This window comes from Phascolarctos cinereus, unplaced genomic scaffold, assembly GCF_003287225.1.
Source record: "Phascolarctos cinereus isolate Bilbo 61053 unplaced genomic scaffold, phaCin_HiC Scaffold_2;HRSCAF=192, whole genome shotgun sequence".
Taxonomy (NCBI): domain Eukaryota; kingdom Metazoa; phylum Chordata; class Mammalia; order Diprotodontia; family Phascolarctidae; genus Phascolarctos; species Phascolarctos cinereus.
The window spans coordinates 38370332-38442420 of NW_027555625.1; the positions used below are offsets into that span (position 1 = coordinate 38370332).

Below are 72089 nucleotides of genomic sequence, written 5' to 3' on the forward strand. Positions count from 1 at the left end.
GGGCTGAAGCACTGTGGGAGGCCAGTCATAACTCTACAGACAGTAACCATCTCCAGCATCCTCAGGCTCCAGGCTGCTGATGGTGAGAGTGAAATCTGTCCCAGATCCACTGCCGCTGAACCAAGCAGGCACTCCAGATGCCAGCCTGTGAGCCCAGGAGATGAGGAGCCTGGAAGCATGGCCAGGCTTCTGCTGGCACCAGTATAAGAGGTCATTACCACACTATATGTGATCCTCTCACTGGCCTTGAAGCTGATGGTGACTCTCTCTCCTGGAGATCTAGACAAAGAGCCTAGAGACTGGATCAGCACAATGGCTCCTTGAGAATCTAGGAAAACAACAAAACGAGAGGAAGACAGAAATGGGTGAACTTCCAATTTAAAGAATATGAATGAGGCAATGTTTGTGGAGACCAAAGAAATCCCAAATCAGTGACACTCAATTGTTTTTGCTGTAAAAGTGAGACATTTTCCCCATAGATTTCACAGTGTTTGTGATCTGAGGCATGGCCATATATGTCAGTCCCTTGTCAGCCAGAACTGTCTCTAATCTTCCATACCTTCTGGATAGAGGGGTCATAGGGATTTTACCTTTCAAAATCTGTGCTCTTCTCAATGGTTCCAAGTTTTTGTTGTCTTAACCTGAGACCAGAAGACCAGCAGCCAGAGGAGTTGGGATAGGAAGATCATCTTGTCTCTTGAAGACCTTTAGAGAAAGCACTCTGAAACCCAGTAAGGTGTGGAAAAAGGGGGAAGATTTTATACCCTAAGCAGGGCCTATGAAAACTCCCTTGAGTCTCCATGTCACAGTTTGGGGTGGTGGGAATCCTGAAATGTTAGGATGTAAGGGTACATGGGGGTCTTCCTGGAAAGAATTCAACCACTCAAGCCTTCTTTTAATCAAAGTAGCAAGGTTTATTGTAACACCAGCATGGAAGGCAAGATTCTTAGGGAATCTGCAACTTAATGGGAATGAGATTGATACTTTTATACAAAAAAAAAGATTGTGAGAAGATTTGGATGCAATTAAGGAGTGGTAAATAGCTTGGGGCTGGGGGGGGAGGTACAGACAGTGAATGGACTTAAGTGATCTGGGCTGGGTGGGAGAGCCACAATAAAAGGCTATTAAAAGGAATGTTGAGTATCTAGGTAGTCTGGGATGGGCCAGATGCCTCAGGATTGGGTTGTGTGGGAAAATTCAGGGTCCAGGTCCCTTTACCCCATCATTCATATGGGAAAGAGAACCTGGACTCCTATGAGGGTCATTTTAAGGACAAAGAAATCAGATTAAATCACTCTGGCTAAAACAAGCTCTCGGGACTAAGTCTCCATGTTTTATGAATTCCAAGCTGGGACCTCAGAAACACAGAAAAGTTCATATTTTGTGACTGATAAAGGAATAGTTACATTTGGTGATAGATAACTCGGAGGGTCTTCTCTCTGTTTCCCACAACTAGATTCTCTGAAGAATGAGAAAGCTCCAAAGCCTAGGGAGGTGGCAGATATAGCAGGAACTCACAACTGGAAGGCTTTGGGGGTTCCTCACCTTCCTCTGCTCCTGTACCTGCCCCACTAGTCTATGGAGAAGGTGTGAATTCAAGCAGGCAATGAGAAGGGTCTGGTTGATATTGAACAGGTCTTGGAAAGGACCCATGGAGAAAGACCTAGGAAAATGTCATTCCAAGGTGAATGGGTCCTGTCATTCACTAGATGAAGTGACTGTGGTTGTCCTAAGCATTGAGGAGGCAAATATTATGTCCACCCTGATCTGCATTGCCCCATTCCAGACATACCTCCTGAGGAGGAAAATATAAGACTACAGGTATGAATGGGATGTTCCAGTGAAGACTTCTCAGTGTAATTAAGGTAATGAGTTCAGAAGGTAGTGTGAGAAATGAACTCTCAGAAGTAAAGGCTCCTCAAAGGGTCAAATAATTCTTGATTATTACTTTCAAAATCCTCCCCCACTCAGACCCTGTTTTTAAGCACTTAACAGAAAGAATAAGCCCTGCCCGCCCCCACCTGAGCCATTTGCCCTTGGCTTCCGGCCTCTTTCCTTGTCTTTGAATTTCAAGCCTGGAATGTAAGCCTCACCTCCCAGTTAAGAGGGTAGGAAGAAACTTTCAAGCTTAGAATGTAAGCCCATCCCCAGTTAAGGGGATAAGGGATAGTGGTGGGTGGAGGCTTGTTTGTGTGATGGGCAGAGATTTGTTTTCGTAAGGTGGCCCCTGTTAGTGGGTCTTTCCCTCTCTCTCTCTCTCTCTCTCTCTCTCTCTCTCTCTCTCTCTCTCTCTCTCTCTCTCTCTCTCTCTCTCTCTCTCTTTCTCTCTTTCTCTCTCTCTCTTTCTCTCTTTCTCTCTCCGCGTGTATCGAAGGAACAGACAGCCATCCCGTGAGATTGTAATAAAGGTAACCTTTGCTTTCCACCTTGAGAAGTCTCTGAGTTTAATTTGGGTTGGGGTGGCTGTCCCACACAGCTTTGTTCCATCCCATGCCTGTCTGTGCCTCTACTTAGAAGGTGGATATGGGTCAGTCTGTGTGCCCAAAGGGAGACGGTGGAGGTGAGAGTGACTGTCTTAGAGGCAGAGACTGAGAGATTGGAGGCTGAGTCTTTCACTTCTGCCTAATCATTCCTCTCCTGAAGGATGGTAGCAGTTCCATATTTGTTCTCACTGTCTCCAATCTCTCTTCAATAAATTAATCAAGATTGAATGAATGAATTATGAAGGGGACAGTGAATGACCAGATAGTGATATTGAAGTGACTAGACTATAAGAAGAGTCAGTGCCATTACACTGACTAGCTCTTGGCTAGAACCAAAGAATGGCAGGTCATTGAGGAAGGGTCTGATTCACCTTACATTTTAGCTATCACACAAGTAATAGGAAAAGCAACTCTAGAAGACAAGAGGTTTGTAGGTTGTGCCAGGACTTAATGAAAAGGGGAAAGGAACGAGAATAAGAATTTATATAGCACCTACTATGTGCCAGGCATGATGCTAAGTGCTTTATATTATCTTGTTAAATCTTTACAACCTGTGATGTAGGTTCCACTATTATGCCAATTTAAACAGAGGATGAGTGACATGTCCAGGGTTGCACAGAAGCACAGTAGGGCTCTGCAGCACAAACTTGAGCTCACAATAAGAGGAAGTCTCCTAATGTGACACAAAACATTTCAAATGAACTTGATTCATCAGCAAATCTCTCTTGTGGTGTTTCCCAGGGGGTTGTGCTATCTCCAACTTGCTTTGGTTACAAGACTGTGATTTGTTAATTTGATGCCTCTGGTAGGAGAATGAGGAACTGAGAGGCAGGGGAAGGAGAAACCCAGGGAGATGTGAGCCTGCCCAGAAAGCAGGGGCTGCTCTGCCCTGGGGACCAGAGAGGAAGCAGCTGCTGCTCTGAGCTGAATCCCCTGAACAGCCTGGAGAGGTTTTCGTTCATGGCTGAAGCACTGTGGGAAAGGGAGACTCTTAGACTGCTGACAGTAATAATCTCCAGCATCCTCAGGTTTCAGGCTGCTGATAGTGAGAGTGACATTTGCCCCAGACCCACTGCCACTGAACTGGGCAGGCACTCCAGATGCCAGACTGGTAGCCAGGTAGATGAGGAGCCTGGAGGCTTGACCAGGTTTCTGTGGAACCAGTTTAAGTGGTCAAATGTAAAAATTCCCCCATAGATAAGGCTCTCACTGGCTTTGCAGGTAATGGAAATTCCTTATCCTGGAGATCTGGACAAGGAGGCTGGAGACTGGGTCAGCACAATGGCTTAGTGGAATCTAGGAAGAACCAAGAATTAGATCAAGAAAGAAATATGTGAACAACTATATTAAATTGTAAGAACAAAACAATTTTGTGGAGAACAAAGAATTCCCAAATTTTTGACTATCAATTATATTTGTTATCAATGTTTGAGAGGAACCATGTTTTCCCACAGACCTTACAGCTGTTTTTTTTTCTTTTATATTGGATGGCCGTGTCATGCTTGCCAACCCACCTACCCTTCCTTCACTCAAACTGCCTCACCCACTGGATTGAGGGAATCATAATTTTTGTTGTGTTTCATTTTCCAGGGAAAAGCTATACTCTTGAAGTGTTTTCACTAATCTGCTCTCTATTACCCTGACCCCAGGGCACTAAGAGCCAGAGAAGCAGACAGGGGGAAATCATCCTGGCCATTGGAGATCTGTAGACAGAGCACCCTCAGCCCCAAGACAAGCAGGAAGAGGGGACTTTTATGTCTGGAGCAGAGACTCCCTTGAGTCTCCATATGAAAAAGAGCCCCAGGTCTGGTAAGAGACTCATCTCAGCCCCTGTCAGCCAGTCTAGGTCACACCACCTGAGATTGGTCCTGGGGACATGGCTTCTTCTTTTATGTCCCCAAATCAGAGACCTCAAGATCATAGAGAAGTCCATGCTTAGTATCTGACTCAGTAATGGTTGCAGCTGGTCATGGACAAATGAGGGAAGTTTTCTGTCTGTGCCCCAGGACTAGATCCCTATAAGAAGGAGAGAGCTCCAAGCCCTAGGGAGGTGGCAGAGATGGCAGGAGCTCAGGGTCCCTCACCTGACTCTACTCATGTACCTGCCCTACTACCTTCCCCTCCTGGAAAAGGTATGAAGTCAAGGAGGCAGTGAGGAGAGTCTAGACAAGACTGGACAGCCCTTTAGCTAGGGTCCCTGAGAAAAACCTGGAGGAATGGATCCAGGCAGTCCTTAGGTGATCAGTGGAGTTATCCTGGGCACTGGGGAGGCAAACATTGTGCCTGCTGTGGTCCACATATTCTCATTCCAGACATAAACAAAAAGTCAGAAGCTAAAGGCCTGTAGCTATTATCTCTACCAAGCCTGTCTACTGCTCAGAATATGGATCTGGGTCTATCTGTGTGCCCAATCAAAGGCTGTGAAGAGAAGAGTGACTGGCTAAGAGGCCAAGATAAGGAAGCTGGAGAATGAGTCATTCAGGTCTGGCCAATCACTTCTCTCTTAAGGGATGGCCATAGTCTTCTTATAGGAATCTCTGACTCTGGTCACTTCTCTCTCCAATCAATCAATAAGGAAGAAATAAATGACAAAGCAATCAGTGAGTTATGGGTAAAACAGAATAATTCTAAGTCCTGCAGATAGAAATGAAACAGTAGATCAGGGCCTGTTCTTAAGGTGTTAATATTTTTATGGTGCATACAATATAATAATAATAAGAGCTAGCATTTATTGAGTGCCTCATCTCATTTTTATCCTCATAATGGCACTAGGAGGTAGGTTCTATGAGCTATAGCACTGATGAGAGGTACTGTTCCCATTTTACAGATGAGGACACTGAGACAATTAACAGTTAAGTGATATATTCATAGTAGCACAGCTAGTAAATGAATGCAGGATCTGAACTGAGGACTTCCTGGCTCCAGGCCCAGAACTCTATCCTCTGTACTCCCTAGCTGTTAGGGTTCTATAGATAAAGAGATAGATCTGTCTATTTATCTACCCATCCATGTCGATCTGTCTCTATCTAGCTACCTATCTCACTCTCTTATGCAGACTGAGTTGGGTGTGAGAAGCTCCCCAAAATCTTCTCCCCAGTCAACTTGGCAACTTCTCTGCAAGATATACTTGTATGGAGGTGCCTCCATCCTTGAGAGGTTAGGAACTTTATTCAGTATCACATGGGCAGCATGAATCAACAACTGACCTCCATCCTGGGTTTCTTGACTACTGGGTCAATCAATAATCAATAAACATTGATTAAGTACCTACTATGTGTTATGCACTGTGCTAAGTGCTGAAGGTAGGAAAATATGCAAAATACAGTCCAGGCCCCCAAGAAGCTTACCATCTAAAGTGGAGACAGCATCCATACAAATCTACAAAATGCTAGACCTTTTCTATCTATTATTCCATGTTGCATCATCTAAGTCATGCATATTTATATCATTGATAATGATGTCTGTATCATCTCTCCGTATCATCTATATCATTGTAGGGTTTGTATTGGGAAAAAGCCAAAAAATATGGTAATAAGTGAAAAGCCATAAAAATTTCAACTGTGTGAAAGTTGGAAGCCCAGACACGGTAATCTGTTAGAAATCATAATTTAGATACTGAATTATATTTTAGACACTGTGTCATAACTTATGATACTATGAACTATGAAAGCCAAAGCAAGAATATTGTGATCTGTGTGCGACCAGGACATGATAGATACACAAACTTACGTTTGAGCATAATACTGGCTCAACTCCTAAGCTCATTTCTAAGCAGAAAACCAAAACTATCCACCAATCAGTAGTGATGCACTCTCTAGCTCCTCCTGCCTTTGTCTGTTTTCTATAATTACCATGGGGATTTTGGGGGTTCTTACCAGGATTCACTGATTGCTCTGGCAGCTGCCATAGACCAAGAATGATTGATATCTTGGCAGGGATCCATCATACTGCCCCAAATGTAAGTAACTCAAATTAATTAAACTACTACCTATAATCAATCTGGAGCTCTTTGGCCTCTTCCTTTGTTATAAAAAGAATATCCCATGGTTATGTGGGAGGTACAGGGTTCTCTAGGGGGAAACTCTGAACCTTACAGTTATCCAGGTCTATATCCATCTATACAGGGAGAAGAAATGAGTATAGAAAGAGAAGACAGAGGGCTGAGGATACCTTAGCCTGTTTTGGGAAAGACTAACCCAAGCCTGCCAAGGATATTTGCAGGGTGTGGCCTGGCTAAGTGTCAGTTCTACTACTTAGTACCTGTGTGACTTTGATCAGATGATTAAACATCTCTGAGTTGGCAAAATGATGAAAAAATCCACGTGGAATCAAGGAATCCTTGAGCTGGAAGGACTTGTTGAAAGTATCAGAAATAACCTTCTCCCTAAGGCATGAATGAATCCACAGGACTTTTGTGGATCAGAAAAACTAAAGCACAGAAAAGCATTATTATCCTAGCCATCATATCAACAGATACTATTGTAATCCCTTTTCCACATGGGTGCCAAATTGATATTCATTAAATCGAATCATGTCACTCTCTCAAAAATCTTTATCAGTTTCCTATTGACTCTAGGATAAAACAGAAAATCCTCACCCTGGCATGTAATGTTCTCCATAATATGGCTCCCTCCTACCTTCCCAGTCTTATGCCATAATAACCAGTTTTGTGTCCTCTCTGTTCTAGTAAGGCCAGCATGCCAGCTCTTCCTGCACACAACCTTCCATCATTCATTACCAGGCCTTTGCACAGGTGGCACCCTCAGATGGCCATGGAGGCTCTCATCACCTCTACCAGGCAGAATCCCCAGCTTCCTTTGAAATCCAGCTCAGCTTCCATCCTGTTGGGGAGGCTTCTGCTACTCCTCCAATATAAGTTTCCTTTCCCTGTTGAAATTACTCTGTAGATATGCCCAAAGGGCTATGAAAATGTGCATACCCTTTGACCCAGCAATAGCACTTCTAGGGCTATATCCCACAGAGATCATACAAATGGGAAAAGGACCCACATGTACAAAAATATTCATAGCAGCTCTTTCTGTGGTGGCAAAGAATTGGAAATTGAGAGAATGCCCATGAATTGGGGGATGGCTGAGCAAGTTGTGGTATGTGAATGTAATGGAATACTATTGTGCTATAAGAAATGATGAACAGGCTGACTTCAGAAAAACCTGGAAAGACTTGTATGGCCTGATGCTGAGTGAAGTGAGCAGAACCAAGAGAACATTGTATACAATAACAGCCACCTTGTGTGATGACTAATATTGATAAACTTAACACTTCCCAGCAATACAAGGATCTAAGACATCTCTAGAGGCCTCATGATGGAAAATACTATCCACATCCAAAGAAAGAACTATGGAAGTTGAATTGCTATTTTTTTTTATCTTCTGTTGAGTTTTGTTTCCTCTTTCTGATGGTTCCTCCTATTGGTTTTAATTTTTACTTATAACATCACTAATGTGAAAATACATTTAATATGAATGTAAATGTATAGCCTATATCAGATTGTGCACAGTCTTAGGGAGGGTGGTAGGGAGGAAGGGGGAGAAAAATTTTAAACTCAAAAGCAAATGGAAGTGATTATTGATAAATCAAAATAAACTAATAAAGTATAAAAAAAGAAAAAAAATTACCCTGTAGACACCGGTTGCTTTGTCCCCAAATGAATGTTAAATTCCACAAGGACAGGAACTATTAGGGAATGGTCTTTGAGTCCACTGCTTCTTGCACACAGTAGGTGCTTAGGTTTTTTTTTTCATTTAGTATGTTTGTTAACTTATGACTAAACCCCCTGATAGGATGGGGACCCTACCTCTTGGTGAATGGTAGACTGGGAGCCTGAGTACTGGAGGCCTGTGTCATGAGCTAAGAGCTGATGGGTGAGGGGAGACAGTTCTACTTGGGGAGGGTTAGGAGGACTGTGATCCAGGAAAGCCCAGGGTGCAAGAAGCTTCAAGGATATCACGTGACCAGAAACAGACCAGATCTTGCCTCCAAGTCCTCCCATGGGGGAGGATTGAGCAAGGCCAGCAGATTTGGGACCCTGGAGTCTGGGAATGAATGGTTTTTCAAGTCAGCCTTCTCTGAAGCTGGTGTTAACCTGAAAGTTTGGTTAAAGAAGGCAAACAAGTTAGGTGATACACGATTATATAGTTTATTCTCTTTCAGCTAGCGAATCATGTTAACATGGAAGCCAGAATGCGATTCTGACTCGAGATTAAGCAAAATGAGAGAGGTTTTATACAGTTTAGAGTGATCAGACTCAGGATGTCTGTGTTACAAAAAAAAGGTATGGCCTCCATATGTTTCTTAACATACAGCATTAAAAAAAAGGAAGTTACTTAATTGCATAGATTGTAAATACAATAGAAGAATGTCAAAGTATCAATCAAAATTATAGATCCAGGATACATGTTTCCTCTACATAACATATGTCTACAGGATACAAAAGAAGAAAAAGTCTCATTAATCAAGGTCCCAGACATCCTGGGCTCAGTGATGATGAACAGAAAGAATGTTGGTGAGCTCCATCTGGTCCTGAAATTTGCTGACACAGGAAGGGGTGTTTTTAGTTCACTCAGAGAGAAAAAGATTAATTCAGGTTTTTGGCCCTTATTGGGGCTCAATTGATCTAAAATGATTATCACTGGTTCTGTTCTCCCCTGCTCTGGCCACATTCTTAGTCTGAAAATTTTGTCCACAGTTTCTCAAGCTATATTATCCCTCCTTCAACATATTTGAAATACAATTCAAGTTGTCTTTAGCAGTTAGAACTAGAGCTAGTTGTCAGACAATTAGTGTCCTCTGACCAGAGGTAAAAGTGATTGGAATTCAGAAGGGACTTGGAGGGCCTCCCATCAGGGATCTGTGCCCAGCAGTGCTTGTGATACTTTGGAGGCTCTTTAAGGGTGTATACCTGGAGTCTGACGCCATTCCTAGGTACAGTGTTCCCCAGAGCCTGCCCACACCATTGCCAAGCAATGATTGAATTCCTCAAGTTTAGTCTACTTTGGTTGATCTGATAAAATGGAATCTCAGGACATCTAGCCTGCTGCCTACTATACATAAGGTGCTCAATAAATGCTTTTGAGTTGAATTGAACTGATTTGAATCTTGCAGCAATTATGTCCCTTACAACAGATTTCCTTGTCAAACAAAACAGTGTCCAACTTCTATTCATTGCCTCCCTTACTCCAAATGTTGCTGAGTGCACCAAAGCTCCATTGCAACTAAAGGCTGTAAACTGTCCCTGGAAATTTGGCTTGTAAGACTCAGCTTGAGGTCGTGCAGCACAAGGAGGCTCTCTGGCTGTGGGCTCAGGAATTCTATCTGTCCACCAAGGGCTGCAGAGAATCCATCTATGGGACCAGTGAGCTGACTAGTGTGTGACCAGGAGAAGAGCAATGATGCCCACTCCTGGTCTGAGGGTGGAGTCATAGGAGGCATTCTTCATTTCCCTCATCCTTTTTCCAAGTTCCAACAACAGGGAGGGTTAGAGCTAGAATAGAGAACTGAGAAATCACCTAGGAGTGAATTAAGGTAGAGGCATTCATTATTACGGTGGACATGAGCTAACCAGGTAGGGTGAGCAAAGTAATAGAGCAAGAGCTTACATACATACAGAAATGTATCATTTTCAAGCCACTCTACATTAGGTCTTTTTACCCTCACAACAACACTGAGAAGGTGGGAGTTCCTATTAGCCCTACTTGAAGGTGGAGGAAATGGAGGCTCAGAAAGCTTATATGATTGTTAACATTCAGAGGAGAGGAGGATTCAAACACAATACTTCAGGAATCTAAGCATATTATTCTTAATTAAGTGCCTTAGCTGATAAATATGAGAACTGATTCTGGAAAGGAGCATCCCTCTCCTACACAGACTCTCCAGATCTGGGCATATAATTTGGCTTATAATCATAGGAGTAAAGTCTGCTGAGACAGCTACATCATTACTCTTCCTGATGCTTGCCTGGGTGTGAAGGGGCAACATTCTAGGGAAACACACACACAAGGCTTTACCTTCCCTCTCTGCGCCTGGGCATGGGCTATCCCCCAGCCCTTGTAATGTTCCACTTCCTAACACCCACATGTCAGGATCCCAGACTTTCTTTAATGCTGACCAGGGCTTCAGCGGGATCCTTTACTCGGTCTCCCACAGCTGTAAAATCCTTCATCCTGAGAGAAGGAGGGATCATTTGGACTTCAAGAGCTATGTGCTGCTAATCAAATTCCATTAATTGGCCATCCAAGGATATCCTTGAGAGAAGAGAGCAGGGATGCAGAGGGACCATACTAACAATGCGGTTGAATAGGTGATCATCAGCCATCTCTGAATTAACTATGGAATGTCTACATGGTCTTAAGTGCCCTTATCAAACAATGACTCCTGCTACCAGGACCAAGAAGCCTGGTGGCTTTTTGTGCTCCCTGAAATGAGAGGCCACTCTCAGCTCTGGCCACAGGTTCAGTCTCATGGCCCCTCAATAAAAGAATTAGGCTCTTTCTTCAATCTCTGGCTCTTCACACCCACCTTGAGTCCCAGGGAAATCCACTTAAAACTTCTATTTCATTCACTTCTTGGGGCTTCCCAATAGAGAATGTGTAAAGCTACTCAAGGTACCATGTAAATCAGTTCTAAGACAACAATTGGATTCCTTTACCTAAAAGATGTGTTCAACACAAGATTCCTAAGTGTCCATTGACAAGAGTTGAACAGGGAATATAGTAATGCATCTAATCTTACACTCTCCAAATAAGAGGGAATTAAACATCAGAATGTGATGCAATTTGCAGGAAGAGGAATTGGACATTTCATTTCAACTTTTCACTGTGCAAACAATTCTTTTGAGGTCTATATTTTTAGGCAAGCCTGACCAGGAGTTGGGATGGCCCTCCCAGTTACTGGTTATGTTCTCCAAGTGCAGACTTACAGAATTCTCCTGCTACCAGTCAACACTGTCTCAGGGACGCAGTCCCTGGAGCCACACTGTGTGATGACTAATATTGATAGACTTAACCCTTCTCAGCAATACAAGGATCTAAGACATTTTCAAAGGGCTCATGATGGAAATGCTACCCACAAAAAAGAAAGAACTATGGAGTTTGAATGCAGATCAAAGCATATTATTTGCCATATTTTTTTCTTCTGTTGTGTTTTGTTTCCTCTTTCTGGTGGTTTCTTCTATTAGTTCTAATTCTTACTTACAACATCACTAATGTGAAAATATGTTTAATAGGAATGTATATGTATAGCCTACATCATATTGTGTGCCACCTTGGGGAGAGAGGTGGGGAGGATGAATTTCTGTGAAGAATCACATACAGGTACAGAGAATGCAAGAAAGGATTTTTTTCCCCCTAGTATAGCTGTTGTGGCTGTGTCTGAGATGACAGTCCCAGAGGATATATGGGACATTCGTACACACACAACCTCTCTCAGACATATTTCTAGGCAAGGAAGCTTCTTGGTTCTCTAAAGCAGTATCAGCCCTGGGGGAATCCAGATCTAGATGTTGGGGTGGCGGGACCAGGGTGTGGATGGTCAAAGGATGAAAAACTCTTTGGCTGCTAGAGCCTCAGCCCTCTACCCCCATGTCAGCCTCTTGCTGGGATGGTACTGTTGGAGTGAAGATGCCTGCTTCCTAATTCTTTCTTCTTCCTTCATTCTTCATTCATTCCTCCTTATTAGGTAATTTAGAGAAGATCTTCATTTTACTGGACCAATAGATAACAGGGCAGTCCCACCCCCTACATCCTGCCTCAGAAAGTATCTATATTTCAAATGGTATGTAGGGTCAAGCCTATATAGGATCAAGACCAAGGTCTCTGGTTCTTTAACTGGAGAAGAGATCTGACCATTGAACTCCCCTACACAGTGCCAGCACATGGAAGGTGTTTAATAACTGTTTACTGACAGACTGACTGAATAAACTCCAATGGTTTCTTTTTGTCTTTAGGATAAAATACAAACCACTTTGTCATTTAAAGCCTTCACCATCTAGCTCAGCATCCCTTTCCAGATGAATTACACAACACACTCCTTTATTTCTTCTACAATCCAAACCAAAGAGCTGTGTTGCTTTCCATCCCAAATGATATTTCATCTCCTATCTCCAGGCCTTTGCCCAGGCTGTGCCTCCCTCCTGAAATGCACTCTACACATGTCTGACCCTGACAATCCTTAGCGCTCTTCAAAGCTGAGCTCAAGCAACTCCTCTTAGAGGACATTGTATTTCCTGGGCCACCATGTCTCACTTTCCATATCAACTGAAAGTACCTGTGCACAGACTTTACTCTGTCTACTCTAGGACTTCATTTTATCTATGAAAATTCTTTCCCATGAGAAATTCATGTAATAGAATTCAATGTAAACAACTGGTTATACTTCATACAAACCCACTCCTAGGACTGGGTGCATGAGAATGAAGGAAGAGTCTGGGAACATTGTGAGGCTGGGACCAAGACCCCATTGAATTGAATTAAGGAGCTGAGCCAATCCCTCTTCTTTTCAGTGACAAAGGCTGGCCAGAAAGCCCTGGAGTATTAGTGAAAACATTCAGTGTTCTTGGTCCTAAAGGCAATGGAGAGGCCTGGGGCCTTTATCCCACCAACAGATCCCTTGGGGCAGGGAATAGAGGCAGAGACACCTAGCAGAGATGGCCAGTGAATGGGTGTGACTCTGCCACCTACCCTCCTGGGAACTTCCTCTATGGCTGCTGGGAGGTACACTCCAACCCACCCAGGTGCACACATTAGCCTGAGTCAGCCAGGAAGGCCACTGTACTACACATACAGGAAATGATGAATTTGTAACTGTGGGGTGGCTGAATGAATCAGGGCATTCGTTTTGTCTCTTGACCAGGCCCAGGTCATAAGGAACCCAGCCCTGTAGGACCAGTATGGCTAGGGCTGGAGAAAAAGGAAATTAGTCCATCTCATGGCAGCCAGGTAGCCCAGTAGATAGAGTGCTGGGCCTGGAATCCCAAAGACTCATGTTCTTAAGTTCAAATCTTACTAGCTATGTGACCCTGGGCAAATCACATAACCCTATTTGCCTCAATTTCCTCATCTGTGAAATGATCTGGAGATGGAAATGGCAAACCACTCCAGGACCTTTGCCAAGAAAACTCCAAGTGGGGTCACAAAGAGTCAGACACAACTGAACAACAGAGACCGACAGGTCTTTATCCTTTATCCTTTATCTTCAACATGCACTTGGGCTCCCCCAAGAGAAACACTTTCATGGAGGTAAAGATATGGAGTGGACTTGAAGTGTCAGCATTTCTCCTGTTTGGATTTTCCCCTTTGTGTTCCAGGAGGCTGCACTGTGCCTTGGTTGTGCAGACAGGGTTTGCGATTGATAAGGCTTTGTCAGAAAGGAGGAGACCTGTGGGACCAGAAAGAGAAAGCCCTGGGAGATGTGAGCCTGCCCAGAAAGCAGGGGCTGCTCTGCCCTGGGGACCAGAGAGGAGGCAGCTGCTGCTCTGAGCTGAATCCCCTGAACAGCCCGGGGAGGTTTTTGTTCAGGGCTGAAGCACTGTGGGAAAGGGGAGCTTATCGACTGCTGACAGTAATAATCTCCAGCATCCTCAGGCTCCAGGCTGCTGATGGTGAGAGTGAAATCTGTCCCAGACCCACTGCCACTGAACCGGGCAGGCACTCCAGATGCCAGGCTGGTAGCCAGGTAGATGAGGAGCCTGGGGGCTTGGCCAGGTTTCTGCTGATACCAATGTAAGAGGTAATCAACACTATAATCATCATCACCACCACTTACTACATTCTCACTGGCCTTGCAGCTGATGGTGACTCTCTCTCCTGGAGATTTGGACAAGGAGGCTGGAGACTGAGTCAGCACAATGGCTCCCTGGGAATCTAGGAAAACAACAAAAGTATAAGGAAAAAGAAATGTGTGAATGTGTAATTTAAAGGATATGAAAAAAATGAGACAATTTTGTGGAGGCCAATGAAATCTCAAATAACCGACAAATAGTTGTTTTTGCTGTCAATGTGAGACAAAAACCATCTTTCCCTCATACCTCACAATGTTTGTAATCTGGGCCTTGGTCATGTTTGTCAGCCACCATCTGCCTATATTATGCCTAAATTTGCTCACCCCCTGGATATAAGGGTCATCAGGATTTTAATCCCTGAAAACCTGCAGTCTTCTAAACCTTCACTGCTCTGCTCTGTCTTACCCTGAGCCCAGAGCACCAGTAGCCAAAGGAGTTGCCATGGCGAGATCATCCTGACCTTTAGAGACCTGCAGAGAGAACACTCAGAGCTCTGAGAGGGCAGGAAGGAGGGAAGAAGCTTTTATATCCTGAGCAGGAATCATTACAGGTCCCTTGGATCTCCATATGCAAAAAATCCCCAGTTCTGGTATGAGTCTTACTCCAGGGACCCTGTAAGCCGTACCAAATCACACTAGTGAGACTGGCTCTGGGGGAGGAGTCTCACTCTTTTCTGTCCTCAAGTGTGTGACCTGAAGGGCAAAGGCAAGATCATGGTTAGTGACTGATGTAGGAATGATTGCAGCTGGTGGTGGATAAATGGAGGGAGCCTTCTCTTTGTGCCCCAGGACTAGATTCTCCATAACTATAATCTCCAGGCCCTGGGGAGGTGGCAGAGTTGGCAGGAGCTCACAGCTTGTAGGATTTCTAGGAGCCTCACCTGGCTCTGTTCATGGACCTGCCCCACTACCTCCATCTCCTGGAGAAGGTGTGAATTCTCAGAGGCAGTAAGGACAGTCTGGCTCAAACTGGACAGATCCTAGCCTGGATGCCAGGGAAAAGCCTACTAGAGCCTTATTGCTTGGTAAGTGGGTTTTTTCAGTCCCTAGATGAGGTTACAGTAGGAATAAATGGTTATATCTGCCCTTGTCCCCATTTTCCCATTTCAGACATTCACTAAAGATGAGGACCCATACTATGGTCCATCCCATATCCTGGCTGTGACTGTGTGGAAATGTGGATCTGGGTACATCTGTGCTCAGTGTGAGATGATGAAGGTGAGAGTGACAAGCTCAGAAACAGAGACAAAGAGACTAGAGAGAGTCATTCACTTCTGGCTAATCACTTCTCTCTTGGGGGGGAGTATAAGAGCCCCCTTTTTGGTGCAGCTGCCTCCAGTGTCTCCTTTCCCCAGTCAATCAACCATCAATGAATACATGAAAAAATACTTATGTTTTACCCACTTTAAAAAAAATTAAAATTAAAATTAAATTAAATTAAAATTAAAATTACTAAAAAAAAATTATATCATTTTTAAAAAATTTTAAGTTTCAAATTCTCTCCCTGTCTCTTCTCCCCCTGCACTGAAAAAAGGCAACCAATTTGATGTAGGTTACATGTGTGCAGTAAGGCAAAACATATATCCTGGTTTTTAATGTTGTAAAAGAAAACGTAAAGCAAAAAGAAAAATAAAGTAAAACACAATGCTTTGATATGCATTCAGACACTATCAACTGAAAAATAACTTATTAAACTATGTACAAAACAAAATGCTAAGTGCTAGGGATACAAATAGAGAAACAGAAACAGTCCATGCTCCAAAGGTACTCATAATCTAATGGAAGATGCAATATAATAATCACCATTATTATAATAATTATACAATTATTATTATATAACTAGCATTTTTGCCTTAAAGTTTTCAAAGTACATTAAAATTTTATCTCATTTTTCCTTATAATTGCACTAGGAGATAGTTGCTATTAGCTAATAGCAATGATATGGGGTATTATACCCATTTCACAGAGGAGGAAACTAAGACAGTCAAAGTTGGAGTGATACGGTCAGAGTTTCACAGTCAGTAAACATCTTCCTGAATCCAGGTCTAGTCTCCATTTATTGCACCACCTAGTAAACACCACTATAGGTGTTAACATATATATTGATTTCTCTACATACGATTTTGTAAGATAAACTCCCAATGGCAAATATCCACCTTGCATCTTGGCATCTTCTCTACACCTTACATTACTAGGGAGTTGTCTTTAGCACTCAAAGGTTAAGTAGTTGTTCAGGAACACAGCCCGCATGAGTCAGAATCAGGACTTCATCCTGCGTTTCTTGATTCTCAGGTCACCTCTTGGTCCACTATTCCATGTTGCCTCATCTAATCACATATACTTCCATTATTGTTAACTGTATCTGTATCACTACCTATACCACTTTATCATCTATATCATCTGTGTCCCCATCTACCTGTACTGGGAGACGAAATGGGTACAGAGAAAGATGGAAAGTTATGTTGACTCAGAGGCCCATTGTCTCCTGCCCTACTTATCCATCAGTGTTGGGGGAGGCTCTGTTGAGGAAGGAGATACCAAATTGGCATATTTTTGTATTACCTGCTTTTTGTCAAGTACCTCTACCTAAAAATTAACCACCTTGGGGAGGAAATGGATTGTAAGGGCTCAACCTGTCCTGGTGGTTTGGATCTATCTGAATTGTCTTAAAATTGTCTATAAAAGCTGGCCCCTCCTTGAAGCCATTGCTAATCTTCAGTGGCCAGGCCATCAACATGTTGCTTTTTTGAAAACCCTAAAATAACTCCTTTTAATTCTCTTTGTCCTAGGTTTTGCCTCATTAATCAAGATGAAAGTCCAAATGAAGAATTTTTCCTTTCAACAGAGAAAGAGAGAAGGCCAACAATCCCTTAGGTTATTATTGGAAAGATAGGCTTAATCCCACCAAGGATATTTGGGGAAAGACTGTCAGCCATGGAGTTTGGCCTGGCTAAGTGTCCATTCTACTAACTAGTTAGCCTTATGACTTTGAGCAGACCATTAAACCTCTGTGAGTCGGCAAAATGATGAAGAAAAAGGAATCTCTGAGTTGGAAGGACTTGTTGAAAGTTTACAAACTAACCTTCTCCCTAATGCATGAATGAACCAACAGGACTTATGTGTGAATCAGAATAACAGAAGTACAGAAAAAGCTCTATTATCTGAGGGCACCAAATCAACAGAAACTATTGTAATTTTCCCTCTTCCACACAGGTGCCAAATTGATATTCATTAAATCTGATCATGTCACCCTCTTTCTCAAAAATTTTTATCAGCTTCCTGTTGACTCTAGGATAAAACAGAAAATCCTCTTCCTGGCATTTAACTTTCTCCACAATATGTCTCCTTCCACCTTCCCAGACTTATGCCATATTAATAGCTTTGTGTCCTCTTTGTTCTAGTAAAGGCAGCATGCCAGGTCTTCTTGCATACAGCCTTCCATCATTCATTGTCAGGCCTTTGCACAGTGGCCCCTTCAGACAGCCATGCAGACCATGCCAACCTCTGCCAGGCAGAATCTCCAGCTTCCTTTGAAGCCCAGCTCAGCTTCCATCCCCCTGGGGAGGTCTCTGCTACCCCTCCCATATGTGTCTTCTTTCCCTCTTGAAATTACTCTGTAGACACCAGTTGCCATCTCCCCAAGTGAATGTTAAATTCCCAAAGGGCAGGAACTATTGGAGAATGGTTTTTGAGTCCATGGCTTCTGGCACACAATAGGTGCTTAGTTTTTTTTTCATCTAATATGTTTATTAACTTATGACCAAACCCCCTGATAGGATGAGGACCCTACCTTTGGTGTCTGATAGACTAGAAGCCAGAGTGCTGGAGGCCTGGGTCATGAGCTAAAAGCTAATGGGTCAGGAAAGACAGCTCTGCCTGAGGAGTGTTAGGAGGACTGTGACTCAGGAAAGCCCAGGGTTCAAGGATCTTCAGTGATATATGCGACCCGAGGAAGACCGAAGCCAACCTCCAAGTCCTCCAGTGGAGGATGATTGAGTATGGCCACCAGATTCAGGAAACTAGAGTGTGAATCTGAATTTTTTTTGTTTGTTTTTAATCTGCTTTCTCTGAAGCTGATTCTATTTTCTCTCACTCTGGCTGGGTACTTGGATTGAAGGTTTTTTCCATAGATTCTCAAACTAAATTTACCCTCTTTCCATATATTTGAAACATAACTCTAAAAGAAAGAAAAAATATCTAAAGTTTGCTTTAGGGGAAGTCTTCCAAACCATCTAGAACTAGAGATAGTTATCAGGAAATTGGGGGTACATGACCAGAGGTAAAAGTAATTGGAATTTAGAAGGGGCTGTGAGGCTCCACCAACATGTATCTGTGTTCAACATTGATTGTTTGTTTGTTTTTGTTTTTATTTAGGCCATTCACTCATTCCACAGTGCTCTGCCAAACTCCCAAGTTGGAAATCTCATGGGAGTCAATGATCGTCATTCTTAGTTGTAATAGTCCTGTTGCTCTGAAGGGTTAAAATGAAGTTTCCTAAAGAATGGCAGAGCCAGGAATGCAATCTTTATTGTGAGCCTATAGTCAACTCTCCAGATAGAGGAACTTGCTGGATGAACACTAAGAATAAACTGTCCTTCGACATCTAGGCAATGGTCCCCTCTTGAGCATATGGCTGGGAGAGGAGGTTGTGAGCCAATGTCCATATTAAATGGACATTAAATTAATGGGGTGCAGCATCCAGAGGTGTCAGCACTGCCTCTTTCCCTAAAATCCTTAAAATCCTTACTCTTAACCCACTCCTTGAGGTTCTATCATTTGCGTCAACCCCACAGTAAGAGGATGGAGATGGGGAAATATGTCAATCCAACCAGGTTTACTGATTAGCATGCCTGGCAGCAGTTTGAATGTTGAGGTTGAATCTAAGGCTCAAAAGGTTCTCACGTTTTAGTTTACAAAGTCAGTGAAATGAATTTCCATGAAGAATCACATACAGGTACAGAGAATGCAAAAAAAGGATTTCCTTTCACCTGACTATGGATCTGTGGCTGTGTCTGAGATGTTAGTCCCAGTGGACTTAGGAGACACTGATACACACACAACCTCTCTCAAACACATTTCTAGGTAAGGAAGCTTCTTTGTTCTGTAAATGAGTATCAGTCTTTGGGGTTTCTAGATCTAGATGATGGGGTACTGGACCAGGTAGTCATCAACTGATGAAAAACAGTTTGGCTGCTACAGCCTCAGCCCTCTACCCCCATTTCAGCCTCTGGCTGGGATGGTACCATTTGAGTGAAGATTCCTACTTCCCAATTCTTCCTTTGTCCTTCACTCTTCCTTGCTCCTTCCTCCTTACCAGGTAATTTAGAAAAGACCTTCATTTTACTGGACCAATAGATAACAGGGCAGTTCATCCCCCTAGGCATCTGAAAGTATCTATATAACAAATGAAGTACAGGGTCTAGCCCTGAGGGTCTCTGGTCCTTTAACTGGAGCAGAGATCTGACCATAAAAATCCCCTACACAATGCCCTGCATGTGGGATGTGTTTAATAAAGATTTTCTGACAGACTGACTGAATAAACTCAAATGTTTTTAGGAGAAAATATGAACCACTTTGTCATTTAAAGCCTTCACCATCTAGCTAAACATCCCTATCCAGTCTAATTGTATCTAATTGAAATGTCATTTGTGATATTTCACCTCCTGTCTCCAGGCCTTTGCCCAGGCTGTGCCCTATTCCTGAAATGAACGGTACACACCACTGACTCTGAGAATCCCTCCTATTCAAGCCCTTCCTCTTGGAGGTAATCTGATTTCCCTGGTTGTCCATATCTCACTTTGTGTATCAACTGAAATTACCTTTCTGTAGGCTTTACTGTGCCTTGCCAGGATCTTCATTTCATATAAGAAAATTCTTTCACATAAGAAAATTCATGTAAAGAAATTCAATGTAAGCAAATGTTTGTACTTTATGCCTGCCCACTTCTGGGACTGATGCATGAGGGTGAAGGAATTAGTCTGGGAACATAGTGATGATAAGGACCCTAGACCCCACTGAGATGAATCTTGGAGCTGAGCCGATCTCTCTTCTTTTCAGCGACAAAGGCTGATGAGAGTGCTCTTTAGCAGAGAAAACATTTGTGTGCTCTTGGTCCTAAAGGGAACAGACAGGGCCTTGGGCCTTCATGCTACCAAGAGATCTCTTGGAGCAGAAAATAGTGACATCTTGCAAAAATGGTCAGTGACTGGGTCTGATCCTGCCACCTACTCTCCTAGAACTCCAACTATGCCTTCAAGGAGATACACACCAACCCACCCAGGTGTACACATTAGCCTGAGTCAACCAATAAGTCAATTATTGTCCTCCAGATGCAGGAAATAATGAGTCTCTAACTGAGTGGTGGTTGGGTGAGTCAGGGCATTCACCTTGGTGCTTGGCCAGGCCCAGGTCATAAGGAACCCAGCCTTATGAGACCAGTAGGGCCAGGGCTGGTGAAAAAGGAATCTAGTCTATATCAGGGTAGCCAGGTGGCACAGTGGATGAAGTACTGGGCCTGGAATCCGAAAAACTCATGTGCCTGAGTTCAAATCTGACCTCAGATACTCACTAACTAGCTGACTGTTGTCAGGTGGCTTTTATTATTCTTTTTTAGATAATAGTTCCCAAGATCATAGATACTAGTTCCCAGGACCCATGGCCACAAACAGTCTACTCATTCCCAGGATTCCACATTGTAAACAAGTTCTACTGTAACTGGGGAGTGGGATATAATGATGAGATAATATGAACTTGTGAGGCTATTGCTGCCAAATTGCCTTCTTTATGTGCTCCTCTATAAATCAAGTGAGCACTGGTCGGTAAATGGGAAATGTGCCAGCTGAAAGTTGCATATGCCTTGACCTGCCCCCATCAGGGTTTGGAGGGAATGTGACAATGTAATGCTGTGCTTGCCTCAAACGGCCCCCATTGAGGTTTGGGGGCTTATTGTAGGACATGGAGCTCCTACTTTGTATATTCTCTCCCACCCCTCTGAGAAAAGTAATTAGAGGAAGCTATAAGAGTTAGTGCTCCCATTATCAGCAACATACTTGACAAGAATAAATTATTTAACTCCTCATTATGTCTTAGTTCCTGTGCTTCTGGCTGCCCACATTAAGAGTGAACCTGCTAGAAGCTGGAGCCCAAAAGCTCCAGTGCCTCTTGCCTTACAATGACCCTGGGCTAATCACTTAACCCTATTTGCCATAGTTTCCTCATCTATGAAATGGGGTCAAGAAGGAAATGGCAAACCATTCCAGGACCTTTGCCAAGAAAATCCCAAGTAAGGTCATAAAGAGTCAGGCACAACTGAATAAAACCAAACAACAAGTCTCCATTGTTTGCTAAAGAGAACTAGAGGAAAGCCTTCTCAACAGGAACTTGGGTTCGCACAAGAGAAACTTTTGAGGCAGAGATACTGAGAGGACTTGAAATGTGACCATCTCCCCTGTTTGGATTTTCCTTTTTGTTTCCCAGGAGGCTGCACTACCTGCACTCTGTTTTGGCTATGCAGACAGGGTTTGTGATTGACAAGACTTTGTTACAGGCGCACATCTGTGGGACCAGAAAGGGGAAGCCCTGGGAGATGTGAGCCTGCCCAGAGAGCAGGGGGGCTGCTCTGCCCTGGGGACCAGAGAGGAGGCAGCTGCTGCTCTGAGCTGAATCCCCTGAACAGCCCGGGAAGGTTTTTGTTCAGGGCTGAAGTACTGTGGGAAAGGGGAGCTCAGAGACTGCTGACAGTAATAATCTCCAGCATCCTCAGGCTCCAGGCTGCTGATGGTGAGAGTGAAATCTGTCCCAGACCCACTGCCACTGAACCTGGCAGGCACTCCAGGTGCCAGGCTGGTAGCATAGTAAATGAGGAGCCTGGGGGCTTGGCCAGGTTTCTGCTGGTACCAATGTAAGCTGTTATCACCATCACTATCTGTTAGACTCTCACTGGCTTTGCAGCTGATGGTGACTCTCTCCTGGAGATTTGGACAAGGAGACTGGAGACTGAGTCAGCACAATGGCTCCTTGGGATTCTAGAAAACAAATTTAGAGGAAGACAGAAATGGGTGAATGTCTAATTTAAATACTACGAATGAAACAATTTTGTGGAGACCACAGAAATTTTAAATGACTGACAAGTAGTTGCATTTGCTGTCAACATGAGACAGAAATCATCTTTTTCTCAGACCTTACAATGTCTGTAATCTGGGGCCTGGTCACATTAGTCAACCCATTCCTTCATTGGTTGTTACTAAGCTTACTCTCTTACTGGATCTAGGGGTCATAATTCCTGAAAACCTGTGATGCTGTAAACCCCTTCACTGCTTTGCTGTGTCTTACCCTGAGCCCAGAGCACCAATAGCCAGAGGAGCTGCCATGGGGAGACCATCCTGGCCTTTAGATTCCTGTAGAGAAAGCACTCAGAGCCCTGAGAGGGCAGGCAGGAAGAAAGAAGCTTTTATATCCTGAGCAGGACTTACTACAGGTCCCTTGGGTCTCCACATGCAAAAGAGCCCCAAGTCTGGTATGAGGCTCACCTCAGGGACCCTGTAAGCCACACTGAGTCACACTGGCTGAGGCTGGCTCTGGGGGAGGAGTCTCATTCTTCTCTGTCCTCAAATGTGTGACCTCAAGAGCAAAGGCAAGATCTCCCACAGGGCTGTCCTACCTCCACTGATGTAGGAACAGATGTAACTGGTGGTGGATAAATGAGGGGAGGCTTCTCTCTGTGCCCCAGGGCTAGATTCTCCATAACCACAAGAGAGCTCCAAGCCCTGAAGGGGTGGCAGAGAATGTAAGAGCTCACAACTTGTAGGAGTTGGAGGTGCCTCACCTGGCTCTGCTCATGTTCCTGCCCCACTATCTCCTTCTGTTGTAGAAGGTGTGAATTCAAGAAGGCAGTGAGCAAAGTGTGGTTCAGACTGGACAGATCCTAGTCTGGGCCCCTGTGGAAAGCCTACCACAATTTCATTCCTAGGTAAATGGGTTGGTCAGTCACTAGATGAGATTGCTATACCTTTTCTGAGCATTGTGAAAGAAAAGGTTATGTCTGTCCTTGTCTTCATTTTCTATTCCAGTCATGCCATTAAGGTGAGGACCTATATTATGATCCATCCTGTACCCTACCTCTGATTTTTTCCTAGAAGTGTGGATCTGGGGTAAGTGTGTGTGCCAAATATGAGGCTATGAAGGTGAGGATGACTGGCTAAGAGACACAGAGACAGAGAGATTCATTCACTTCTGGGTAATCACTTCCCTCCTGGAGGATTGTAAGAGCCCCTGTTGGGTCCACCTGCCTCCAGTCTCTCCTCTCTCCAATCAATCAAAAGTGAATAAATAGGTGTGAAAAAATGCTTATTGAGCTAGGTACAAAGCAGAATGCTAAGTCCTGGTGATACAAATGAAAAAGCAGAAAAAACCTATCCTCCTTAGCTGTTCTTATTCTATTGGAGGTTGCAATCAAATAATAAAAATGGTGATGATAATGACGTAGCTATCACTTACTGAGTGCCTTCAAGTTTGCAAAGTACATTAAATGTTATCTCATTTTATGATAATAATGTCAGTCTGGGTAGGTGCTATCAGATAATAGCACTGAGAGGGGGTACTATACCCATTTTACAGATGAGGACACTGAGACAGTCTGAAGTAGAGTGATATGGTCAGGGTTTCACAGCTAGTAAAGTTCTGAAGTAGAATTTGAAATCAGATCTTCCTGAATCCCAAATCCAGGCCTTTATCCACTGTAGGACCTGGGCATATATTGATAAAGGTATTAATATTGATATCAATTTATCCAGTGTGATTTGGTGTGATAAGAGCCCAGTGGGAAAAAAATGTCTCCCCATGCACCTTGGCATCTTCTTTAGAACACAGAGTCTTTGGAAGTTGCCTATATCATTAAGCAGTTAAGTACTTTATTCAGTATCACGCAGCCAGTAGGGTCAGAAACAGCACTGATTCTGGGTTTCTTGACTCTCTGGTCACCTCTCCATCCATCATTCCATGTTGCCTCATCTTTTCCACATACATTTATAGCACTGATGGCTATATCATCTGTCTAAATCATGTTTATCATCTGTATCATCTGTCTCTCTCTCTCTCTCTCTGACTATGCTGGGACAGGAAATGGATGCTGAGCAAAAAGAGGGGAGGCTTTGAATCACTTACCCTATTTTTGGAAAGAATGTTTGGGGAAAGACTGTCAGCCTTAGAGTTTGTCCTGTCTTCATGTCAGTTCAACTACTCAGCAGCTGTGTGACTTTGATCAGATTTCTAAACCTCTCTGAGTTGGCAAAATGATGGAAAAACCCCATGTAGAGTCAAAGAATTTCTGAATTGGAAGGACTGGTTGAAAGGATCTAATCTAACTCTTTTGTCTCCCACAGAGCTGTCCTACATCCACTCTGCCTTAGGAACAGGGTTTGGGATTGACAAGGCTTAGTTAAAAAGGAGATCTGTGGAACAAGAAAAAGGAAGACTTGGAAGATGTGAGATTGAGCAGACAGCAGGGGCTACTCTGTCCTGGGGCCTCTGGTGGAAGCAGATACCCCCATGAGCTGAAACAGCCAAATAGCCTAGGGAGGTTTTTGATCAGTGCTGGAACACTGTGGAGGCGAATTATAATCATGCAGACAGTAATAACCTCCAGCATCCTCAGGCAGCATGCTGCTGGTGGTGAGAGTGAAAGCTGTCCTAAACCCACTGACTTTGAAACAGGCAGGCACTCCAGGTGCTGATTGGAAAGACAAATAGACAAGGAGCCTGGGACCTTGACCAGGTTTCTGCTGGTACCAACAAAACAAGGTAGTACCATGACTATCTGTTAGATTCTGGACTGCAGACTGATGGTGATGCTCTCTCCTGGAGATCTAAATAAGGAGGATGAGAACTGGGTCAGCACAATGACTCCTTACGAACCTAGGAAATCAACCAAATTAGAGAGACAGAAACCTGAAAACATCCATGTTAACTTGTATGAACAAAACAATTTTGTGGAGACCACTGAAATTCTAAATGACTGACAGTTGGTTATATTTGCTCTCTACATTAGACAGAAAAAATATTTTCCATAGACCTCATACTCTGTAATCCAGGGCCTGATCATGCCTGTCAGCCCTTGTCAGCCTATGTTTTGCCTAAGCTTGTTCACCCACCAGATAGAGTCATCAGGTTTTTAATCCTTGAAAACTTCTGATCTTCTAAACCCTTTCACTGCCCTGTTATATCTTTCCCTGAGCCCAGAGAAACAATAGCCCCAAGGAGCTGGCAGGGACAGATCATCCTTGCCTTTAGAGACCTGTAGAAGAACACCCTGGGTCCTAGATTTTCATATCTGGAACAGAGCCTGTAAAAGGTTCCTTGGGTCTCCATTTGTGAAAGAGCTCCAGGTCTTGTTTGAGCCTCATCTCAGGGACCCTGTAAGCCAGACTAGATCACACTGGCTGAGACTGACTTGAGGGGCTTTCATCTTGCTTTTTTATATCCTCAAAAGTGTGGCCTCAAGAGCATAGAGAAATTCATAATCAGTGTCTGATATAAGAACATCAGCTTATTGGGGATAAAGGAAGAGGCTTCTCTGTCTTCTCCAGGACTAGATACTCTGTCTCCATGAGAGAGCTTTAAGCCCTGGGAAAGGAAAAGAGTTAGAGGGCAGAAGCTCACACCTTGTAGACCTTGAAGGGGTCTCATCTGACTCTGCTCATGCACTTGTCCTACTACCTCCCCCTACTGGAGAAGATGTGAATTCAAGGAGGCAGGGAAGAGGATCTAGCTGAGGCTGGACAGCTCCTAATTGAGGTCACTGAGAAAAACAGGTGAATGGATCCAGTCAGTCACTAGAAAAGCACTGAGCACTGAGCACTGAGGAGGTAAATTTTACACCTATTCAAACACCCTTTATGGAACATTTTTTTTAAAATAGTGAATACTGAGAATCTAACTGATTTCTGAGTGAATTTTTTCTGCCATGGTCTGATCACTCTGGAGAGTGGGAGATAACAAGATTTCTGGAGACTTCCATGTCCAAACAGAATAGCAGCACTCAGGTGTGGTCTATCAGTGGTGTTTAGGTATCAACATTATTTTAATTGGGTGAAGTAGTGAGAGAACAGCACAAGAGGCAATTTACCGGACAAGGAGAATTAACTTTGAGTAGGCTGGTAACTGAAGCCTCAGAACCTAGTGCCAACAAGGAAACATTGTGGCCACTACCTGACAATCGTGTGTGCTTCTTTTTCTGCATGTTTGTTTTGTCCTTCTGTGTCTTGTGTCTGTGATTTTGTACCTCATAGATCTCGTGACTGTGTCAACAAATCTCTCCGTCTATCTTCTGAACTATACTTTTTAGTTGTCCAAGTTCTCAGAATGAGTCTCCCTTTCTCTTTACATTCCCAAGCTCTGGCCAAGTATGAGAGAGCAGAGGGAAAGGTAGATAAGAAGAAAGGGAACCTTTTCTCTCAGATCATATCATTTTAGGACATCATAAACTAATTAGAGACTGAGTTCGTGATTACAACATAACATCTCTACTGTGACTCTAAATTGTAGTTTGAGAGGTTTTATAAATGCTGAAATAATCTAGTGAATTTTAGTTTAATTTGGGAATTCGTTTTAAGGAAATTATGAACATAACTTAGTATTATAAGCAGACTGAATGTCTTAGAGTTAAGAGAGGAACGTCATTTCAATGATTAGAAAGAAGCTAATTTGAAAGTGGTATCAGTGAAGTTTCAAAGTGAAGAAAAAATTGGTTGGGCTAAATTTTAAAATAGCTTTGGAATTTAGGATTTTCAACTCTTTCCTGATCCCCCCCCCAAAGATAAGAGTTTATGTCAATCATAGAAAAACCAAAAAGTCAATAATTTTTATTAGAACATCTAATTAGATACTTAAGAATTTTACAAGTTCATGTTAATACTAATCAATTTGGAGAGAAATGTTCTAATTGGTGTGATTTGCCATTAGAAATTTTGCTGTAAATTATATTAGAAGCCCAATTTTGGTACGGATATTAATTTGAGAAGATTCTGAACAGCTTGTCCAGAACGAAATAAGGCTCCTACCCATTTTATTGTATTTCATATAGAAATGCTAGGCAGGATTTGGGGCTAGGTCCACTCAAACCACATTATGCAGAAATTATTAACTCTGCTTTTGTTAATCCCTGCAGGGAATTAATATGTCAGTGTGTATGTATATGTATACGTGTATCTATATATACACAGATATATATACACACATATGTGTATGTATATTTATGTGTGTGTATATATACATGTATATACCTATAGATATTTATAAATATATGTATAAATGTGTATATGTGTTTTCTGACCTAGATGGCACAAGAATGGTATAGATGAACTTAGGTGCATCACTGGTAGGTGGGTGAAAGCATTCATCTTGTCTCTCGGCCTGGCCAATGTGGCCAGGGCTGGAGAAAAATGAATCCACTCTACATCATTGCTAAACAGAACTAGTGCAAAGCCTTCTCTACAGAGACTTGGGCTCCCAACAAGAGAAACACTTTCTGTCAAGGCAAAGATTTCAAGTGGACTTCAAATGTCAGCATGTCTCCTGTTTGGATTTTTCCCTGCTCATTTTCCCAGAGGGCTGTGCTAACTCCATTCTACCTTGGCTGTTAAGACATGGTTTGTTGTTGACAAGGCTTTTTGTTTTTGATTTATTTTATTTTTAATTCGTGGAATAAAAAAAAATACCAAAACATAGTATAAGAAAAAAGATAATTTCACATAAAACTGTAAATCTATTATATATAACTTGCTATTCCTTTAAATATACGAGTTATCCTGTAATTTTTTTCTTTTTTCTTTCCTCCTCCAAACTTACCCTAGATATGGCCACCATTAGACACAAATAGTCATATATATGTAAAATTATTCTTTACACACTTCTATTTATCAGTTCTTTTTCCACATACAGATAGCATCTTTCTTTATAAGTTCTTCATGGTTAATTGGGTATTCATAATAGTCAAAATAACATATTCAGTCAAGTCGTTAGAAAAAAGTGGACCTTTGGAACAAGAAAGAGGAAATCCTGGGAGATGTGAGCCTGCGCAGAGAGCAAGGGCTGCTCTGCCCTGGGGGCCAGAGAGGAGGCAGCTGCTGCTCTGAGCTGAATCCCCTGAACAGCCTGGGCAGGTTTTTGTTCAGGGCTGAAGCACTGTGGGAAAGGAGAGCTCATAGACTGCTGACAGTCATAATCTCCAGCATCCTTGGGCTCCAGGCTGCTGATGGAGCTGGACAGGGGAGCAGGTTTGGCAGGTTATTTGATCCTGCAGGCAGGAAGCACTTCCTTACCCTCACCAAGATACTGCCAGTGTTGGGCAAACCCTCTTGGTCATGGCGCCATCTTGTGCTTTGATAGCTTCTCTCCTCTAAGCCACCTCAAGACTATTGTGCTAAATTTTGAGTGCCATTTTTCCTAAAAGGTAGTGATGAGCTTCAAAGCATCTAGGAAAGCTACCAGTATGAGAAAGAGCCTTGGGGCGTGTCATATGGATATTACTTGCAGGAAAATGAGGTGTCATCCTAGAAATGAGAACACTTAGAGCAGGAGTGGAGGGTGGTGGCGGGACATGATAACTGTCTTCAAATTTTTTAAAAAGACTGAATATTTTAAAATTTGTGTGAAAGAGGGATTTGTTTTGTTCTGCTTGGACTTGGAGTGCAAAGTGCTTTGAGTACTTGAAGTCACAACTTGGTGGTACAGTGGATACTTTATACTCAAAGTCACTTACATGCTCTATGACCCTGGGAAAGTTACTTAACATCCCTCAGCCTCAGCTCACCCATCAACAAAACAAGGTTAGCACCTACCTGGAAGAGTTGCTGTGAGGATCAAATAACACAACAGATTTTTTAATTAAAAAAGGCCTTTGCAAGCTTTAAAGCTCTATGTAAATGCTGTCTGGGACCACAAAATGGCTCCGTGAGTAGAGCACTGGACCAGAGTCAGGAAGATCTCAGTTGAACTCAGGACTCAGACACTTACTTGCTGTGTGACCAAGGGGAAGATACTCATCTGCTCTTTGCTTAATCTACTGGAGAAACCACTCCAGTATCTTTACCAAGAAAACCCCATGAACAGCATAGTCCAAGAGGTCATGAAGAGCCAGACATGATTGAACAACTTAACAACAAAATCCTAATTATTATGATGAGAAAAAGTACAGATGGACTCTTCAAAAGGAGAATATTTCAAAAATTAGGACTATCACAAAATTGAATCTATCAATTTTACTCAAGGAAGGCATCCCATTTTGAATCAAAGCTGGAGTCTGTTGAGTCTAAATTGGTTCAAAGCTGTAACTGCCATACATATTACCCAAGGTGGAATTTCATCATTTCAATAATCAGTGGCCAGTCAAATTCTCATAAAACTTGGATGTTATAAACATGTTTGAAAGCTGCCCCTCCCAAAACCCTGCTTTGGCTGTTAGAGGTCTTAATTACTCAGAAAAGCACTCCATTACTTTTGAATTGGACAACCTCTTCTTTAAGCAACTTCTTTCCCGAGGCTGGTAAGATTTTCTGACCTTGCCCAAAGAGAAGGTCCCAAAGCATTTGGTTAGTCCCCAAAGAACTACCCAGATAAGGAGAATTTATGTCTTTTCTACTTTTCCTAAAATGTAAGTTATTATTTTTATTCTTTTTAAAGTCAAATATATCCAATGATATACTTAGCAGTTTTTCATCATTGTAACCACAGTCTCCCACATTCTCTAACAGTTTAGTTCATCATTTCACAGCATCCAGATCAAAAGAGTTGATTCCCTAAGAATACAATTGCATCACCCTTTATGTTTCATTTTTAAAATTAACATTTCTTATCAAACAATTTCCCCAAATCACAGTAAAATTTAAGCATAACAAAAGCAATATTACAGATTTCAAACAAATCTTTTGACAAGAGACTTAAAACAAAATCTTGTTGCCAATCAAATGAATCAGTTCAGTTGAATATATTTTCCAAATTGTCTTACATAGAAAATCACTTTGTACAGTTATGATTTTAATACTCTAGACTGATTGCAGTCAGTTATCAAAATATTTATACCAGAACTTTTTGTGCCAGCAAAGAACAAGAAACAAAGTGAGTATCCATCAATTGCTGAATAGCTAAAGGAAATACAGGATAGGAATTCAAAGGAATATTATTAAAGAGTAATGAGAAATATCAAGATTTCAGGGTGTAAAGCCATGCCATTTATAGGAGTTTAATCACAGTAAGTAATTTTGGATGTTTAATGAGATTGCTTATACTGGGAAATCTAATGAGGTCTTGAGCAAGAGGCCTAACTTTGTTAATTAGATCCACAAGTTTTATCTCAAGCAAGATTTTTCCTATGTATAGTCAAGTACTGTTCAACTCCAAGGAAAATCATTCAACATCACAGTAACAAGTCTATCTTCCAGCTACTGATTCCGAAGAGCCCAAAGTTGCTCAGTTCTATGAAAATCTAAAACATTTCCTAGGGAAAAAAGGCAGAAGTGTCGAAAGTTCTGTACAATCATTCAAAGCATGATCTGGAGCTGACTGAGGCTCAGATCATGAGGTTCTTACTGCAAAATTTAGACTGAAATTGAAGAACATGGGAGAAACCCACCAGACCCTACAGATATGACCTAAATAACATTGCTTATGAATAGGAAGTAGAAGTGATATATAGATTTAGGGGAGAAAATCTGGTAGATAAGAGTGCCTGAAGAACTATGAACAGAGGTTCTTAATATTATTCAGGGGGAAGCAACTAAATGTATTCCGAAGAAAAAGAAGGGCAAGAAAACAAAATGGCTGTCTGATGACGCCTTACAAATAGCTATGGAAAGAATGAAAGGGAAAAAGAAAAGAGAAAGGGAGAAGATATATCTAAATTAATTCAGAATTCCAGAGAATAGCAAGGAGATAAAGTTTTCTTAAATGAGCAATGCAAAGAAATAGAAGAAAACAATTGAATAGGAAGGAGAAGAGATCTTTTCAAGAAAATCTAAACCATCAAGGGAATATTTCCTGCAACAATTGGCATGAGGATTTCAGGAGCCAAGATGGTTAGGTGAGGCAGTAACTTGCCTGGGCTCTTCCAACTTCCCTTCCAAACAACCTTGCAATGATGCCTGAAAGACAATTTTGATGCAGTGAAACAGATAACTAACATAGGACAGCTTGAGGGGTGAGCTGGAGAGGTCTGTTTCACTGTAGAGGCATGCAACTGCAGTGCTGTTAAGTGAGCGAGCTAGAGGCAGGCTTCACCCTAGGGCACCATGGAATATTTTGAGAGTTAGGAGAAACCTTGGGATTTCAGAATAAAATTCAATCCATTCTCATAGTTTTATGCACAGTATGAGATTCATGATGTCTTCTGAGGCTGTGCTGCAGGGAGATGGCTGCCTTCATTACTTAGATCCATAAGACATCTACATATTTTGTTTATGTACACACATATATGGCCTCCAGGTGAAGGCCTTCCCACAATTACTGCTTTTATAAGGCTTCCTTCCAGTGTGAATATTGTGGTGTCTAGTGACCTGCCTCTTCCAAGAAAAGGTAGGTCCTCATTGAGTACATTCATGTCTTCTCTCCATGAAGAATCCTTGATACAAAGGAAGAGATGATCTCTGGCTGCAGACCTTCACAAATGAGGATAGATAGGGGTTGTTCAGAAAGTGAAATTTCTGATGTCTAACAAACTCTATAGTCCATCTGAATGTCTTTCCACACTCATTATGGGAATATGGTTTCTATCTCATGTGAATTCTGATGGGAAATAAGGGATGACTTTAACCTGAACACCTTTCATATTGATTATACTAATGAGATATGTCCTCTAGAATGAATTCTCTGATGTGAGAGAAATGATAATTTCTCTCGTATTAATAACCAATTATTGAATTAGGACTAAGCTTTTCCCTTTTCTATTTCCTCATTCAGAAATCAGCCTCTGTGGGTGATTTAGCCAGCCTTTGAAGGGCAGGGCTGATGATGAGATGAAATCTTGGGCAAGACTTAGCCAGCTAAGATTTGACCAGAAGGTAAAGAGATTTTAGTCTACGTGAATCCTGGCCCAATCTGCTTTAGTCAGACAGATCTGAGGGGAAGTGGATTCCCCTTTTTGTCTAGATTGCCCTAGGCAAGAGTGGCATGGATAGAGCTAAGTGTTTGTCCAACATTGAGTGATGAGTAACGTCCCTCAGCCCCTCATTGAAATTAGTCCACTCCTCATGATAATATTCATTCTCATTAATTTTTAACCAATCAGAGTTAATTTATGCCAGTTGGTAATACCTACTTATCTAGGGGCATACAAATGTTGAGATGCCTCCATGATTCATTTTTAGTTTACAGGAGAACGGTCATTGAGCTAATAATTCACTAGCCATAATTAATGAAATAATGACTCAGAAATTATGTCTTGACCTTTTCTTTCATCAGATATGTATAGTAAAATGAGAGTGTACATAAAAAGTTTTATCAATAGATTTCTCTCCAGTATGAATTCTCTGATGTGCAGCAAATTGAGAGTTTAGTCTGAAAGCCTTTCCACATTGATTATTTTCATAAGGTTTCTCTGCAGTGTGGATTCAATGACATACAGAAGATCAGAGTTACTTCTAAAAACCTTTGCACACTGATTACATTCATAAAGCCTTTACATATTGATTACATTCATAGTGTTTCTCTCAAGTGTGGATTTTCTGATGTCGAGCAAGTTTGGAGTTCTCTCTGAAAGCCTTTCCACATAGACTACACTCATAGGGTTTCTCTCCAGTGTGGATTCTCTGATGCACAGCAAGTTGGGAGTTTAGTCTAAAAGTCTTTCCACATTGATTACATTCATAGGGTTTGTCTCCAGTGTGGATTCTCTGATGTGCAGCAAAAGTGGAGCTCTGCATGAAAGCCTTTCCACATTGATCACATTCATAAAGTTTCTCTCCAGTGTGGATTCTCTCATGTGCAGAAAGTAGGGAGTTTAGTCTGAAAGTCTTTCCACATCTATTACATTTATATGGTTTCTCTCCAGTGTGGATACTTTGATGAGCAGCAAGAGTGGACCTGTGTGTGAAAGCCTTTCTACATTGATTACATTCATAAGGTTTCTCTCCAGTGTGGATTCTGTGGTGTGCAGCAAGTTTGGAGTTCTCTCTGAAAGCCTTTCCACATTGATTACATTCATAGGGTTTCTCTCCAGTGTGGATTTTCTGATGTCGAGCAAGTTTGGAGTTCAGTCTGAAAGTCTTTCCACATTGATTACATTCATATGGTTTCTCTCCGGTGTGAATTCTCTGATGTGCAGCAAGGTTGGAGCTCTGGGTGAAAGCCTTTCCACATTGATTACATCCATAAGGTTTCTCTCCAGTGTGAATTCTCTGATGCACAGCAAGAGTGGAGCTCTGTGTGAAAGCCTTTCCACATTGATTACATTTATAAAGTTTCTCTCCAGTGTGGATTCTCTGATGTGCAACAAGTTTGGAGTTCTCTCTGAAAGCTTTTCCACACTGATTACATTCATAAGGTTTCCCTCTAGTGTGGATTCTCTGATGCAAAACAAGTTTGGAATTCTCTCTGAAAGCTTTTCCACATTGATTACATTCATAAGGCTTCTCTCCTGTGTGGATTCTCTGATGTGCAGCAAGTTTGGAGTTCTCTCTGAAAGCCTTTCCACATTGATTACATCCATAAGGTTTCTCTCCAGTGTGAATTCTCTGATGTGCAGCAAGGGTGGAGCTCTGTGTGAAAGCCTTCCCACATTGATTACATTCATAAAGTTTCTCTCCAGTGTGGATTCTCTGATGTGCAGCAAGTTTGGAGGTCTCTCTGAAAGCTTTTCCACATTGATTACATTCATAAGGTTTCTCTCCAGTGTGGATTCTCTGATGTACAACAAGACTGTACTTGGAACTGAAAGCCTTTCCACATTGATTACATTCATAAGGTTTCTCTTCTGTGTGGATACTCTGATGTACAGCAAGTGTGGAGGTCTCTCTGAAAGCCTTTCCACACTGATTACATTCATAGGGTTTCTCTCCAGTGTGGATTCTCTGATGTTTGGTAAGTTTGCAGTTCAATCTGAAAGCCTTTCCACATTGATTACATTCATACGGTTTCTCTCCCGTGTGGATTCTCTGATGTGCAGCAAGAGTGAAATTCTGCGTGAAAATCTTTCCACATTGATTGCATTCATACAGTTTCTCTGCAGTGTGGACTTTCTGATGTCGAGCAAGTTCGGAGTTCAGTCTGAAAGCCTTTCCACATTGATTACATTCATATGGTTTCTTTCCAGTGTGGATTCTCTGATGTTTAGTAAGTTTGCAGTTCAATCTGAAAGCCTTTCCACATTGATTACATTCATATGGTTTCTCTCCTGTATGGATACTCTGATGTGCAGCAAGAGTGGAGTTCTGTGTGAAAACCTTTCCACATTGATTACATTCATATGGTTTCTCTCCAGTGTGAATTCTCTGATGTCGAGCAAGTTTGGAGTTCAGTCTGAAAGCCTTTCCACATTGATTACATTCATAGGGTTTTTCTCCAGTGTGGATTCTCTGATGTGCAGCAAGACTGGAGCTCTGTGTGAAAGCCCTTCCACATTGATTACATTCATAAGGTTTTTCTCCAGTGTGAATTCTCTGATGTGCTGTAAGGGTGGAGCTCTGTGTGAAAGCTTTCCCACATTGATTACATTCATAAAGTTTCTCTCCAGTGTGGATTCTCTGATGTATAGCAAGAGTGTACCTGGAACTGAAAGCCTTTCCACATTGATTACATTCATAAGGTTTGTTTCCAATGTGGATTTTCTGATGTTGAGTTAAGTTGGAGCTCTGTATGAAGGCCTTTCTGTATTTACCAGATTCATAAGGTTTCTCTCCAGCATGTATGCTCTGATGTACAGCAAGACTGGAGCAGCAACTCCAAGCCTTCCCATACTCATTACAGTCATGAGATTTCCTCTCATTGTGAATACTGTGATGAATAATGAAGGTTGAGTGTTCACTAAAAGTTTCACCATATTCATGACACTCAAGTGATTTCTCTCCAGTATGAATTTTTTGATGGTAAGTAAGGAATGACTGTTGACTCAACTCTTTCCCACGAAGATGACAATCATAAGGTTGCTCTCCTGCATGGAATCTGAGAAATACAGCATACATTTGTCTCCCAGTGAAGTCACAAGGTCCATTACTCATGAAGCTTTCCTGGTGAGTCTCTTTCACAGAAATGCTTAGCTTTTCAGTAGTCTCTTTCATTTCAGATCTAATCTCTCCTTCTGCAAGAAACAAACAATAAAACACATATACAGAGACACATGTACACCCATATATAATCATAATCCCTTCCCTCCATTGGGATTATGATCTATATCCTACTTCCCCAGGATAAGAGAAAAGTCTTCAAAGTTAAATGGACAGAATCAGTCATTTTAAAATGCCATTAGTTCACATCAGAAGGACAATTTGACTTAGAAAGAGCTTCACACACAATCACATTAGATCCTGAAACACCTGCAACACTGGCAGACCCAGGGCTTTCTTCTTATATTTTCAAGTCAGTCCATGAGCTGAGAATGGCTGAGTGACCTGACCAACATCTCTGCAGCTGAGACTAGAACTCCAATCCTGCAAGTGGCCAACCTTTGGCCACTTGTGGTCAAAGGCTATCCTTTTACATCTCCCTAATTGGCTCCCTTGGGGTAGCTAGGTGGTGCAGTAGATAGAGTACTAGTTAGAAAGACTCAAGTTCAAATCCTGCCTCAGATACCTACTAGCTGTGTGACCCTGGGCAAGTCATTTAGGCCTGTTGGCCCCAGGTTCCTCATCTATAAAATGGGTCTGAAAAAGGAAATGGCAGGGGAAAAAAAGAAGAAGAAGAACAGGGCTGCACAACCTGCAGCCTGTGGGCTGCATGCAGCACAGCAAAGGATTACAGGCAGCCCTGGAAAAATGTACAGAAATATCCTATACATTTTTCACCAGTTGTCCAAAATCCTTTGGCATGCCTGCAGCCTGCAGGTTGTGCAGGCCTGCTTTAGAAGGAAATTTAGATAGAATGTTAAAAAAAAAAGGAAATGGCAAACTACTCCAGTTTCTTTGCCAAGAACACCCCAAATTGGATCATGAACATTCAGAAATAACTGAAAACCACATAAGTGACTCCCTGTATCATTCACCACAGCAGCTTTTCCCATTCTTTTCATTCTTTCCTAACTGTCCTTTATTGATCACTCCTACTGTCCACCCCCCCTTACCTTCTCAGCAGAGAAATTTACCTTCTATTTTTTTCACTGAAAAAATTGATTACTTATCAAGTGCTACCTTATCCTCCTCATCTCCCATAAATCCAGTGCCTTTTCCTTTATGATATCACAAGCAGATGAAACTGTCCTCTTTCTGCTAGCTAAAGTAAACTCCTTTCCATGTGTAAATCATCCCATTCCAGGACAACATCTTCCTTAGCATGCAGTCTCTTCAGCATCCCCCCCCCCTTTTTTTTTATTACTTTCCAGTCTTTCCCACACTAATGACTCCTTCCCTACCTCCTCAAAACATAGTCACTTGACCTATTCAAACAAAGAGATATTTTCCAATCTCTTTCTTCCATATCTTGGCTAAACAACTGGAGATGACCACTTACAACTGATGTCTCCAACTCCTTTCCTCTGCTTTCTCTGAAATTCTCTGCAGTCTACCTCCCAATTTCATTATTCAACTGAAATTCTTCTCTCTAAAATTACCAAAAGTCTCAAAGTTGCTAAATCCACTGGCCATATCTTCATCCTCATCTTTCTTGCCTCCTCTGCAGCCTTTGACAGTAAATCACCTCTCTCTCTCTCTCTGTCTGTCTCACACACACACACACACACACACACACACACACACACACTTTCAGTGACACTCCTCTCATTGTTCATGAAACCAAACTCATTCTATTTCCCCCAACCCTCCCATCTTCCTATTTTCCTAATGCTCTCCAAGGCATCCTCCCAATAGTGTAGGCTTACAAATGAGGTTTCATACACTCATTGACTCACACACCCTCCTGACCCCCATATTTAATCTGCTGCAAAGTCCTGTGATTCCACCTTAGTAACATCTCTCCCATACACTCCTTCTCTCCCAACACTGCCACTGTCTTGGTCCAAGCCCCAAACACTTCACACCTGAGTTTCCAAGAACCTGTTCCTTGCTCCAGCTGCCTCCAGTCTCTCCCCAGTGCAGTCATTCCTCCACCCACTGATCAAAGTTCATCTTCCTAAAGTTCTTCACTGACCATGTCCTCGTGTACTCAACAACCTCCTGTTGCTCCCTGGGAAAAGATCAAATTTATTCCGCTTCTGGAAGCCAAGATGGCAGAGTGAAAAAGTAGTCTCTCTCACTCTCCCCTATCTATCTCTGAAACCCAGAAAATATCACCCAGAAAAAAAGGAACAGCTAGAAGCAGCCCAGCAAACAGGTCTCCCAGTGCCTCAGCAAAAATAAGGAGGCAGAACTACAAGGGGCCCCAGGCAGATAAGTACCCTGCAGCATTCATCTGAAAGGAGGTGAAGAAAACAACCTAAACACTTCCTACAGCCCCGGCCTTGCTAATTCCAACCCAACACCAGGTGAGCTGTAGGAGCCCTGAAGCCTCCAATTGTGAAGAAATCCTGAAGCCCAGGTGGTAGAGCAGGCAAACACCAACACCTGGACCTCCGAGTGCCTCAGGGAGAGTGGGGGGAACCAGTGGAAACCAGCTCAGAAAACCATCAGGAGCCTCGGCACTCCACTGCAAAGGAATCTCCCAGTGCATTACAGGGAGACAACACTGCAGGGGCCCCAGGCAGATAAACACCCTGCAGCACCCATCTAAAAGGAGCTGAAGAAAGCTAAAGGAAAGGAAAAGCAGGCAACCTAGAATTGCCTGAAAGTTCCAGCCTTGCTGATTCCAGCCCAACAAGGTAAGCTGCCAGAAACCTACAGCCTCCAATTCCAGCATAAGAGGCCCCAGCACAAAGCCAGTGACCAAGACCTAGGCTCCCAACACAAGAAGCTTGGGTCAGTACCCTCTGTTCCCCAGCAGGAGAGCTCAATCTCTTTAAAGGCCAGGGAATAAAGAAACACCATGAGTAAAAAGAAACGTACCATAGATTCATATTATGAGAAGAGTGAAGATCAAGACAGAAATTCTGAAGAGGACAACATTGGCAACAAACCTACATCTGCAACAACAAAAGGGAATATGAACTGGTCTGAAGCCCAAAAAGCCTTCTTAGAAGAGCTCAAGAAGGATTTTAATAGTCAAATGAGAGAGGTAAAAGAGTCCTTCAAAAATACAATTGGCCAATTGGAAAAAAAATACACTGAAGAAAACAAGTCCCTAAAAAACACAATTGGCCAATTGAAGAAGGAAGGACAAAAACTAACAGAAGATACACTGAAGAAACAAGTCCCTAAAAAACACAATTGGCCAGTTGAAGAAGGAAGTACAAAAACTAACAGAAGAAAACAATCTGTTAAAAACTGGAATTGGACAAATGAAAACTAATGTCTCTATGAGAGAGCAAGAATCAGTCAAACAGAAAAAACAAAAAAATGAAAAAATAGATGAAAATGTAAAATACCTCATCAGTAAAACAACCGACCTGGAAAATCGACTCAGGAGAGACAATTTAAAAATTATTGGACTACCTGAAAATCATGATGAAAAAAAGAGCCTGGACAGTATCTTTCAGGAAATCATAAAGGAAAACTGCCCAGAAGTCCTAGAACCAGAAGGGAAAATAACCATAGAAAGAATCCACCGATCACCACCTGAAAGAGATCCCAAATTGACAACCAAGAATATAATAGCAAAATTCCAAAATTACCAGATGAAAGAGAAGGTGCTGCAAGCAGCCAGAAAGAAACAATTTAAATATCATGGAACCACAGTCAGGATTACACAGGACCTTGCAGCTTCTACATTAAAAGACCACAGGGCATGGAACATGATATTCCATAAGGCAAAGGAGCTTGGAATGCAGCCAAGGATCAATTACCCAGCAAAAATGAGCATCATTTTTCAAGGGAGGAGGTGGATATTCAACGAAATAGGAGACTTCCAAACTTTCCTGATAAAAAGACCAGAGCTCAACAAAAAATTTGATCTTCAAGTACAGGACTCAAGAAGGACTTAAAAAGGTAAATGGGACAGAAGGATACAATATGTTGTTAATAAGGGGGGGGCTGTTTAAACCCCTACAAGGGAATATGAGACTTGCAACCCTTGAGAACTGTATTGTTATTACACCTTGTTAAAGGAGTATACATAAAGAGGGTGGATATTAGTTGACTTTGATGTAATGATAAAAAAAATCTAATCAAGTGGGTTAAATGGATCCAAATAAGTGGATCAATCTGATCTTAGAAAATGTACTGAGAAAGGAGGAGGCAGACAAGGGTAAATTACATTACAGGAAAAGACACAAAATCCTATTACAGCAGAGGGAAAGAAGGAGGGGGGAGCATTGTTTGAACCTTACTCTCATCAGATTTGGCTCAAGAAGGGCATAATATAATCAGTTAGGTATAGAAATCTAACTTGCCCTATAGGAGGGAGGGAAAAGGGGAAAGAAAAGGGAGGGGGAGAAGAAGGGAGGGAAGAAGCAGTAAGACTAAAGGGGAAGAAAAGGGAAAGGGATAATAAAAGGGGGAAGGGACTGAAGGAGGCGTGGTCAAAAGCAAAACACTAGTGAAGGGGAGAAAGGAAAAAGGAGAAAGAAAAGCATAAATAGGGGGAAAAGGATGGAGAAAAAGACACAGATAGTAATCATAACTGTGAATGTGAATGGGATGAACTCTCCCATAAAACAGAAATGGATTGCAGAATGGATTAAAAACCATAATCCTACAATATGTTGTTTACAGGAAACACATTTGAAAAAGAGTGACACATACAGGGTAAAGGTAAAAGGCTGGAGCAGAATATATTATGCGTCAGCTGAAGTAAAAAAAGCAGGGGTAGCAATCCTGATCTCAGACAAAGCAAAAGCAAAAATAGATCTAATCAAAAGAGATAAGGAAGGAAACTACATCCTGCTAAAAGGCACCATAGACAATGAAGTAATATCATTACTAAACATATATGCACCAAATGGTATAGCATCCAAATTCTTACAGGAGAAGTTCAGGGAGTTACAGGAAGAAATAGACAGCAAAACTATACTAGTGGGGGACCTGAACCTCCCCCTCTCGGCACTAGATAAGTCTAACCACAAAATAAACAAGAAAGAAGTTAAGGAGGTGAATAGAACATTAGAAAAGTTAGGTATGATAGACCTCTGGAGAAAACTGAATGGGGATAGAAAGGAATATACTTTTTTCTCGCAGTACATGGCACATACACAAAAATTGACCATGTACTAGGGCATAAAAACCTCACAATCCAATGCAGAAAGGCAGAAATATTAAATGCATCCTTTTCAGATCATGATGCAATAAAAATTATATGTAATAAAGGGCCATGGAAAGATAGACTAAAAAATAATTGGAAACTAAATAATCTAATCCTAAAAAATGATTGGGTCAAACAACAAATCATAGAAAAAATCAATAATTTCATTCAAGAGAATGACAATAATGAGACAACATACCAAAACCTATGGGATGCAAAAGCAGTTCTTAGGGGAAGTTTTATATCTCTAAATGCTTACATAAATAAAAGAGGAGATTAATGAATTGGGCATACAACTAAAAAAACTAGAAAAAGAACAAATTAAAAATCCTCAACTAAACACCAAATTAGAAATGTTGAAAACCAAAGGAAAAATTAATAAAATTGAAATTAAGAAAACTATTGAACTAATAAATAAAACTAAGAGCTGGTTTTATGAAAAAACCAATAAAATAGATAAACCTTTGGTTAATTTAATTAAAAAAAGAAAGAAGAAAACCAAATTACTAGTATCAAGAATGAAAAGGGGAAGCTACCACCAAGGAAGAGGAAATTAAAACAATAATTAGGAATTATTTTGCCCAACTATATGCCAACAAATTTGACAATCTTAGTGAAATGGATACATATTTACAAAAATATAAATTGCCCAGATTAACGAAGAGGAAGTAAAATACTTAAATAACCCCATCTCAGAAAAAGAAATTGAACAAGCCATTGATGAACTCCCTAGGAAAAAATCTCCAGGGCCAGATGGATTTACATGAATTCTATCAAACATTTAAAGAACAATTAATTCCAATACTATATAGACTATTTGGGAAAATAGGTGAAGAAGGAGTCTTACCAAATTCTTTTTATGATACAAATATGGTGTTGATACCTAAACCAGGAAGAGTCAAAATAGAGAAAGAAAATTATAGACCAATTTCTCTAATGAATATAGATGCAAAAATTTTAAACAAAATACTAGCAAATAGACTGCAGCAACTTATCACAAGAATAATACACTATGACCAGGTAGGATTTATACCAGGAATGCAAGGTTGGTTCAATATTAGGAAAACTATCAGCATCATTGAGCATATCAACACCAAAATCAACAGAAAGCACATGATCATCTCAATAGATGCAGAAAAAGCTTTTGATAAAATACAACACCCATTCCTATTAAAAACACTAGAAAGCATAGGTATAAATGGAGTCTTAAAATAATAAATAGCATTATCTAAAACCTTCAGCAAGCATTATATGTAATGGGGACAGGCTAGAAGCATTTCCAATAAGATCGGGGTGAAACAAGGATGTCCATTATCACCACTGTTATTCAATATTGTACTGGAAACCTTAGCTTTAGCAATAAGAGAAGAAAAAGAAATTGAAGGCATTAGAATAGGCAAAGAAGAAACAAAGCTATCACTCTTTGCAGATGACATGATGATATACTTAGAGAATCCTAGAGAATCAAGTAAAAAACTACTTGAAATAATAAACAACTTTAGCAAAGTTGCAGGCTATAAAATAAACCCACATAAATCATCAGCATATATATTACCAACAAAGCCCAACAGCAAGAGATAGAAAGAGAAATCCCATTTAAACTTACTGTAGACACTATAAAATATTTAGGAGTCTACCTCCCAAAACAAACCCAGGAACTCTATGAACACAATTACAAAACACTTTTCACACAAATAAAATCAGATCTAAATAATTGGAAAAACATCAGTTGCTCATGGGTAGGCCAAGCTAATATAATAAAAATGACAATCCTACCTAAGCTAATTTACTTATTCAGTGCCATACCAATCAAACTACCAAAAAATTATTTTATAGAGTTAGAAAAAATAATAACAAGATTCATTTGGAAAAACAAAAGGTCCAGAATATCAAAGGAACTAATGAAAAGAAATGCAGGGGAAGGTGGCCTAGCAATTCCAGATCTTAAATTGTATTATAAAGCAGCAATCATCAAAACTGCTTGGTACTGGCTAAGAAATAGGGAGGTGGATCAGTGGAATAGGTTAAATATGCAAGACACAGTAGTCAATGACTATAGTAATCTATTATTTGATAAACCCAAAGACCCCAGCTTCTGGGATAAGAACCCACTCTTTGAAAAAAACTGCTGGGAAAACTGGAAAAGAGTATGGCAGAAACTAGGCATAGACCCAAATCTCACACCATATACCAAAATAAAGTCAAAATGGGTTCATGACTTAGATATAAAGGCTGATACCATAAGTAAACTGGGAGAACAAGGAATAGTTTACCTATCAGATCTATGGAGAACAGAAGAATTCATGACCAAACAGGAGATAGAGAACATTATGAAAAGCAAAATGGATAATTTTGATTACATTAAATTGAAAAGTTTTTGCACAAACAAAGCCAATGCAACTAAGATTAGAAGGAAGGTAGAAAATTGGGAAAGAATTTTTACAACCAGTCTCTCTGAAAAGGCCTCATTTCTAAAATATATAGAGAATTAAGACAAATTTATAAGAACACAAGCCATTCCCCAATTGATAAATGGTCAAAGGATATGAACAGACAGTTCTCAGATGAAGAAATTAAAGCCATCTATAGTCATATGAAAAAATGCTCTAAATATTATTGATTAGAGAAATGCAAATCAAAACAACTCTGAGGTACCACATCACACCTATCAGATTGGCCAACATGACAAAACAGGAAAATGATAAATGTTGGAGAAGATGTGGGAAAATTGGAACACTAATACATTGTTGGTGGAGTTGTGAAATGATCCAACCATTTTGGAGAACAATTTGGAACTATCCCAAAGGGCTACAAAAATGTGCATACCCTTTGATCCAGCAATAGCACTTCTAGGGCTATATCCCAAAGAGATCAAACAAATGGGAAAAGGACCCACATGTACAAAAATATTCATAGCAGCTCTTTTTGTGGTGGCAAAGAATTGGAAATTGAGAGGATGCCCATCAATTGGGGAATGGCTGAGCAAGTTATGGTATATGAATATAATGGAATGCTATTGTGCTATAAGAAATGAACAGGCTGACTTCAGAAAAACCTGGAAAGACTTATATGGTCTGATGCTGAGTGAAGTGAGCAGAACCAAGAGGTCTTTGTACACAATAACAGCCACGTTATACAATGGCTAATATTGTTAAACTGAACCCTTCTCAGCATTATGAGGATCTAAGACATCTCCAGAGGCCTCGGGATGGAAAATGTTGTCCACATCCAAAGAAAGAACTATGGAAGTCGAATCACTATCACTTTTTTTTACCTTCTGTTGAGTTTTGTTTCATCTTTCTGATGGTTCCTCCTATTGGTTTTAATTTTTACTTACAACTTCACTAATGTGAAAATATGTTTAATGTGTATGTAAATGTAAAGCCTGTATCAGATTGTACACTATCTTGGGGAGGGTGGTGGGGAGGAAGGGGGAGAAAAATTTTCAACTCAAAAGCATATGGTAGTGATTTTTGATAAATGAAAATAAATTTATTTTAAAAAAAGAAAAGAAAAGATCAAATATGAAATCCTCTCTAGGGCTATTAATCACCTACCCCTCCTTTACATAGCCCTCTTCTACTTTTCTTTCACCTTATATGCCCACCAAACATGTTATAACCCAGTGGTCTGGGCCTCTCTTCTGTTCTGTGAACAGGATACTCCATCTCCTGATGCTGTGGGCATTCCATGTCATCTCCATGCCTCAAAGGCTCTCCCTGGCTTCCCTGAAGTTCCAGCTAAAGCCCACTGTCCACAATAAGCTTTTCTGGTCCTCCTTCACTCAATGAGCTCCAATTCATCCTGACCATAACAGGTTTGTACATTGTTGCTGGAATGTTGTCTGCCTCACCAACCTGAGCTCCAAGAGGGCAGGGAATATTCCTTGTATCTCTTTATATCCCTGGTGTTTAGCAGAAGGTCTAACACATAGCAGGTACTCAATAAATGTTGAAGAAAGTATAAGAAAGAGCCCATATTGGAAAGCCTAACCCCTTTTTGCACTTTCTGGTGGATCCCTGCCCTCAAGTTCCAAACAATGACTATTTTTTGCATAATAGATTTATCACTGGGAGAGAGCTCAATTGCCATGGTGTCCAATGTCCTCATTTTACAAAGGGGAAACAGACTCAGTGGGGTTCAGTGACTTGTCCAGGGACACCCTTCTAAAAGTGTCTGAAAAAGAATTCCAAGTCAGGTGTTCCTGACTCCAAATCTAGTACTTCTTTTGCCACAACACCTAGAAGCCTCTTGTAATCACAACTCCCTTATACCTGCTTTCACCTCACTCACCTGGGCAGCAGCCCCTCAGGCCTTCTTGCTCCAGCATCCATGGTGCTTCCCTTTCCTCAAAATAAGAAATCCAACATTCTCTGGGAACTGGAAGCCCTGAGCATGGGGAATCAGTGATGAGGACACAGAAAAAGTTGTCACTTAGTTCTCTTTATACAAAACAGTGTACATACAAAGAAACTCCATTGAGAATCACTCCATCATATTCACACATATCAGGATGGTTCTCCCATTAAGGCTTGTAATGCAAGGGACACTAAATAGGATGTGCCAGATCAGCCTAGAGCTCCAGCAAAAGGGACCGTGATGAACAGATTTTGCCCTGTCCCCTACCCTGCTCATCACTCCCAGAAACCCATAAAAAACCTTCCTACTGTTCATGCAGGTACTCTTTGCCTCTTTTGGTAAGGTTCTCCTGCCAGGGAACTCAAGGAACCTTAGTTAGTCTGATTCCTAGCCAGTCTATTATTCCTGCCATTGACAGGGGCATGCCAGCAAAAAGCACAGGATGAGTCCCACGAGTTCTTCAGCATGGTTTCCATAGCATTTATTTTGGGAGCTTTAGGGAGAGTTGGGGGAGAAGATCATGGAGCCAATTTTCAGTCAGAAAATTTGATCTTGGGGCACCTTTGTCCTAGGAGAATGGACTCCCTGCATGGTTTCCATTATCTAGAAATTAGAGGCAGCTGGCAGTACAGAGGAGTGAGCCCTGGGCCTAGAGTTAGGAATACCAGGGATTAATTCTAGCTTCAGACAGTTTCTAGTGTGTGCCTCTGGAAAAATCACTTAACCTGTTTCCTTTAGTTTTCTCAAATGACAAATGGGGATAATCATATCACCTAATAACATAATGTTGTAAAGAAAGCACTTAGCATAACAGCTGGTGAATAGCAGGTGAATAGAAATGCTTATTCCTTTCCCACCATCTGTGCTGGAATGTGGAGGTGATGTAAAGGAAAGTGAAGGACAAATGCGTCATGTTAGGCACAACTAGGAGCTGTGAGGTACAAACTGATGCTTCTCAAAAAGAATATCCTAAGTGATTGGGCCATCCCAAAGAGGAAAGGGTTGCAAGGAAAAGCCACCTGAGTACTTTTCAGAGTTGTGGCAGACAAAATCCATGGCCAGGGAAAGGTTGGACTAAATAATCCATGGGATTGGTTCTACATCTGAGATGCTTCAACCCTGATCTGATCTTTGACCTCAACCTACCTAGAATTGTCAAGAGACAGCTTCAAGAGCAACAAGGAAACCTTTGTGTTAACTTCACACAATGTACTGACCTTTCAAGGGAAAACCAGGCAGCAGGAGGTCCTTGTCTCTTGGACACAAGAGACCAGCACTTTTCCCTTTCTACTAATTGATGACTGCTCCAAAGCCAGCATACTCAGGAATTAAGATATTCCCTTCATAGCAGACTCATAGCTGCCAGAGGAAATGTCCTTACCCAGGAAGAGAAGGTTCCAGGCATTCTCCAGCATGACCTCCTTGTACAACTTCTTCTGAGGATGGTCTAAGAGGACCCACTCCTCTGGGGTGAAGTCCACAGCCACATCCTGGAATGTCACCAACTCCTAAACCATCACAGGTCACAAGATTGAGAGATGAAAGACTCCACAATTCATGCATCCTAACCCTCACTAAGTGAGGGGAGGAAACTGAAGAACAGAAAGGGGATTTACCCAAAAGTCATATCCTTGTTGAGTATCAGAGTCAACACTAAAAACCATCATCATGAAGAGCTCAATGAAATATGGAGAAAAGTATTTGATGTGATCTGCCGGAATAAAGTTGAGAAATGTTTTACTATGGAATGTGTCTCTCTATGGAATCTGGGACAAAGTATGTGTTTTGTCTGTGAGGTAGAAAGACCTCTGCAAGAAAAAGAGAGAAGTTGATGTGTAATTTCTTCCTTATCAGAACTAATTAAAAGCATTATGTTATGAAGAAAATTCTGTGAAAAATGTGTGAGAAGCAGGGAAGTATAATTTATTTGGGGGGAGAGGGGGATTTATATTTCATTATAGAAAAGAGAAGAAAGAAAAAGAAAAGATCTAGTTAATTTCCTGAGAGGCTGAAACAAACTCTTATCTAGATAAAACACAAAAAGGATTCATAAGACATACTAATTACAACTGAACCTCTGTTTGCCTCAGATTTCTGAACTGTCAAAGATAATAAGAATACCTGCCATATAAGGTTGTTGTGAAGATGGTTAAAAGTGGGCTTTGAGGAGAAAGTGAGTCACTGTTGTGTCTTTGCCTTTGAGCCTGATGTCTCACTCATAAGAACTAAATGTCTTCTTCAGTACCCCCTTTTTCCACCAGAAAAGAAAACTGCCAGAACTTTGAATAGTTCCCCAAACTCAGCCCTTTCCCTATATTCTCTCTAACAAGGGAAGTACTAGGTCCTTAACAAATGCTAATTATTAACTAACTGCTAAAGGAGGCATTATTTTCTTTGGCCTGGTCCAAATAGCTCTGGTAAAGGTCTTTGAACATGTGAATGTGACCCTGATGCTGATTTCACCTGTTTTCTTGAGTTGCCATATCTTCCCAAAAACCCTGGACCAGAGGATGCAGAAGGCCAGGAACATCCCCAGCCCTGCTCACAATATTTGCTCCTTTCAACCCTCACTGCCCTCTCAGTGTGCCCTTGAGAGTCAAACCAGCTACCAAGATAGTGAGTATGCACCAGACATTTCAACTGTTCATGCAGCACAGACCACAGAGGATAAACAGAGCTTCCTGTCAAGGTCTGGCAGGAAGAGCTTGGCCAAAGAAGCAAAGGGGAGGGGGGACCACTTCTATGGATGAGGGGGAGGGGTGCTAAGCTTGCATAAAGGAGCAAAGAAAAGATGGCCTCAGAACAGAGAGGATTGAGTGAAGTAGTTGTTCTTGTGACTCAAGGATCATGAGGAAAAACTTTAAAAACAAATGCACATGGGAGGGGAGAAATTGGGGGGGGCAGTAGTTAGTGCTTGTGATGCCAAAGTGCCATGAATCAATTCAAGGTACAGAAGGAGAGAACAGGGTGATGTTGTTACTACTGTTTTCAGTTTCCTGCCTGTTTTTGTTAAAAAAAAAAAAGAAAGAAAGAAAAGTAAAGAAAAGCAATCCATAGGTAAGGCATAATCAGTCTCATAGACAATCCTCTGTCTATGGAAATAGCTTCTTTGGTTGATGTTGGTAAAGTTTGTAGACAGAGTACACTCACCTGGGGTAGGGGTCTGCAGCTCTCAAGGGCCATTCCCTCTGTCTCGTGGCTCCCTGCTTGGGCCAGGCCTTGGTCTTCTGCAGATTGAGCTGGGGAGAGAGAAGGATCCCAGGGCAGGAGGCTGGCCTACAGGTATTTACAGGGGGTGAGACCTTGCTCTCAGGAGAAAGACTGCAACTTATATATAGGGTCAGGCTTGGAAAAGATGGCCACACCCTCTCCAACTCCTCTTCTGTCCCCTTCTTTTCCCCCATTCTACTTCAGAGAACCAAGAGGCAGAAGGGGCTTGGAATCCCAGATGGAATGACACTAGTCAGAGCCTCAATGGCTACTGAATCAGAAGTCTCCCTCTGATGAGATATGGGACCTGGACCCTAAAAAGAGCAACTCAGATCTAGAACTTTCCCACCTATCCCCACCTAGATACTCAATAATCCTTTCAACTGTTCTTTCATTGTATCCCTGACCCAGCCCCTGTATGTACTTCAGTGTCTGTTACCACTGGACCAACCCAGGCTGCTTCCAACCCCTTAATCCCATCGAGACCCCTTCTGTTACCTCTAGTTTACCTGCAGTCTATTTGCCATGCCTAGATCCCACCCCAAATCTTCCCACAATCTTTTACCCTATGAAAAAGTCTGTCTTGTGCCTACCAAATGCATAGATTCTTAAAATCTCACCTGCTTCAATAGATCCATGCCCATTACCTTGCATTTCAGGGGTCACTCAATCCTTTCACTTGTCTTTCACTCAAGATAGCATTCCTGGGGCCCTGTGGGTAAGGTTTGAATTTTGGGAAAAGGTGACCCAATCTTAAATCTGAGGAGGGTGACCTGAGACTTTTGGGAAGAGATTGGGAGTCTGGAAAAGAATTAACAGCATTGTCCAGTAGCCAAGCTAGGTAGGGAAGATTGCTCCAGGTAGACCTGGAGGGCACTCACCACATGGTCAGAGGACAAGGATGAGATCCAATGATATTAACAGCCAGCAGAAGCCAGTAGGTCTGTGAAGGGCTGGCTCAGACCTACCTGGGAACTGACCCCAGAGAGCTGGTGTCCAGAAGGCAGAGATCTCAGGTCCAAGTAAAGGCAGTGTGATCTCAGTAGCAGGGAAGGCAGAAATAGTTCAGCTGCAAGTGAAGAAGGCAGAGCAATCTCAGGACAAAAGTTTCTGTTTTCAGCCAGCCCACTCTGAGAGGGTCCTCCCACCCTCTGCCCGGCCTCTGAGGCCCCCAGGATGGGCTGTGTCCTCCAATCACACCCAGGGCCAAGTGCTAGGGACCCTTTCTGCCTCTCCTCCACAAGCCATGCCCTCCATCACCTGGAATGTCTTAGCCACTGGGATGACCCCTCTTCTGCCCTAGACTCCTCCCAGGCCTCCAAACTCCACCCCAGAGCTCATATTCCACATGCTCTACCACCCACCAGGTTAGTCATCTTTGACAGCTCCTCCTTCCCCATGCCTCCATCATCTGATTTCTTATTGGAGGAAAGATTGGGGACTTTAGAGGCGGGGAGGGGGAGGTCCAGGAAGAGGCAACCTGAAGATTTCCAGGCAAACAAATGATTCATAGCAAAACAGAGTTTAGTTCCAGAATCGAGGTTGTTCACAAAATGCAGTCAATTTGGTTAGCACATTTCTCCTAACTTAAATTAGAATGTGGGCTCATTTAAAGTCAGATCTGAGACTTTATTACACCATGTTAAAAGAGTATACATAAAGGGGGTGGATATTAGTTGACTTTGATGTAATGATAAAAAAAATAATCTAATCAAGTGGGTTAAATGGATCCAAGTAAATGGATTAGTCTGATCTTAGAAAATGTACTGAGAAAGGAGAAGGCAGACAAGGGTAAATTACATTACAGGAAAGGACAGAAAATCTTATTACAGCAGAGGGAAAGAAGGGAGGGGGTGAGCATTGTTTGAACCTTACTCTCATCAGATTTGGCTCAAGAAGGGAATAACCTAATCAGAAAGGTATAGAAATCTAACTTGCCCTGTAGGCAGTATGAGGGAAAGGGGGAAAGAAAAGGGAGGGGGGATAGAAGGGAGGGAAGAAGCAGTAAGGCTAAAGGGGAAGAAAAGGGAAATGGATAATAGAAGGGAGGAGGGACTGAGGGAGGCAGGGGACAAAAGCAAAACACTAGTGGGGGAGGAGGAGAAAGGAGAAAAAAAGGCATAAACAGGGGGAAAAAGGATGGAGAAAAAGACACAGGTAGTAATCATAACTGTGAATGTGAATGGGATGAACTCTCTCATAAAACGGAAGTGGAAAGAAGAATGGATTAAAAACCATAATCCCACCAAAAAAAAATCAGAAATACTGGGGGTGCCAAGCTCCCCTCAATGACCCTGGAAGTGCTCTGAGCAAGAGTTTCAGGATCTGATCCCCATCTACCCCACTCTACCCCTTTCTTAACTAGCGGAGATGTTTGTGGAGGTACAGGGCAACCCCATCTCCGCTCTGGTTCACACCAGAGCTGCCCTGTCAGGTCTTGGATTCTTGAAAATTCCCCACAACACCCCTTCCTCAGACTAATAATAGCCAAATTATGATGGGGCTTTCTAACAAGCCTCTAATTCCCCCTCTCCCTGTCATTAATCACAAACTCTGTTTGTATTCATCTGTTAATTGTTTGTTTGTGTCTTTGTGTTGTAAAATGTCTGAGTGTTGTGTTGTGAGCTAGATTCTGTTCTGTTATCCAGTAGAATTTAAAATGCAGCCAGCCAGAGACTCCTAAGTGCTGTAGCTAGGAAAACAAACCGAGAAACAAACCAACTGGCCAACCTGGAGCTACAGTGAAAAGTTAGACACAGCTAAAAACATCTCAGCCAATTCTGGAGGTCTTGAGACTAATGCTCAAGAAGTTTGGAAATTGATCATTTTGGGATTGCAAGAGAAAACTCCTAAGACTTTCGGGGTAATTCCAGGGGCTCACCCTGTGCTAAAACACCTCCACACAATCCTGATCACTCAGTATTCCCCACTTACTCCCTAGAATTAGGAGTGTATGGGGATTATAAACAGCCATGGGTTCTTCTTAACCCCTCTTATCCCAGTTCAGATTAAGAGAAGAGAATGCTGGATAATTGTAGGGAAAACTTAAATCAGTCTTCCCCAACTGGCAAAAGGAGGGGATGGGCAGCAATCACAGACTGGCAGTGGCCCTAATGGCCCCTGCCCCATGGCACCTTGCAGCCTACCCCTCTAGGCAATGCTTGGGAATATCACCCAGGTTCAATACATTCTGCCCACTCTGCCCCAGCAGCTGCAAACTGCCCCAGGCTCAGTAAATTCTACAGCTGTAGGGGAGGGGAGAGGTGGACAGGTGAGCATTCCCTGAGCCCTGCCACCAAGAATTATTGCCACTGGGAAGCCCCTGGATCAGCCACCTGAGCCTTTGGCAGAGCCTGATGTGGCACTACAAGGTGAGAAGCCAGCCAGCCACTGCTCTTGGTAAACCCCACACTTTTCTGTCCTAGTTGCAAAAATGTATCAGCTTCATAATTTATGGTGAGGTATTTTATCTCTGTTTGCTCTGTTTCCTGATTTGTAAAGGGAAAATAATAATGGTTATTGATATGGGATCAAAATGGTATAATGATTATAAAGTGCTTAACATAATGACTGGCATATGTTAGACACAACATTATTATTATCTCTCTAATTTAATGTAATCATTCCATACCTGATAACTTTGAAGTGGTTTTTAAATATCGAAAGTAATAGGATCAATAATTTTTATATGTGATAATCTGAAAATGCAATTGATGTCATCTGAAGTTTATCATTTATGTTGTTACGGTATTTCTAAATTGTATTGTATTTCTAAAACTCTCTTAGATTGTAAAGTTTGAGAGACCATTGTGAGGTAGAAATGATGTTAAAGCAATTTTTAATTTGGATTTTGTTGCATATGAATTGGGCCTTGAAAAGGATGTGATAAAAAATTAAATAATTTAAAAATTATTAAATAGCTAATGGGGCATATTCAGCTATAAGCAGGTAATAATACAAATACTAATATTTACTATGCTAGCAGATTTTTCATTTGAAACCTCGACTATTATTAAAATATGTAACGTGATTTAAAGTTGTAGTTTCAACATATTAATGATGAGATGAATGATTCTCTGTGCAAAGTAATTTGGAAGTACATTCACCTAAATTGATAATGGGTTGTTTCAAGTTTTAAATGTATAATAATGTTTAAGGCATTATTATACTTGTAAATTGTGTAATTTGGTAAACAATTATCAGCTATGTCGTTGATAAAAATTTCTCTCGTAATCTAGATGTTAGATTAAGAATTGTACAAAAAAATAGGGGAGAATGAATGAGTTAGGATAAACTTCCAGATTTTGTCTATATTTAATGGAAGTTTCACCATAAATTCTTACCAACCCTGTGCAAAGTCTCCATAGTATAATTCCTACTGAGTAAATTTTTTTTCCAAATTTTTTTAATAAGATACTTAGGTATTTCTTTTTGTTGTTGTTGTTGTTTTCCCAACTTTTTAAAAATTTATTTATTTTTAGTTCGCAACATTCACTTCCACAAGATTTTGAGTTCCAAATTTTCTCCCCATCTCATCCCTCTCCCCACCCCAAGATGGCATGCATTCTGAATACCCCTTTCCATAATCTGCCCTCCTCTCCCTTATCCCCTTCTCTTTCTATTTTACTGTAAGGCAGGATAGAGTTCTATACTATATTTCCTATGTATCTAATTTCCCAGTTGCATGTGAAAACTTTTTTTTTAACATTTGTTTTTAAAACTTTAGGTTCCAAATTTTCTCCCTTTTCCCCTCCCTACCCACCCTTATTGAGAACTCAAGCAACTCGATACGGGTTATACATGTGAGTCATGCGAAACACTTCCATAGTAGTCATGTTGTGAAAAATTTAGTATATTTCCCTTAATCCTATCACACACACACCCCCCATTTATTCTGTTCTGAGTAAAATTTTAAAGGCCTGGTAAACTTCGTTATTGTGATAAGGTAAGTTGAAGTGGGTATGTACTTGCTTTAGGAATAAAAAACAAAACAAAACAAAACTGAACTTCCTCCCCAAGGTAAATACCTTCTGGTACTTAGCATTATTGAGAATTTTGGTTTTATGGCACTTTGTGATTTGTGATACTGAAAAGACATTTTACACCAACTTGGTTTTGATAAATTCCAATCTTAAAAATTTCCAGCTAATTTTCCTCCATAAAAGGTTAGTTATTATTCCTCTTAACATCAGGATAAATTTTAAACCATTTTAAAGAAGGGGAAATACTTTTAGAAGAAATGTTTTGGGGAAAAGTCTCTTGTGTGATTTTTAGAAGGCCTACCAAATTTTCATTTGCAAGATAATTTATTGTTAAATTAATGTAATGAGCTATAAAGCAGAAGATATCTTGCTGTTTTAATCTGAATTTGTAGTTATTCCATGGCCACCACCTTGGTAAGAATGAAATAATGATGGCCATGGTTTTCCCTCCTCTGCAGGGACCACTCCAGAGGCAGGGATTAGTGCATCTTCCTGATCAACAAAAGGAGGATTGTTAGAACTTTCTTTCCCATTCCCATTCCCATTCCATACCTTCCTTGATCTACAGGGGGTGCGTTTGGTTTACCTTTGACCAGAAAGAGGAAGTAATAATCATTTAAGATCATTTGAGCCCCAATAAAGGCCAAAACCTGAACTAATCAACTAGAAGAAGCACCCTGACATAATAGACACTACTCTGCTCTCTGAGTAAACCCAGAATGCCCCTTCCTGTGTCAGCAACTACAGGCCTGGACATTGTCTTAGACAGTAGGACTTTTTTTCTCTTGGTATCCTATGGACACATGCTATGTAGGGGAAACACTGATATCGTGGGACTGTAACTTCAACTGACACTTTGACACTTCTCTATCTTATTGTGTTTGCAACCTATTCAATGAAAAAGTTTCCTTTCTTATTCTATGCTTAAACATATGTGTAAAACATCAATTTGAGTGACACAGACATCCTGAGTTGGGACTGCTCTAAGTGTATAAAAGGTCTCCTCATCCTGCTTATGTCAGTCAGAATTATCTTCTGACTCTATGTACAGGAATTCTGCTAGCTTAAGGGAATAAACAATATGAATGTATATCACCTAACTTATTTGCCTCTTTTTAAAATTAATTTATTCTGATTTATCAACAATCACTTTCATAAGCTTTCGAGTTTTAAATTTTTCTCCCCCTCCCTCCACACCTCCCTCCCTAAGACAGTGTGCAATCTGATATAGGCTATACATATACATTCTTATGAAACATATTTTCACATTAGAGATGTTGTAAGAATTAGAACCAATAGGAGAAACCACCAGAAAGAGGAAACAAAACACAACAGAAGAAAAAAAATAGCAAATAGTATGCTTCAATCTGCATTCAAACTCCATAGTTCTTTCTTTGGATGTGGATAGTATTTTCCATCAAGAGGCCTTTGGAGATGTCTTAGATCCTTGTATTGCTAAGAAGGGTTAAGTCTATCAATATTAGTCATTGAGCACTGTTTGCCTCTTTTAACCAAACTTTAAGGTCCACCATATATATACACACACATACATAAGTATATAAATCTATACACATATGTATATAAACATATATCTTGGAATTATCTGCATACAGATAACATTTAAACCCATGATAACTGATGTAGTCATCAAATGAGAGAGAATAGAGTGAAAAGAGAAGAGGGTCCAGGCCAGAGCTTTGGAGTCCACCAATGGTTAATGGGCATGACATGGATAAAGAATCGGCAAAGGAGATAGAGGAGAAGTAGGAAAAAAAAAGGGATGGTAAACAATGTGAAATGCAGAAGACAGGTCAAAAAGGATAAAAACAGAGAATAGATCATTAAATTTAGCAGTTAAGAGAACGTTAGTAACTTGGTAAAAAGAAAATTCAGTTACATTTTACAAAGGAAAATAGTAGCACTTTATTGTAGAACTTTCAAATTCAGACCCTTTTGGTTTAGGATTAGTACAGTTTAGATGTTTGTGGTTATCAGACTATTGCAGTCCAATTAGATAAGTATGAGTTTATTATATCGTAGTATTTATTATTTGTATTCCCAAATTCTTACCATAGTGCTTACTACTTGGCAAGAACTTAGTAAATGTACATTGATTATACATTTATTATAGTAATAAATTCGAATTCCAAGTAGGAAATAACTCCCCAGGTTCCTTGAAGAGCATGACAACACTGTCTGCAAAGGCAACGCATTCATTTGCAGCAAAATGTTTGCTATTGCTAATAGAATAATTGAAATTCAAAGCCTAATAAATTCAACTATACATAAGAACCATTCTTAAACATTTAAAAAGAAATTTAATAATAAATGTGATGATTTATATACCACATATTTATAATAATAATAAAATATAATTATTTATACATTAATACTCAATAACTGAGTCAAAAGCCTACTAAATTCAACTAAGCAGTAGGAACCTTTCTTAAAATAATTTGATTTCCCAATTCTATTTCTAGAATATAAAGCTGAGAAGGTTAGTTTACATATTGAAGGACAGAGTCTGTATTCAAAAAGATCTTAACAGGTTGAATCTTAAAAGGAGAAATTTAATCAGTATAAATGTCAATTCCTGCACTTGGGTCCAAAAAATCAATTTCACAAGTTCAATGTAGAGGCTGTGTGTCTAGACAACAGTTCATTTGAAAAAAGGTCTCAGGATTTTAGTAGACTATAGACTCAATGTGATTCAACAATGAGATATATTTGCCAAGAAAGCTAATGCAATCTTAGGCTATTTCAATCAGTCTATAATCAAGTACATATTAATCACCTTCTTCATGCTAGACATTGTGTTATACAATGGAGATATAAATACAAAACTGTATTTAAGTGCAAATACCATATACCAAATCTCCATAGACCAGTTTTTTATATAAATATACAGCTTTTTTGTATGTAAATACAAAACTGATCTATGGAGATATAAATATAAAACTGAAATATCCTCATCCCTGCCCTCCAGGAGCTTCCATTGTATTTGGTGGATACAACAAAGTTCACAAATATGTAAATATAGTATATATTTAAAACAAATTCACATGATTAGAAGGGAGTCACCAATAATGGAGGGGCTCAGAAAGGCTCTCAGGAGAAGGTATCATTTGAATTAAACAATGAAGTTTTCTGAAGGTTCCAAGAGCAAGGAAACAACTGAGAACATTTTAAGCATGAGCAAAAACCTATGCAAAGTTATGGAAGTGGGAAATTGAATGTCATATGCGAGGAAATATATATACATATATGCATATGTATGTGTATGTAAGTGTGCATGTATGTATAGCCATCTTGGCTAGAATGTAAAGTACCTGAGGGGATACAAGGTGTCATCAGCCCAGAGAAATAGTCTGGTGTCAGACTGTAGACAAATGGAGAAACTCAGACTTTTTCCTAAAGGCAATGGGGAGCCACTGTTTGTGCCTTTCTTTGTATCTCTAGCATTTAGCACACTTCTTGGAATGCAGTAAGGGTTTCCCAAACGCTTGTAAGCTATTTGTCTGCACTTTAAGAATATTAATTTAGTAGCTGTTTTAAGGAAGGATTTGAGATGGGAGAGATTGGATGCATAAAAAATAATAGCTATTGTACAATTAAAGTTATATAATTATATTATAGCAAGCATTCATAAAGCACATAACAATTTTCCATGTACTTAAGATATGTTATCTCATTTGGGCCTCATAACAAACCTGTGAGGTCCGTGTTGTTATACCCATTTTACAGAGAAGGAAACCGAAAGGGTTACTCAGAGTCACACAGCTAGTAAGAGTTTGAGGCAAGATTCAAAGTGAGGTCTTCTTGAATCAATGTCCAACATTCATATCCATGGTGCCATCTTGTGACCTAAGTGAACTCCAGGGAAGGTTGTGAAGTTCTGAAGAAGGGTGAGTAATAGAAAAGGATGGATATGAAGGATGTTGGGAATGCCAGGTCAACAAGACCTAGCAGCTCATTCAAAATGTGGAGTGATGGAAGAGGAGAAGTTGAGGATGACTCATGTTGAGAATCTGAATTTCTAGAAGAGTAATGGGATCCTTGACAGAAATGGGGGAGTTAGGAGAAGGGGGATGTCAAAGGGAAGATGGTAGGGTCTGTCCTAAATTGGAGAAGAGAGCATTATGTTGTCCTGGTCACACCACATCTAGACTATTACATTTGGTTCTGGGCCCCAATTTTAGGTATGGCACTGATAAGCTGAGGCATAACTGGGGAGGGCAACCAGAAGAAGTTCCTGCCATGAGACGACTGAATGAAAGAGTTAGGGATATTCAATTTGCCAAAGGGGAGATTTGGGGAAGATGTGATAGCTATCTTCAGGATCTGAAGGACAGTAATTTGGAAGACAGATTGGATTTGTCCTGTTTGGTCTCCAGTGGTGAACCAGGAATAATGGGGGTGAGAGGCAGCAAAGAGGTAAGTGTAGGTTTGAAGTAGGAAAAACTTCCCAATAATTACAGTAACCCAAAAAGTGGAATGGGCTCCCTCTGGGAAGAGTAAGATTTCCCTTACTGGAGGCCTTTGAATAAAAGCTGGATGACCACTTGTCAGACACATACATATGTGTATATTAGAGAGAGATTATAGACAAAGATATATCAATATACATATAATTTTTAAATAATAGTTCTTTTATTTTTCAAACAATCAATAAACATTTATTAAGCACTAAGCACTTTATTATGTTCCAGTCACTGACCTTAATACTGGAGATACAAAAGAGGCAAAAGACAGTCCCTCTCCTCAAGGAGCTCATGCTCTAATGTGGGAGACATCTTGCAAACTAATATATACAAAATAACTAAAATATACAAAATATATACAAAATAAGCTATATAGATGAATAGGAAATAATTAATAGAAGGAAGGCAGTGGAATTAAGAAGAACAGGGGAGGGCTTACTGTAGAAGATGGGGTTTTCATGGGGACTCAAAAGAAGCTAGGGAGGTCAGTAGTCAGAGTGTTCCAGACATGGGGGGACAGCCAGAAAAAAGGTCTAAACAGAAAGATGTCTCTTTTTGTGGAACAGTCAGGAGACCAGTATCATTGGATCAAAGAGTACATGGTGGAAAGTAAGGTATAAGAAGACTGGAAAGGTAAGAGAAGTCTAGGTTATGGAAGGTTTTGAATGCCTATTACAACATCTTGTATTTGCTCCTGGAGGCAATAGGCAATACTAGAATTTAATGAAAAGGGGGAAGGTGGGAATGACATAGTCAGACTTGCATTTTAGGAAAATCACTTTGTGGCTGAATGGAAGATGGACTGAATTGGGGAGAGACTTGAGGAAGCCAGGTTCTACCCCTGTCAAGCAACTGCAGTAGTCCAGGCATAAGGTGATGAGGACCTGCACCAAGGGGTGGCAGTGTCAGAAGAGAGAAAAGGGCATATTGGTGAGATGTTGAGAAGATAAAATCAACAGGCTTTGGCACCATCTTGGATATGGGAAGTGAGAGAGAGTAAGACATCAATTATGATTCCTAGATTGTGAGCCAGGGAACCTGGGAGGATGGTGTTGCCCTCTACAGTAATAAGGAAGGAATTGGGGGGAAAGACGAGTTATGTTTTGGACATATTGGGTTTAAGATATCTACCAGAAATTCAGTTTGAGATGTTTGAACAGCAGGTAGAGATGCACGATTGGAGACCAGCAGAGAGATTAGGGCAGGATATGTAGATTTGAGAATCATCTGCGCAGAGATGGTAATCCTTGGGAGCTGATGACATTACCCAGTGAAGTCACATAGAAGGAGAAAAGGGCCTGGGACATAATCCTGTGGGATGCTTACATTTAGAGAGTGTTATCTGGAGGAGGATTCAGCAAAGGAGACAGAGAAGGAACAGCCAAATAAATAGGAAGAATTCCAGGAAGGAGTGGTGCCCTGAAAAGCTAAAGAGAGTATTAAGAAGCGACTTGTAGGGTCAAAGGCTGCAGAGAGGTCAAGGAGAATGAGAGTAGAGAAAAGGCCATTGGATTTGGCAACTAAAGATCATTGGTAACTTTGGAGAGAGCAGTTTGGGGGAAATGATATGATCTGAAGCCTCATTGTGAGGGGTTAAGAAGAGAGTGAGAGAGATGAAGTAGAAGAGGGATGAACCCCCATTGTAGACACCTATTCAAGGAGTTTAGCCACAAAAAGCAGAAGAGACATAGGATGGTAGTTATTTGGGATAGAAGGATTAAGTGAGGATTTTTTCAGGATGGGAGAGACAGGGTCATGTTTGTAGGCAGGAAATAATTAGCCAATAGAGAGGGAGATACTAAGAATAAGAGAAAGAGTGCAGATGACAGAAGGGGCAATCTGTTGGAGGAGACAGGATGAAATGGGGTCAGGAATAGGTTAGCTGTAGTAAGGAGTAAGGTGAACAAGCGTGAACAAGTGAACATGTGAAGAAGTGGTGTTGTCATCAAGAAGTGGCAGCGATGAAAAAAATTAGCTTTCACTTCAAATATGCCCAATTTACCTCCTAAATGTCGTCACTTTCTCCTCATTCCCTCTGTTGTTCACCTGTGGAGAGGCAGATGGGGATGCAGCAAAGTGGCACCCTGAGTTTAAATATGAAACAGACACAAGCTGTGTCACTAGCAAATCATTTAGGTTTTTTTGCCTCAGTTTCCTGAACTATAAAATGGGTGTAACAGTGGCCCTTATGTCACAGGGCTGTTTTGAGCATCAGATGAGACATTTTTTAAAGGAATTCACACATTGCTTGACACATGGTAGATGCTATAAAAAGACTTATTCCTTTCCCTTCCTTTCCTCTTTCATTCCATTCTCTTGACATCTTCTCTATCTCCTCTACAGCCACTCTCCTCCTTGGAGGAACCCCTCTTGATTGGTGACTCCCATGCCTAAACTACCATTTTTGATGGGCCCCCAGCCATGCTCACTTCACCTCTGTCTCAACCCACGTTAAGGACTCCTTCCCATCCTCACCAGCTGCCTTACTTCCTTCCCCAGCCCTACTGCTTATCTGCTTTGCTTTATGTGCTGTTTTAGCCCGTTAGAAAGTAAGCTTAGGGATGGAGATTGTCGTTTGCTTGTATTTCTATCTCTAATGCTTTGCATATTGCCTGGCATAAAGTAAGTGCTTAATAGTGCTTGTAGACTGATTACTTTTTTATAAAAATTATTCTCTGAATACTCTGAGTTCACAATAGTCTTTTTAGAATCTCTCCCCCAGCTTCAATCTCTTTTGTTTCTCATTTGAATTTTTTCTCTAAATGACTTCAGAATTTCGTTCTTAAGATTTTCCACTCCTTCCAATGCTGTTATCTCCTATATAATCCTACTGTAAGGGGTCCTTTCTATTTTTTATCTGAAGTCTTTGAAATCTGTTCTCCTCAAATCTAGAGAGCACATCAAATTATATCTGGCTTTCCTCTCCTCTTCTATCAAAAATTATAAGACAGATGAATTACTTCTCTCCAAAGCTGCCATTATTTCTAATTTGGCATATATCTCCTTGTTGCTGAAAATCTGGTGTAGAATTGTTGTTGAGTTGTTTTAGCTGTGTCTGACTCTTTGTGACCCCATTTTGGGGAGGTTTTCTTGGCAAGAATACTGGAGTGAGCTACCATTTCCTTTTCCTGCTCATTTTATAGATGTGGTCCTGAGGCAAACAGGGTTAAGTGACTTGCCCAGAGTCAAACAGCTAATAAGTGTCTGAGGCCAGATTTGAACTCAGGAAAACAGTCGTCCTGACTTCAGTCCTGGCACTCTATCCACTAAGCCACCTAGCTGCCCTTTGTTCTAGAATAGCCTTGCCTTTGTTGGGTCCTTCACTAATCAACTAAATCATCATTAAGGCAAACCAAGAAATTATCAGCTTCTTTGCTTTGGAAGGCACTTGCCTAAGTAAAAACTCCCTTGGTTTTGCTGTCACAGTCCCATGCCAGCCTTGCAATCTATTTCCTGGACAAGTATCTATTTCTTCCTTCTGTCCTAGTTGCCTACAGTCCAATGGCAACAGTTCTTCTCTTTCTCATTCGTTAGATACTAATCCAAAATTTATCTACAACCATAGATTACCCCTTCCAATTCCTGATTTTTCTCTTTGTGTAACAATTTTAATATGTGCTTCAATTTTACTCCCTCCACACCTAATTCTACATACACCTTTTTACTTACATTGTTTCTTTTGAACACAGTATTCAAGAATAATGATTCAGTTCAGAGTACCACCCCTCTAAATTTTTTAATGATACCTTAGAGATTGATATGGGAAAATTATTCCCACTGAGTTCTTGTGATAGGTAAATTCTGCCGAAATAACATTAGCACTGGACAGAGATTACAGAGGCTAAAACTTAGATTTTATTAGGCATAGGCACAGTTTCAGAGCTCAGAAAAATAACTCTGAATCCCAATTAGGGTTGTATCAAAACTTAGATAGTTTTCAGTTATGTTAGAGAGACAGAGAACCAATTTTTGTTCATGCATCCATGTTAGAGAGGAGGCAATTATGCACACATCCTCCAGGGCCATAAAAGTGAAAACAGACTTAGTTTGGTATCTAGAAATAAAGTAAGGCAAGTTACATATTACTACAATTAAGATGATAACGAACTAACCACGAAGGATGCCAAAAAAGATAACCATAGAATCGGAGCCCAGTTGTGCTCCAATTTCACAAATAAAGCCTGTCAAATTGCTTTGGAAAGGTTGACCTCCCTTTTGGCTTCTTATCTCAGAAATGTCTGAGGGTTTTCTCTAAATTTTAATGTCCCATAGAAGAGGCTTCAGCCTGCCAAATAGCCTCCTAAATGGGAGAGGCAGCCTCAAACCCCAAATAATGAAGAATAATGAAAGGAAATAAAAAATTCTTGCGATAAGATCAAATTTGCCTTCTACTCTAGGCTTTCTAGTTGGTCTTGCTTGTGCCTAAACTTCATATCTTTGTGGATCAGTATCAGAGGCCAGGATTTTAATTTCTGAATTACATTTTGAATTTGATGTGATGTGTATTTGTGGGCCTCTCCTTTGATTCTTCCAGAAGCTCTTTGGTTATAGTATCCAAAATCCAGTCACAGAGAGGTCAAGGTCAAGGGGAACAAAGGCAAAAAACCCTATTTATTGTATTTACTGAGAAAGTCATTAATGACCTTAGACAAAAAAAAAATGTTTCATTGGAATGGAAGGAGCCAGGGGAAAGGGAGAAATTGAAGGTGCCCAACCAAAAGAGATTACCGGAGTGAGGTTATGGAGGTGTTCAGAGGCAGTAGAAATGAGAGTATTGGAGGAAAAGTTCACTTTGGCAAGGAGGAAGGGATCTTCCTTATAGATTGGTGAGTTGAAGGAGTGGCTACATGAGTAGGGGAAGGGAAAAGGAGGGAACCAGTATTTGTTAAGCATCTACATCTACTTACTATGTGCTAGGCCTTGTGCTAAGCATTTTACAAAAAAAAAAAAATCTCATTTGACCCTCACAACCACCCTAAGAGGTGCAATTATCCCCATTTTGTAGTTGAGGAAACTAAGGCAGATGGAGGTTAAGTGACTTGCCCAAAGTCACACTGATAGATTTAAATTTAAGTCTTCCTGGCTTTAGGCCCACTGCTCTACTCACTGTACGACCCAGCTGCTTCTTGTGAATACATCAAGAGGCTCAAAGATTGAATGCAGATTGAAACCCCACAGGTATTCCCCTCTCATGTAATTCTCACTCATATCCTTTCATAAATCTACACAACCTAACACACTGAGGCATTTCTTATCATTCTTTAAATATCTCAAAGATAAGACTGTAGGAGTTGAACTCTTAATCTATCACCCCTTTTTCTTGCTACCTGGACATCCAACCTCCATTTTTGAACATACATGCCCCTCATTATGTATTTTACAAACTTCTCAAGAGTAAATCTATGCAGTATGCTTATACCTATGATGCATCTTTCCATTGTATTTAGGTCCCCTGAAGTTGAATTGAATCAAATCATAGATGGAGGAAGTTGAAAGGACAGTCTATTGGCATACATGGACATCACAGCAGCATGGGAGTGATTGCATAGGCAGGCTTGGTTCTTTCAGGAGCAATGATAGCATCTGTCCAACTTTCCAAGTCCATTGTTCTATCAGTCTAGGATTCCTTTGTGCCCTTCCAAGATCAATGTGTCCTTCCTTACCTACCCTGAGCCTGTCCTCTCTATTGCTTCTGAAATCTACTATTTCATGCTTCCCAAACTAATTCCCAACTTAGTTTGTTTCTCTTTTCTAATGGCTTTTCTTTCCTGACTTCATCTCAGACATCCACCTTTCCATTTGGCTGATTCTTTCTTCAAGGCCAAGAGTGACCTAAGACAAGGAGCCCCACTCTGTGTATAATCACAATCAATAATCTGCTACAGCCTTACCATGTGATACTTCAGGCAGGCCAGGCAGAGATGGAACTAGAAGGATAACTCATCTGACCATGAAGATGGTGGGATCTTGTGGTGGGATGGTACTTGGTACAGAGGTCATTCCACCATGAAGACCCACCTTTCCTTGCATACAACACTCAGTCTAACATTCATAGGGTCTCTTTGCACTAATACTTGGAGGCGGGATCTAGTACCTGGAATTATTTTGCATATTGCTCTCCCACCTTGTACAAATACTGCTTGAGACATAAGAATCCCTCTATTCCCCATCTGCCCCACTCTGGATCTAGAGCTCTCTACCTGCAAATCTGCAAAGGACAAAATGATCTCTCCATCCCTTCTTCTCTGGTCTTGGATCAGGGTAAGGTCAGGTATAGGATATACTTATTGAGGAGGAGTTTCCATGTCTAAAAATATGCTTGTGGAGAGGGGATGCCCCTTAAAGCCAGTAGAAATGACATCTGAGACCTAGTCATGGCACACATTGAATGAGAGGGTGGGCTTACTGGTGAATTCTCTATGCCTGGACACGGTACTTTACTTAAACTTTTTTCTTCTCATTTTTTTCCCCTAAGAGTGCTATGCAGAAACTATGCTGACCCAGTCTCCAATCTCTTTGTCTGTGACTCTAGTAGAGAGTCACCATCAGTTGCAGGTCCAGTAAGAACCTCTTACATAGTAATGGCCTCAATTATGTAGCCTGGTACCAGCAGCCACCTGGACAGTCTCCCAAGCTCTTGATCTATTGGGCTTCTACCCTTAACCCTGGGGTCCCTGCCTACTTCAGTGGCACTGGGTCTAAAACAGGTTTCACATTCACTATCAGCAGCGTGGAGGCTGAAGATGTTGGACATTACTACTTTCAGCAATATTATGACTTTCCTAACCCACAATGATGCAGGCCTGAACAAAAACCACCCCAGGCCACTGAAACGCTTGGCTCAGGGGAACAGCTGCTTCCTCCAGAGCACCAGGTTCTGGACAGTTGCTCAGCATACAGGAGGACTGGGCTGAATTTAGACCAATAGTGAGAGCTACATATCCTAGGATTTCCTAGGGTAGGAGGAATGGGTAGGGAATGGGAGATAAGAGGAGCAAGAACCTTTTCTCACTGTTTACTCTGACTACACTTACAAATCCAGTCCCCTAGGCTGGATCATCACAGAAGCTGGTCCCTTTCCTTACTCCCTGTTATCACCTCACCTCCCAGTCCCTAACTGAAGGCTGCTCAGGTGAAGTTCATCTTGTCAGGGACATTTAGGAGACATATTTGAAAAGCCATCAAGCAACTGTGGATTGACACTTCTAGATGGTCTTCACTAGCCTTACACTGACAGAAAGGGCCAAGACAAGATCCTTAGCAATGTACTGGAGGCCCCATTCAGTCTTTCCCTTGATTTTCAGGGAATATAGTTCCCTGAGAAAAATCATATCCCTCTCCCTGCCATCCCTAAATTGTCACCAGTTTATCACTCCCAAGCCCTAAACCATCAGTACAATGGACCTGACCATCTCTCACAGTCACTGAAAGGTTTTGGGGGAGAAAAGAAAGGAACTGCCTTGAAAGGCCATTTCAAGTCTTTTTTTTTGGCTTTTGCCCTCAACTAATTTTTTAACTTTAGCTAATCTACTGGGAATACAATTACTCAGTGCTTGATTACTCTGAAGGCCATGTTCCAGCAACATAAGACAGGCCATGTAGATATCCCATTATAGTCACATACTTAAACCTGGGGGGACAGCTAGGTGGCACAGTAGGTAGAGTACCAGGCTTTGAGTTAGGAAGACAGATCCTTCAGAGTTCAAATCTGGTCTCAGACATTTCCTACTGTATGACCCTGGGCAAGTCCTTAATCTTGTTTGCCTCAGTTTCTTCATCTGTAAAATGAGCCAGAGAAGGAAACAGAAAACCATTGCAGTATCTTTGCAAAGAAAACCCCAAATGGGTTCACAAAGATTTCAACATGACTGAATAACAACAACTACTTGACAGAGAGGTGATAGATTTAGGGTGCAGAATGAGACATCGATATGTTTATATACAGCCAATAATGCAATTTGTTTTGCTTGAATATGCATATTAACTACAAGGAATTTTCTTTTTTCTCCTCTTTTTTGTTTTTAATTGGATGGGGGTGAGAGGGAGAAAAAAATAGATTTTTATTAAAATTTTTAAAAGCACTCTTCTTCAAAATAGAGAGACTGAAGTGTTAACAGATGTGGGATGGTGCACGCACTTACAGATGAGGTTACTGTGTTGTTAATTGTGCTTAATAGTTTCACTTTGTTACAAGAGAGTTTTCATAGAGTGGGGATAAAATGGAAATGCTTACATCTGGTCTTCTAGTAATTAGTGCATTCAGTGAAAGTAGTGCAGGTCTTATGGAGTTAACCTTATGAACATCAGGGTGATAGGAAGAACATCAGAATAGGTCACCTGGAACTCATACAGAAAGTCATTCCAGGCAACATGCAATTTGGCTTGGTCCCTTGTGGTTGAATTGAATGAAATTAGGGAGAGAGGTCAGATGAGTTATCCTTCTAGTTCCATCTCTGCCTGGCCTGCCTGAAGTATCACGTTATTGCGGATTATTGATTGTGGTTATACACAGGGAGGGGCTCCTTATCTTAGGTCACTCTTGGCCTTGAAGAAAGAATCAGCCAAATGGAAAGGTGGATGTCTGAGATGAAGTCAGGAAAGAAAAGCCATTAGAAAAGAGAAGCAAACTAAGTTGGGAATTAGTTTGGGAAGCATGAAATGGTAGATTTCAGAAGCAATAGAGAGGACAGGCTCAGGGTAGGTAAGGAAGGACACACTGATCTTGGAAAGGCACGAAGGAATCCTAGACTGATAGAACAATGGACTTGGAAATATACACAGGACTGACATGTTATGGAACCAGAGGAACATGGGAGTGAATGAAGAATGCAATTTGGGGGCAGACAATTCCAGTGCCTCAGTGGGGTCTGTCCAGCTCCCCAAGCCCATTTTCCTGTGAGACCAGGATTCCCTTCCCAAGGTGGCTATGTCCTATCTTACCTTTGCTGAACCTGCTCTTTTGGCCCCTTTAAAGCCTGTCTTTTCATTCTTCTCAAACAAATTCTTCACTTAGCTTCTTTCTGTTTTCTAATGGCCATTTTTTGCTTCCTACAGCCCAGACATGTCTCTCCATTTCACTGATTCTTTGTTCTAGACCCTGACTGATTTAGTCTTTCCTAAGAAGACAGAGAGGCTTCTACTATTTATAACCACAACCAGCCACCTGCTGTGGTCTTACTCTGTGACCCTCTAGGTGAGGCTTGGCAGAGATGAAATCAAGAGAATAAATCATTTCAGCATAAACTCACACCCTATAGTAAATACAATATATAGTGTGGACTACATGTGGTCCCTGGCACTGAGGCATAGAAGCCAGAGGTAATATGTGTTTCCATAGAAATATCCCAGGAAGCTTGCGCAAACATTTCCTGAGATATAAATATCTCACTGTCCCTTTCTGTCTCATTCATACCCAGTCAATGAATATATCATCTGAAGGAATGGAGACTTGCTGGGGGAATTCACCATATTTAGACATGGTTCTTTCTTTAAATCTATTTTTTTTCTCATTTTCTTTTTTCCATCTAATAATCCAAGACAGAAATCATACTGACCTCATCTTCATTCCTCCCTAGGAAGCACCCATGACTCTCCAGACTTTCTCTCCATGCCCTCTCACTGCCTGTCAGTGTCAGCTCTTTCCTAGGAACCCTTCAAATGCTTCCCCTAAATGGACCCCGATAAGCTTCTGCTGAGTAGATCCCCACAGTGAGGAGCTGGATGAGGGAAGATCAGGGGCTGTGTGGTGCTACTGGGCCTCTGATTCATTGGAGATTTAAAGGCAATGAAGGTTTCTTTGCTGATTCAGGTATTAGAACACATCATGGTCCAGTCTTCATCCTTCAGATAATGCCAACTTCCAGAGCTGGCATGGACCCCTTGCATGAAGGAAGAATTGCATGTTGCTCATCTCCTATTCTAAGATTGCCTTGGGATCATAGGTGTTAGTTTATACTATCAACTCACCTGGGAAACAGATTATGTTCTTCTGCTGGAAGCCTATGCTGTTCCTGCCTGAAGTTCTGAGGTACAAACTGCTCCAAGAATGAAGGGGGTTTGAGAAGTAAGGAAACAAGAGAAGAGGGTCATCTAGGCTTGTCCCCAAGCAAACTCAGGAGGGCCTCACACAGCCAAAAGGCCACTGGATATTCTAGTTTTTTAGGAGGAGAGGACAGAATTCCCCCCCATTCTCTTCAAGGAATGGCCCATTCCTTTCAGTCTTCATGGTTAGATTGGGGGGGGGTTTAATCCCCCAAAGAAAAGTCTTTGTCTTTTAAGCCATGGTCCTTAGGGGCAATCCAGCAGAACTATTTCCAGATATCTGGTGCCCTCAAACTTCATCTTAAAAAAAAAACACACATTTTCTGTCTCTCTATTTCTCTGCCTATCTATATGGTGACCTCCCTCTCAACAAACTGCCAAGGGCTTTTGGGTCCAAGGTCCCTCAGTTTTTCATGTCCATAAATTCCTACAGCATTTCTGCCTTGATTGTTTACATGGCGAATAAGGCTTTCTTGGGCTTTGTTGCCTAAAATTATTAATTATACCTGAGGTAATATTGTCATTTTACCTCTGGGAAGTTACACTGGATGTTCAGATTGAGATTTCAAGTACATTAATGGCCCTGAGTCATTTTCACATCAGCTAAAATCTATCCCCAACAACTAATATATTAAAAAAGGAAAGTCATTTAGTTGACCTACGGCCCACTAAAGTGGAAATGAATATCAGCTCCATACAGGAATAAAATTTAAAGTTGGCTCTAAGGAGTCCATCACTCATCAATCTCAGTGAATTCCTAAGGACAGGATAAATGAATAAGCAAGAGTCTGGAGATAAAACCGTAAGGTCTTTATTTAGCTAGCCAAGGAGGTACTTGTGTATAAATATCTACTCTGAGCATACCACTCTTTCATATATCATATTTAGATACCATTTTATAGCTTTTGCAAGAATTTAAACCATACAGTAAAGGTCAACTTTAATATCAACTGAACTCTAGGATGGGTTAGACTTAGTTTATCTCATCTATCCCAGGAAAATGTTTTCAGGATAAGATATTCTAACATATGAAGGGAACAAGATATATACATTTTTCAAGAGATCTATAATATTAAATCATATAAAAGTACAACATAAGTCTCATCATCTAGTGGAAAATATGAGATAGAATTATGAGTATGATTGCTCTGATTGTTCAGCCCATTTCTTGGTGTTGGCAAACAAGCAGTCTATGACCTTGTGGGGATTATAGTTTTCAAATGAGTGTAGGTGAATCGGGGGGTAAAAGAGAAATTAGGGACAAAATGCAAAGCATCTTGGTGATGGCAAAAAAGTGTGGCATGGTAGGCAGGGGCACTATGTATGCAAGAAGTGTTCACAAGAAATAATACAATGTGGATACAATACAAAGAAGACAAAAATCAAAATGAGAGTAAAGAGAAGAAAGGGAAGAATTCTTCTTTTCTCATCAGGATGCATCTGGGTCCAGGGTTTTTGGAGGAGCTCTTTTGCTTCATGAAGTCATCTGTTTCTGGAAAGCATTTTCCCTTGGAAATTTTGTGTCTAAGGGTTTTGTCCTCTATCCTTGTCCATAAATTGTCCAGCTTGATCTGCTTAAACTCAGAGACATCCATCCCTGAATCAGAATCTTGACGTCTTCAATTGAGCTGTTGAACATTACCTGGAACAGTCCTTTTTAACCTTGTTTCCAGGGCATGTTTGCAAAGATATTTCTAGGTTCCAAGTCACTTGTGGGGATTCTCTAGGTAATATTGCCTTTCACCTTCTAGTAACAAGACTTAATATGACTAGTAAGAGCTGACAAAACCTCTTTACATCTGGCCTTCCAGTAATTAATTCATGTGGTGAAAACTGTGCAGGTCTTATGGAATCAACCTTATGAACATTAGGGCTTTGGGAAGAACAGCAGAATAGGTCACCTCTAACTCATCTGAAAGTTCAGAGAGTTTTTCACATTCATTTACTATTTGCTCTTCCTACCTTGCCTGAAATCCTTGCATGGTATAAATATCATATCATATGAGGTATGGATAATATCATTTATGTGCTAGAGGAAGAATCTAAATAAATGATCCATGAGGACCTGATTGTGTAAAATAGGTTTCTTCCCATTAGAAGTTTTAATTAGAAGTTATCTTCTGCTACTTTAATAAAAATATAAGTAATCAATGCCTTACCTCTAATCCATATTCTTGCATCTAAATACAGGCTACATACACAGCTACTCACTGACATCCATCTATCCAAACATGCTCCTTAGCAGTTTGAGCCTCCAATCTCCCATTATTCAGCTACAAGGCTATTCGTCCTATCTGAGGAGAGCCCTTGAGCACTCAATGGGGGCCATTACCCCATCCCTAGCATCTTTGATATTAATCCTAGTCATCTCCTTAGATCCCTGGACAACCAATATTTGGTGTGAGCGTCCCAAGGTCAAAGCATGAGCTTTAAGACATGAATATATGGAGCACATTCTGCTCATAAAAAACAGCCCTTTTGCCACCCTCCTTTTTTTAAGCTCCCTAATCCTCAGTCCTTTACCCTCCCTGTATGGGCCACAAAGGTCTATGATCCTCCATAGAACCTTTCACTTAGAAGACTCTAAGTGGGACCAAGTGCTGTGGAGAGGACTGTTTTGTGCAAAGAACAATTCTTATTGTCCTGGGGTTTTCTAATCACAGGGGTTGTTCATAGTGGAAGGAGTTGCAATAAGAGAGATCAGATTGAGAAAGGCCAGAGCCAGGAGTTCAAAAAGTTGATCATATATAAGACATCACCAAAGGCCTTGTGATGAAAATGCTATCCACATCCAAAGGAAGAATTATGGAGTTTGAATGTAGATAGAAGCAGACTGTTAGCTATTTTTTTCTTCTGTTGTGTTTTGTTTCCTCTTTCTGGTGGTTCCTCCTATTGGTTCTAATTCTTACTTACAACATCATTAATGTGAAAATATGTTTACTAGGAATGTATACGTATAGCCTATATCAGATTGCATGCTGCCTTTGGGAGGGAAGTAGGGATGAAGGGGGAGAAAAATTCACAAGTCAAAAGCTTATGGAGGGGGCAGCTAGGTGGCACAGTGGATAGAGCACTGGCCTTGGATTCAGGAGGACCTGAGTTCAAATCCAGCCTCAGACACATAACACTTACTAGCTGTGTGACCCTGGGCAAGTCACTTAACCCCATTGCCTATCCTAAAAAAAAAAAAAGCTTATGGAAATGATTGTTGATAAATCAAAACAAAATAATTAAAAAGTTTTTTAGAAGAATGACTTTAAACAAACAAACAAAAACATTGATCATGAACTCAAGGCCATGTATGGGTTATTTTAGTGATCACATCTAGGTTATGTCAAAAGGTCAGTCTAAAATTTAGAGCTTCAAACCCAAAATGAAGTTGGAAAAGGAGACTGTAAGAAAGTCAGGCCAAAATAAAAAGTGAAAGGCAAAAGAAAACAACTTCTGGGTTTCTCTCCATACCTGGCAAATGGCAAAGATAAATATTGAAAGTAGTAAAGTTGGAGAGGCTGCAGTAAAAGAGATAGTTGAATAAACTCTTTTTGAAGCTAAGTGTTGATACAACCATTCAGAGGAAGCATTTTTAAAGTCAAATGAAAAATTCACTAAACTCTTAATGCCCTTGGAGCCACTTATCCTGCTGATGGTAATAGACCCCAAAAAATTCAAAGACTCCATTCCTCTCTGCCAGTTCTTCTGTTATATTATATATACATGCTCCAAAACAACAACAGATCTCTGTATTCAATTTCCTTGACTAGAATGAAGTGGTTGGACAAGATGCCCTGTAGAGGTCCTTTCTAGTTTAAGTGCTATAATCCATTAATTCTATAATAATTGTAATAAAGTCAACTAATAGATTCCTCAATACCCCTGAGCAAGGAATCACAATGTACTATCTTCTTATTCATCCCCCCTCCTGGGCCTTTGCTTAGTTTCTCTGGACTTTATATTTATGTCAATACTGATATCTCATCCTTCCCTCAGCACCTGGGACCTCCTCACCTTGGAATATCCTTCTATGCCTGCAGCCTGCTGTCCTGGAGTTTTCTTCCTTGAAGTCTGCTCCCCTGACACTATTGGTAAGTTTCTTGAGGAACCTCAGTTTTGTGAAGTAGTATAAATGACTGGCCTCCATTTCCCACTCAGCCTTGTTCCCACCTTTTATTGGACTCTAAAGTCATGACTGAGAGATTGGTATCTTCATTGCCTGCCTCACACTCTACACACACACACACACACACACACACACACACACACATACACACACACACACACACTCCACAACATATTCATAAAAAAGAATGGCTGGCCTCACA

The 72089-nt window shown here is 41.0% G+C and overlaps 1 protein-coding gene across 1 annotated transcript; it reads right to left on the bottom strand.

Moving 5' to 3' along the window:
* Positions 1-32971: 32971 nt before the first annotated feature.
* LOC110202896 (uncharacterized) lies at positions 32972-48239 on the bottom strand. Its single transcript, XM_078149314.1, has 6 exons — positions 48207-48239; positions 46438-46564; positions 44991-45086; positions 35176-35556; positions 34504-35091; positions 32972-34419 (listed from the first exon to the last, which is right to left on the bottom strand). The coding sequence occupies exons 1-6, from the start codon at positions 48237-48239 to the stop codon at positions 32972-32974; spliced, it is 2673 nt and encodes an 890-aa protein (XP_078005440.1).
* Between the last annotated feature and the right edge of the window lie 23850 nt (positions 48240-72089).

Bases quoted from the DNA above. Each gene is read 5' to 3' on its own strand.
- LOC110202896 (XM_078149314.1), bottom strand. From the start codon at position 48,239: ATGGCCCTTGAGAGCTGCAGACCCCTACCCCAG. The intron at 46,565-48,206 runs GTGAGTGTACTC...GTGATGGTTTAG, and splicing joins GCTGCAGACCCCTACCCCAG to GAGTTGGTGACATTCCAGGA. The intron at 35,092-35,175 runs ATCAGAGCATAC...ACTTAACTCAAC, and splicing joins CTGCTCCAGTCTTGCTGTAC to ATCAGAAAATCCACATTGGA.